The 60,948-nt window shown below is 43.1% G+C and overlaps 5 protein-coding genes across 21 annotated transcripts in view; 2 read left to right on the top strand and 3 right to left on the bottom strand.

Annotated features, from left to right (window-relative positions):
• Window positions 1-1,329: 1,329 nt before the first annotated feature.
• LOC139557710 (chromobox protein homolog 5-like) lies at window positions 1,330-7,386 on the bottom strand. The gene is made up of 5 exons (XM_071372826.1): window positions 7,061-7,386; window positions 6,254-6,455; window positions 4,783-5,023; window positions 4,196-4,296; window positions 1,330-3,907 (listed from the first exon to the last, which is right to left on the bottom strand). The coding sequence occupies exons 2-5, from the start codon at window positions 6,394-6,396 to the stop codon at window positions 3,766-3,768; spliced, it is 627 nt and encodes a 208-aa protein (XP_071228927.1). The 5' UTR covers window positions 6,397-6,455; window positions 7,061-7,386; the 3' UTR covers window positions 1,330-3,765.
• A 129-nt stretch (window positions 7,387-7,515) lies between these two features.
• LOC139557709 (heterogeneous nuclear ribonucleoprotein A1-like) lies at window positions 7,516-11,367 on the top strand. Of its 4 annotated transcripts, none has more exons than XM_071372822.1 (10): window positions 7,516-7,704; window positions 8,248-8,364; window positions 8,522-8,879; window positions 8,968-9,051; window positions 9,155-9,214; window positions 9,337-9,426; window positions 9,718-9,912; window positions 10,292-10,498; window positions 10,721-10,808; window positions 11,068-11,367. In XM_071372822.1, exons 1-9 carry the CDS (start codon window positions 7,693-7,695, stop codon window positions 10,795-10,797), a joined length of 1,200 nt encoding a protein of 399 aa, XP_071228923.1. In that variant the 5' UTR covers window positions 7,516-7,692; the 3' UTR covers window positions 10,798-10,808; window positions 11,068-11,367. The 4 variants fall into 4 exon arrangements, with proteins under 4 accessions (XP_071228923.1, XP_071228926.1, XP_071228925.1 ...); XM_071372825.1 differs by having other exon boundaries at window positions 7,565-7,704; window positions 9,718-9,870; XM_071372824.1 differs by having other exon boundaries at window positions 7,565-7,704; window positions 8,968-9,063; window positions 9,718-9,870.
• Window positions 7,597-20,679, bottom strand: LOC139557706 (transcription factor NF-E2 45 kDa subunit-like). 6 transcript variants are annotated; one of them, XM_071372816.1, is made up of 5 exons: window positions 20,480-20,679; window positions 19,931-19,972; window positions 18,287-18,365; window positions 17,841-17,978; window positions 7,597-15,870 (listed from the first exon to the last, which is right to left on the bottom strand). In XM_071372816.1, exons 3-5 carry the CDS (start codon window positions 18,332-18,334, stop codon window positions 14,566-14,568), a joined length of 1,491 nt encoding a protein of 496 aa, XP_071228917.1. In that variant the 5' UTR covers window positions 18,335-18,365; window positions 19,931-19,972; window positions 20,480-20,679; the 3' UTR covers window positions 7,597-14,565. The 6 variants fall into 6 exon arrangements, with proteins under 6 accessions (XP_071228917.1, XP_071228916.1, XP_071228918.1 ...); XM_071372815.1 differs by lacking the exon at window positions 19,931-19,972; XM_071372817.1 differs by lacking the exons at window positions 19,931-19,972; window positions 20,480-20,679 and adding an exon at window positions 18,510-18,659.
• Window positions 20,680-32,362: 11,683 nt separating this feature from the next.
• Window positions 32,363-36,501, top strand: LOC139557705 (coatomer subunit zeta-1-like). Of its 6 annotated transcripts, none has more exons than XM_071372814.1 (9): window positions 32,363-32,588; window positions 33,003-33,071; window positions 33,294-33,375; window positions 33,602-33,693; window positions 33,819-33,874; window positions 34,060-34,137; window positions 34,340-34,391; window positions 34,495-34,533; window positions 35,932-36,501. In XM_071372814.1, exons 1-9 carry the CDS (start codon window positions 32,580-32,582, stop codon window positions 35,977-35,979), a joined length of 525 nt encoding a protein of 174 aa, XP_071228915.1. In that variant the 5' UTR covers window positions 32,363-32,579; the 3' UTR covers window positions 35,980-36,501. The 6 variants fall into 6 exon arrangements, with proteins under 6 accessions (XP_071228915.1, XP_071228911.1, XP_071228909.1 ...); XM_071372810.1 differs by having other exon boundaries at window positions 35,911-36,501; XM_071372808.1 differs by having other exon boundaries at window positions 32,448-32,597; window positions 35,911-36,501.
• Window positions 36,502-51,056: 14,555 nt separating this feature from the next.
• Window positions 51,057-60,948, bottom strand: part of LOC139557704 (zinc finger protein 148-like) — a 14,529-nt gene continuing 4,637 nt past the window's right edge. For 2 of the 4 annotated variants that reach the window (XM_071372806.1, XM_071372805.1), the window contains one exon: window positions 53,375-53,859. In XM_071372806.1, coding sequence (XP_071228907.1) covers window positions 53,674-53,859 — 186 coding nt within the window. In that variant the 3' untranslated portion in view covers window positions 53,375-53,673. The other 2 variants (XM_071372804.1, XM_071372807.1) reach the window with 2 other exon arrangements.

The raw sequence follows: 60,948 nt of genomic DNA, 5'->3' as shown, positions 1-60,948 counted from the left end.
AAGGCTGCGTTCTGATCATCTACCCTTCTCCAGAAGTGTGCACTTGTTCACTCCAACTCATGCGGTTAATAACATTAGATTGGTGGAAGCATGGCTGTAGGGACTTCAGTCGATTCCTTTTAAAGGAATGAAGGTGGATGGAGTCTTTGGGAGTAGGATAGATAATAGGAACATAGCCTCTCCCAGTTCAGCAGAGCAGACAACACCAGACTCCATAAAATCCCCTGCTGTTCACCCCCTCTGCTGGGCTTAATGGTCCCACAAGCTGGACAATTTACTGGTGACCTTAGCATTCCATTTGTGGAAGAGCAATTTTTTCCCCCTGAAATTCCACTATCCAGATGTAGTTTTGCAGCAGACAGATACTGAGAGTGAAAGGGAGACCTAGGGGCAGAGATCTGATTGTTCCATGATTAGGTTCAGTTTTACTGACCACCATGTAATCGAAGCAGCAATAACTAGTCTAGGCTCTAGCTGTAGCCTTTACTATGCAAGACATCTGGTCTTTCCATGACAGACTGACCAGGTGAAAGCCATGATCCCTTTTGATGTCACTTGTTAAATCCACTTCAAATCGGTGTAGATGAAGAGGAGAAGACAGGTTAAAGGGTTTTTGAGCCTCAAGACATGGATTGTGTGTGCGTTCCATTGAGGGTGAATGGGCAATATTTAAGTGGCTTTCAACAGGGTACAGTAGGTGCCAGACACATCAGTTTGTGTCAAAAACCACAACACTGCTGGGTTTTTCCCATGCTCAACAGTTTCCCATGTGTATCAAGAATGGTCCATCATCCAAAGGATATCCAGCCAACTTGACAACTGTAAGAAGCATTGGAGTCAACATGACCAGCATCCCTGTGGAAAACAGTTTCAATACCTTGTAAAGTACATACCCCAAAGATTTGCAGCTGTTCTGAGGGAAAAAAGGGGGATGCAACTCAATTAGGAAGGTGTTCCTAATGTTAGTACATTGTCTAAAGCTGCCTCATACAGCCCAGGTGGAAGAGAATATTCAATTGAATTAATTAATCAATCGGTCACCCACATGGTACTGTTTAATTCAAATTAGTTTTGAAGAGTCAGACTACACATTCATCAACCACCTATTCACAGCATATCAATTATTGCGTTCTTAAAAATTAAGATCCAGTAAGTGCTCTCTAATGTGAGCTATGAGATTTATTTATGGGCAAAACAGTAATGATTTGGTCCATTTCTGGTTAAACATTTCCTGACATGGCCATAGTAACATGCCAAGTGGCTCCATCTGCTGGTATAATATGATTAGTGCAGTTACTCAGCTAGTAGAAACATCACCAGGCCTTTAAAAATGTTGAAAACAGTTTACTACAATTTAATACAAGACAAAACAAATTTGCAGAGCATTAAAAATTGTAAAATACATCAAATGCTGCACATTTAAAAACACGATAAAAAAATGTTTGACTTCAAATGAAATCTTTGAAAGTAAAGGAGTGGTGTGACAAAATAAAAATGAACAGGTTTTTATTCAGGACACAAAAAAAATCTAATGACATGAAACATGTACAACCCTGTTACACGTGTCCAGAATAGGGATGTTTCTCAACGGAAGGATGTCATTTACAAAAAACGGTTGTTTCTATGACTACAGTGGCTAGACAACTCAGAATTCACTAAAAAAGAAATCACCGCAAGAGGGGGAACAAATCGAGTACGAGTAAATCTAGAGAACAGCCAATGAACAGGACTCTGTCCATCAACTCAACAATTTATAGGCTACACCAAATGAACTGGGATATTTGCCTCTTGTGGGACTACATGACCTTACAGTTTGTCACTACATATGTGGATGTGATATGGGAAACAATGTCTAAGGGGTCAAATCTTTCTACAACTCCTTTAAATCAACTTAATGATAGCAAGTGGAACAAATACACTTAACCATATAATGCAAAGTACTGACATGATCTTAAAATGTTAGATTAAAGCAACAAGCGTCCCATGAAATAACAGTCTGCCTTGTTCCAGTCTCCCACACAGCGCACTGACAAGAGCACTTTGGCTGAGACATTTAGCCACAGGGTGGCGTACCTTGATCGAATCAATGCTGGTTTTGTTTCACATTACTGCAGAGCACGTGGATGTCCAACCTCTCATCATAAGAATGGTTACAGTTCAGCATTACTGTGATAATGGTGTGTATATACTCAACAATCAAGTGGTCATTCACATTTGCAAATAACAATGGCTTGAAACACCGGGCACAACTTTTGAAGTGACCCTTCTGTTCATCTGTAGCCTAAAGTAGCAGGCATAAAGGAATGGCCTGAAACTAGAGCCCCAACATACTGGTCTTGACCAGAGGAAGAAACTGTCAGGGGGAGGTTTTCTGCACTGTTCAACCAATCCAATAAATGTGGAGGTGGAGTTAACATTGAGTGTCACCAGTCAGATCACAGGATATTTCCATGAAAACTGATAAATCCGATTGTTAGGTCACTCCGCAGAGGCTAATTCATCTGTAATATTTTCTTACTTGTGCTTGATGTGAGGACACTGATTAACGGATAATCAAAAAAAATCAAATTCCAAGTTGGCAGCTACTCTAAAATATTAATGATCTTTGCAATGGAATCAGAGCTACATAGTTAGTTGACAGGGTAAAGCTACAGAAAAGAAAACATTCGGACAAAAGAGCTAAAATATTAACATGACGATGATTAAAACAAAACGTACAATCCAGCCACACTACTAGCAAATTTGAAAGAAAAACCATGGAAGGAGTTTTACATAAAGGGGCCATATTTACCTTAGAACATCAAAGTTGAACTAAAACTACTGAAGAAAAAGTGTAGAAGAAACAGATGTTTTTCTACCAAGGTGACCTAGTAGGGGAATCGGATAATAAAAGTCTATTGTTTCTACTGCATAACTAACTAAGGTTTAAGACTTGCAAGGCTGTCGGCTTCCCAGTGACAAACATGTCCGTTGCCCACATTCAACGTTTCCACAGATTGTCTGATCGAGGATCAGTTGCCCTGTTAAATCAATGAATATATGGACCAGATACTGGATCAGCAGTCAAACACTGAATACAGGTCCCTGGACCATGCTTTGATAGACTGCACATTTTAACGTCTCAGTGAAGACGACTACCTTCAAGTCACCTTAATATGGCTGCCTGTACCTAGACAGGGTACCACAGAATCTACGGTCTTCCTGACACAATTATATCCCGGGAAAAAAAATACTGCACAAAACGTACAAAGTGAGAGAATAAAGCATGAAGTAGAAAAAAAAATACAAGCCCTTCCCAGTAGAGAGCGCACCCGTTTCACCACATCCAAAACCCCAGTCTTCCTGCATCCTTCTCAGTGTCTATGTAAAATGGCTAGGTTGAACTGTTTGTTATTCAGGGATATTAGCCTGTACATTGGGGCATGGAGGGAGGTATCATGAGAAAGTGGGCAGTGTTCTCCACTGTTGGTTTGTGTGGTTTTTGTTATGTCATTATCAATGGGGTGAGGGTTGTCAGTCGGTACCAAACCCCTCCCCAACCCTCTATTTTGCCCTAACCCTTCAATGTTTGCAGATCAATATGGTGGAATATTTACCACTACTGATTATACCTATGCAGACTATTCAAACAAGTTAACATCAAAGGGTTAAGGCCAAGGGGGAGGAATAGGGTGTGATTTGGTGCTGGCTATAGGAGTCTCCAGGTTGTCCCTGCAGAGTCGGGGGTAAGAGGTCAATGACCGTTCCCGTGGCAAGACATCCCGCTCACATGCTTACAGCACCCTTCTCTTTCTTGTCCCCATCTTCATGCCAGGTGAGGCGCTCCTCATAGAAGGCTATGACGATCTGCGGGCACTTGTGATTGGCCTCCTTGGCTAGCACCAGATCTGCCTCGTCAGAGTCCTTCCTGTAGAGTAAGGAAATAATAAATAAAACATCCTTATTTACAAACCTGCTGCCATGGTGATTTAAAGCCAAGATTTGGTAGTATACTGCTTAGTCGACAACTCAATTTGTCGCAAAACTCAATCAGGACAACCAGAAAGTTATTAGACCTAAACTATTATCTTCAAGACAGTAGAGCAACCACTACAGTTAAGCAGTTTGTCACCAGTTTGAAAACAAATTCTTATGGTGTTGTAATATAATAACAAAAGATTACAAGGTCAACAATGCTTAAGTACTCAACACTCACCACTTCATGAGGAACATGAGATCTCCACAGGAGTCTGTGGCTCCAATAATCTTCTCCGGTACCAGACCCCTCTCAAAGCCTCTCGCAATCAGGACATCATCCTGGAGAAAAGACGAGTAATACCTTTATGTTGTACATTACAAGTGAAACTTTGGCACGGGGGGGGAAGCACAAACTGGGTGAACAGTTTAATTTCACAAAGTGTTTGTAATTCCAGTGAAAGTTGATCAAGAGGGCGTTGCTTACCATTTCACTTTAAAAATGAGCTCTTCAGTTGGTTAGAAATTTGCAAATGAGAAGTTCCCCAGGAAGATCAAGCTGCTGTTCTAGCCTAAAATACCAACGCTGCAGCACCACTGAAGAAGTTGTTAAGTGTCAGCTCACCTATAAGTAGGCTGCAAATGCTGGAGGTAACAAATTGCAATGAAAGTCACCCCCTTTCAGTAAACGAGGATTGGTTTCGTAGACTTGCACCTGGCAGTCAATTCACCTAGATCTTGTCTAGTGTAAACAACCTAGCCTGGTATATAAACCAATTTTGGGGTAAACGGGTTTATCTACACCAATTAATGAGGTAGATTACGCACCTCTTTTTTCCGCTTGGGCTTGTTGCTGCTCCCCTCCTCATCATCATCATCATCATCAGAGTTCCTCCTCTTGCTGCTGCCTTCCTTGCTACGGCCTGATGATCCCGCACTGGACTTGGATCCTCCACTGCTGGGGGTTGCACCACTACTACTGCTGCTAGGCTTCTTGTAGGTCTTCATGAACCCAGCAATGAGCTCGGGGCAGCCAAGATTCTTCTCTGGCTCCCATGTGTTGTGCTTTCTGCAATGAACCATGCATTGTAAAAGCAAGCTTGACATTTGACAGGATGTATACACACTAATGTCCCAACAGTTTAAAATAATTCAGCGGGAAAAAAACTAAAGCATTGAAAAGAATGGCCCTATTTATTTTTAATACAGATCTGAGAACTAACAATCACCAAAATAAAGACAATCAGGGAAAATCGAAAAAGTATGCATTCAGGAGTATTTTTGTCATGGTATGGGGTCTCTTGATTGTCATATTGGTGTCACTCAGCATAAGCCATGGCAAAATGTGTAGAATTGCAGTAAATTAACTTTTTTTAAACTACATTGTCTCTGCAGCCATAAGGAGGGCCTCAAATGTTCGGTCGGCAGCTGCGCTAATGGACACGAAGCCCACTACCTAAGCCACATTATGGAAGGAAGAGGGGGAAAAAACTGCATTGGTCATTTTACGAGTCTCCAAAGAATATTTACCCTCCATGTGTAGGAGTCAGAGTTGAACATTAGACACAGTAACTGACTAAACTCAACTGTGACGTAAGTGTCTGATTAACTCGACCAACGAGTTAAACAGACGAGGCTTTGAGGATTTTCAGCTCAGAATACCTTGATTTTCCCAAGGTATAAAAAAAAATATATATTATAAAACGTTTATCTTGTACCAATGTTTGTCTTCTGTAGTTGAGTGCCTTTGTTTGCTGAAATCCAAAATGTTTCAATAAACGTTCATCAGATACAACCACTGACAGTTTGCTCATTGCTGTTGCTCTAGGATGGTAACGCTATGAAAATGTTCATGTGCCAATTGAATTTCAACAAGGAAAAGGTCAGTGTTTGTATTTGATTACATATTATTTAAAAAGTATGGATTTCAGCAAACAAAGGCACACAACTACAGAGGACAAACGTAGGTACATGGTAAGCATTTCATAATTAAAAATTGTTGGAAGTATTGACCTTGGGTGAATCGATGTAGTCTGGGCTGAATTCCACAGAGCCTGGTCTCTGCTCAACTCTGTTGGTGGAGTTTATCAGAATTTTCCTTCACCGTGGAGTTTAGTCAGCAAAACACGCAGGTAACATTTTAGATTCGTTTTGAAACATACTGGAAGGCATGACAAATACAACAAAAATATGGATGGCTAAAGGTAGAAATGAGCTAGCTACTGCTACAAGAAGTATATTCAAATTGAAAACATGTCAAAGTAACATTGCATCACAATCACATGAGGAACATACTTACTCTGAATAGCCTTTCCACTTCAGGAAGAATTCAACTCGGCCCTTCACCGTCCTCCTGTCCAGCACCTTCTCCACAATAAATTCTTCCTCTTCTGAAGATGAGCCTGAGGCACCATCATCATTTTCACGAGTCTTCTTTCCCATGGCTAGCTAGGTTACAGTACCTCAGGTGAGTTAAGTGGCACGTCCCAACTTTTGAGAACCTAGCAAACGTCGAAACAAGTTTAGAAATGTGTGCAATAAAGTTAACTTACACATTGGTCTGCGGTCCATAGCTAGCTAACTACGCACACTCTGAAGTCATCAAAATGATAAAGCCGATAAACTAGTTAACTTGTCGAGAGTCATCTAGGTTAAACCCTGGCTTAAATTGATTATTTCTCAACCATGTCCCGACAGCTGATTGTCCGTTTAAAAGGAATCACTTGAATTATAAAGTAGGCTAGGCTAACGTTTACTCAGTCAGCCAACACCGCTAAATTAGCCGGCATGCGTATATTTGACTCATTTGATACAACACAAAGCAATTTCCTCCAAATAGGGGTAAAATAATTAGTTAGTTAGCCAAATGCGGTTTTAATTCATTGCCGTTTGTTAGAAAACGATGCACAGGGGCACTCAAATCTAAATAGTCGTAAGCGTGTAGTTACACAAACGTTAGCTAACATGTTTGTCCCAACCAGCTAGCTAACTGTTCACTACCAACGTAACTAGATAATGTTAGCTAACTAAGCAATTTCGCAAACGTTATCATCAAGACTTTCTGCTTTTTTAACTAGCTAAGATATAGCTTCATGTTTTTACTCACTTTTGTAATTCGGATGAATTTATTGGAAACCCAAATTGCTTTCTTCCACCACACGGTTGGTTAGCTTCAGCAGTTGGCTGGATGCTTTTTCTGGGCTTTTTGTTCCCCCTCCCCACACGACTTGCTTGCGCGCCAAAAGCACAATAGCAGACCGTGCACGCCCACGAAACCGTCGGCGTCAAACCAAATAACTGTGATTTAATAAGTAAATGTTGTGGCTAGAGATGTCCACTAAAGAAATATGCAGACATTTCAGTATCATTTGGCAAGCTTTATCAAATGCTATATTATGTTTATTTATACAGACTTGTCAGAACATAAAATTCAATACAATTGAAGTGACGTAATTTTGACGTACACATTAAAACAATATAAACGTAAACTCACGCCCATCCCCGGCTGGTGTCGTTTTATTATTGGATATTGCTGATAACTGACTGTGAAGTACCCAATCGGAGTAGCAGCGGAAGAGGAAAACTATAATTCAGCGGGAACAGCTAACCAATTGCTGAATCCAAGAGACGTATCCGTCCCTATTTATTATACTATTTTCTGTCCAGGCACGGTCGTCTCTCTGTCGCAGAATTTCTGTCCTCGAATAAGGAACAAGGGATCGGAAACTACCAGCCACAATGTCGAAGGAGGTAAGTTTGTCTAATTAATATCTACCGGCAATTTTGTGATATATACGTTTAGTGTTTAATATAACGTGCACGTTGACCAATCTAGTCAAAATGGCTTTCCCTTCACGAGCGTCTATTGCAGCTATAATTGTGGGGATGCCGCCATCTTAGCTACAGGCCTCATGGCGTTGATTGTTCTTGCGTTTTGTTTAGCCATTTGAAACGGACGTTAAATGTATCCTTTATAGTTTACACTACAGTTTTACTATAATATTAATCGATAGTTTGTTCACATTTCCCGATTTTAAAAATCGCTTTATTTGGTTTACACTTGCCGAATGTACAATATGGAGCCGCAGTCGACCCCCACTATCCGTGGCCAAGGCCTTTATTTTACTACACCGTGCCGACGACATCAAATATGTTATTGTTTGATCTTCTCAACTTGTTTCATGTAACTTCAGGAATATGTCAAAATGGTTGGCATAGTTTGCTACAATGTAGCGCTCGCTCTCATTTGTATCTGCTTCTTTCGTTCTAAATGCGTTCTCCCTTTATGTCCAGGCCCCACGTGAACCCGAGCAGCTCCGCAAGCTGTTCATCGGAGGTCTGAGTTTCGAAACCACGGATGAGAGTTTGCGAGCACACTTCGAACAATGGGGATCTCTTACAGATTGTGTGGTGAGTATTTATGTACACATTTGAAACCTTTATACCTAGTTGGCTGCAGTATTACGGAATGGGTTTCCATTGTCAGTCAGGGTTTGATTAGTTAACTTACTTTGAACGTCGGTGTAGGTTTTTAATATTTTTGCATTACACTCAATATTACCAACAGGTAATGAGAGATCCAGCCAACAAGCGCTCCAGGGGGTTTGGATTTGTCACCTATGCTGGTGTGAATGAGGTTGACGCCGCCATGGAAGCACGTCCCCACAAGGTTGATGGTAGGCTTGTAGAGCCAAAGAGGGCGGTGTCCAGAGAGGACTCCAGCCGACCAGGTGCTCACGTCACAGTGAAAAAAATATTTGTTGGGGGTATCAAGGAAGACACAGAAGACTCCCACCTGCGAGACTACTTTGAGCAGTTTGGCAAGATTGAAGTAATTGACATTATGACTGACCGCAACAGTGGCAAGAAGAGGGGCTTCGCCTTTGTCACGTTTGATGACCATGATGCAGTGGACAGGATTGTTAGTAAGTAGTGGTCTGAATGTCTTTCTTTAGAATTAAAGTCACTGGCGTTTGTGTTCTGCTGTAATTTAAGGCAATTTTCTATCCCCAGTTCAGAAGTACCACACACTGAACGGTCACAATTGCGAAGTGAGGAAAGCGTTGTCCAGACAGGAGATGCAGACTACAGGAATGGGTATGAGGGGTGGTAAGTCCATGACTTCTTCATGGCAAGTGGTTTAATCTTTAATTATTCCTGAGGTTGGTCTGGTACTAATGGCTTATAATGTTCTTCCCAGGCCGTGGTGGTGGTGGTGGCGGCGGCGGTGGCAACTATGGCAGAGGTGGGGGATACGGAGGTAATGACTTTGGCTGTGATGATGGATACTTCAGTGGCCGGGGTATGTGGTGGTCCTGAACCACTCAATCTCTGCTTGAACCTGTGTACTTAACCACTTGTGATTGTTTCAATATACTTTAGGTGATGCTGACTCGTCTGTTTCAGGAGGCAGAGGGGGTGGATATGGAGGTGGAGATGGTGGTTACAACAATGGTTATGGGGGAGGCGATGGTAAGATTTGCCTTCTCTGTTGGACAAATAGCCTGGAGTAATAGTAGTACGTAAACTACACAAGTCTTGACAGCAGGAAGCGCTATAACATGAGACACACAGCAACAGACTGGTCCATCTACATTTTAGTCGTTTAGCAGATACTCTTATCCACAGCGACTTACAGTAAAGTGCATACATTTCTCTTACACCCCCCCCCAGTGAAATCAAACCCACAGGGTTCCATGTATAACTATTGTGTGTTCGCTTGTTGCTGGCAGTGTATTTAGACAGGAACCTTCCTTTCTATAGGTGGCTATGGAGGAGGGCCCGGGGGTTATGGTGGTGGTAACCGTGGCTATGGTGGAGGACAAGGAGGTTATGGCGGAGGACAGGGTGGTGGCTACGGTGGAGGAAATGGTTATAACGACTATAACAATGGCAACGGCGGAAACTTTGGCGGCGGTAAGTCCATGGCTTCACCACAAGAGGCAGCACCAGTTGCTGGTAAGTGGATGGCTTCATAGGCTGTGATCAAATTCTCACACTACATTCTGTTTGGTTAAAGTATTTGACTACCTATACTTCCCTTCTAAATGGCATGTAGTAAGCATAAAATGTTATCATATTAAACCTGGGATTTCACATACAAAACCTTAGAGGCGTAGGCAGGTAGCCTAGCGGTTAAGAGTGTTGGGCCAGAAACCGAAATGGCCTACTAAATAAGAAGTAGTATGAGAACTCGGTCATAGCTGACTTGATTAAAGTGATGCATGAAATACTCTATCCGAGCTGTACACAAATGATTGGGATTATCCTTGAGCCTGTGTAAAATGGCCAGACGAATCTTCATTAAGTAATGTGACTTTTTTTTAAATGTGTGCAGGTAACTTCGGCGGTGGTGGTGGCGGCAATGGTGGCGGAAATGGCTACAATGACTTTGGCAGCTACAACAACCAGGCTTCCAACTACGGCCCGATGAAGGGTAACAACTTTGGTGGTGGCAGCGGCGGGGGTGGCAGCAGCGGCGGCAGCGGCGGGGGTGGCAGCGGCGGGGGTAGTGGCGGTGGCAGGAACAGTGGCCCATATGGTGGTAGGTGGCACACGTCAGGCTATTAACTGCTCAGCCAGTGCTAAGCAACCAGTTAACATGTGTTGGTTTGGCACTTCGTCACAGAATCTAGATTAGTATGTGATTGGAATGTTTAGTTTGTCAAAGCAGTTGACTGTAAATTAACACCGCAATTTGTACTTTTATAAGTTGCCAGAGGCTCTTTCTGAACCTTTGACCTTTCGTATGTTTCTTGCTTTTCAGGTGGTTATGGAGGTAGCTCAGGTGGGGGTGGCGGCGGTGGTGGATATGGCGGGGGCTCCGGTGGACGACGATTCTAAGTGTTCAGAAGGTATGTTTGTAAATGTGACTGTTTGAAACATAACGTGTGTAGATGAGACTTACGCATATTCTAGGATTTGTTAAATATGTAGTGTTCTGAAACTAGGGGATCCATTCTTTTACACTTTGATACATAGAGTCCTTGTAGTTGTGTTTTTAGCTCTTCATCCAAGTGTTAAGAATGCTGGCTCGATCTCATGTAGTAGGTTCTGGTCATTCCAACAGTCAGTGCACAGTTTAACTTAATGTTGTTCCATATTGTTCAACAGGACTCAGTACTTAGGAGAGGAGAGCGAGACAAGTGACAGGGCAGCTGCAGGTTTACAACCTAGATCTGCTCAGCCAAACAGATGTGGCAGGTTACATCTGCTACAAGAAGAGATGTGTACAATAGAGAAATCATGGAGGGGCTTCATTCGTTTTTCTGTGTTGTCAAACAGGATTATTTGATGTTTCTGGAAAGCAAGCATTCCAATGAGGTTTTATGTAGTTTTTCTTTGAGTCGTTTTTATTTTTGTGTAACTGCAACCAATCAAGTTGAAATAAACCACCTTTCAGTTTTTTTTAAACTGTCGTTCAGTCTTGTTAGTGTCTTTTAGGGGATTGAGGGGAAGGGTGTTTTAATGCATTAGAACAAATACACGCCTGATGGATTAGGTCAATGACTTGAAGAAAAGTACCACTTGTCAATGGAGACTTGCCTGGCCCCATGTTTTATTCCTTTCTTGCGTGGGACGTCCTTAGTCTCTTCCAATGCACATACTACAGAATGTAGAAACTAACAAGTATCCAGCACATCAATCAAAGGAAGGTTTGACAAAGTGATACCATAGTTTTGAAGTCATTGCTGAACACGGTCACAATGGATTAAGTTATGGTAGTATAATACTCAGTCAACAGTTCATGATCTCTTTGAGAACTGCACCGGGGATTTGAGTTGGCTGGCTAGATCACTCGCCTGTCATACAGCACACCTGCCAGCAAAGGCTAGCTTACATGATGCAGTCTTGAGGCTAGCCAGCCATGGAAGCCAGCTGAGCTGAGGGCGAGTCATAGTAAACAGCCCATCGCCTGACAGGAGCAGTGTGAAGCAGGGGAGAGTGAGTAGCAAGAAGGCATGAGACTAGCAGGCAGCCGCTACCAAATGGCTTAAATGCTGTCTGTGGGTAAGGAGACTTTTCCAACTACTGTTAGTTTAAATAACATGTTCTGTAGTTAGTACGCGCAAACTCTTGTAGTATATGTAGACATGAATAGTATAGCATTCATGACCATGTACAGTTTATTTGGATGTGCAGAGATGTTTTATTACAAATCACTGCCCCCTGTTCATCTGGTAATACAAGGGGCATTGACCTTTGGCACAAATCGTAAAGATATGCTACATTACTTGTAATGCATGCTTATGTTTGCAGTCAAACTATGAAATGGTAACAGACTAATGCCTTTCAGTGTTACATTGTTTCAGTCTCCTTTTCTTCTGATACTTCCTAGGAAACTGACTGCTTTTGAAGGACTGCTACTGAAAGCATGATGAGTTGAACACAGTAACATTGCACAAGGTAAGAGACAGTGACCGTTGGGAATATTCATATTTTTTTGTCTTGTATTGTGGGAGAATATCTGAAGCCTCGTCTCTAAGGCTGTCGTGATTTTTGTCTTCTGTTTTAGGGTGCCTGGAGAAATGCAATGGTCATTTTTTGTTACTGCTGTGCAGGATTTTACTCGTTTTTTTTACCCGCATCAGTTTTGCCAATAAAATATTTTTACATAAATATCTTCCATTTTGGTCCTTTCATTTGCTAAATACTATGATTAAACAGCCGCATAGATGGTTAACAATTTTCATCCTCTAATAGAATTCATGCAGGGACATAATAGAATTTTCCCAAATGTATGTCTTGATTGAATGAAAACACACTTTCAGGAAGTTTGCACACCGCTTGACTTTATCAACCTTGTGTTACAGCCTGAACTTTCATGGAATAAATTGCAACTTCGTCGCTGTCCTACCAATAGCCCATGTCAGTGGATTTGTTTTTAAAAATGTATACAAATTTAAAGCTGTCGACCACTTATGGGGAGTAACTATTTTGCAGAGTAAATTTGCTTAGGTTGTTGCATGGACTCTGTGCAATAAGTGTTTAATATGATTTTTGAATGGCTACCTCATCTCTGTACCCCACAAACAATTATCTGAGGTTGAGCAGTGCATTTCAAACATCAAGACCAGGGAGTTATTGAATGTCCCTTTGCACATGGTGACGTTATAAATTACACTACAAAGATACAGGTGTCTTTCAAAACGCTGTTGCTGGAGATGGCGGCCAATGGTGACTTTAAAACCGTTTTAATGGCTGATGGGAGAACACTGAGGCTGGATCAACATTGATACTCCACAATGCTAACCTAAATGAGTGAAAAGGAAGCCTGTACAGAACAAATATTCAAACCATACATCCGGTTGGCAAGATATAACCTATGCCCTGAATACAAAGTGTTATGCTTGGGGCAAATTCAACACATCACTAAGTACGGTGGTTGTGGCTGCATCATGTTATGGGTGTTGTCATCCGCAAGGACAATGGAGATTATTTTTTGTTAAATGAAATTGAGTACAGGCAAAAGCCTAAAGGAAATCTGGTTCAGTCTGCTTTCCATCAGACCCTAAGAGGCAAACTCACCTTTCAGCAGGACAATAACCTCAAACCCAGCCAAATATACACGAGTTGCTTACCAAGACTACATTGAATGTGAGTGGCCTAGTTTGGACTTAAATCAGCTTTTGACTCAGGTGTGAATACTTGCGTAAAATTTGAAATCATTTTTCAATAAATAAGGGGTATAAATACTTTCTGAAGGCACTGTAGTCTTACAACATTGAATAAAATGTATCCAGAACAAGCATAGGCATATGACTTCACTTGTAACTATTGACTCGATTGTACATATGAGCACAGTATCTAAAATGACTTGTAGCTGGCATACACTTTCAACATTAAACATGGGACCAACATCTATGTTAATGAGCTGAAATAAAATGCACAAAAATATTATTTCTCATTTTGTGCACATTTGTTTATATCCCTGTTAGTGAGCATTACTCTGCCAAGATAATCCTTCCAACTCAGGTGTTGCATATCAAGAAGCTGATTAAACAGCATGATCATTACACAGGTGCACCTGACGGGGGACAAAAGAAAGCCACTCAAGTGTGCAGTTTTGAAACACAACACAATGCCACAAGTTTTGAAGGAGAGTGCAATTGGCATGCTGAAGGCAGGAATGTCCACCATGCTAATTTCTCTACCATAAACTGCATCCAATGTCGTTTTGGAGAATTTGGAAGTACGCCCAACCTGCCTCAAGACAACGTGTGTGGGCGAGTGGTTTGCTGATGTCAACAGAGTGCACCATAGTGGGGTTATGGGCAGGCATAAGCTAAGGACAATGAACACAATTGCATTTTATAGATGGCGGTTTGAATGCACAGTGATACCGTGGTGAGATACTAAGGCACATTTTTTTTTATTTTTTTAAAGGTATTTGTGACATACAGATGCCTATCTATTCCCAGTCGTGAAATCCATAGATTAGGGCCTAACTGATTTACTTCAATAACTTATATGAACTGTAACTATTTGAAGTTGTTGCGTTTTATATTTTTGTTCATTATACTTAATGGCTCTTACTGTACTGTAGATGTATCAACATTTCATAATGGTATATAAACAGTGAGGCAGTATACAATAGATTTCATCTTTACATTATTCTCCATCCAACACGTCAGTACGTGGCACCAGGTATACGTTCCCATCAGGGGTCTGCTGTAGAGAGTAGTCCTCTATAGAGTAGGGATGTCCATCCTCATCCCGGAGCTGAGAGAACACTTCCGCATACAAGTCTGTGAGGCGGTGTTTAACAATAGCTAGGTTGTGTTGGAACTCCATTCTCTCTCTGGCCAGGTGATCCCTCTGGGCCTGCAGCTGACCCAGCTCTCCCTCCAGGTAAACTATATTCTCCAGCTTCCTCTTCCTGCAGTTCTGAGCCGCCACCTTGTTCTTCCCCCGCCGGCGGATGTCTCTGACGAGGGCGAGCTGGGCGTCCGTGAGCGTGTACTTGGTCAGGAGCTCGTTAAAGTCGTCCACGGGTAGGTTGATGATCTTCTCCAGAGGGAAAGGGATCTTGAGGGCGTGAGCTCTGCGTTCGTCCCGGCTCAGAGGGACAGGAGGAGGGTTGCCTCTGGGTTTTACATAAAACGCTTGAGAAGAGCTCCCTATGCTGACAGAGCTGTTAAGGTGCAAGTCATTCAATGCACTCGGTAAACCCTGTTGATGTTTCATTGACATGGGAGGCAGGAAGTGAGGCTGTGGTTGCATTTGGGATGGTTGTGTTACAGGGAAGTAAGAGGGGTGCGGCCCTGAGTAGGGGTAGGACTGGGTAGGATGCTGCTGATAATCCAAGGAGTAAAGGAGGCTAGCTCTCCTACCTTGCTCACCCATACTCTCCATCCCCCTGTGACTATAGTTCAGACCAACCTCTGTGCTTGAACAAGCAGGTACACCGGTCATGACATCATCCGGTGAGGCCAGCGGTGGGCTAGACCCCAGCGATAGGCCCGAGTCAGACTCCAGATCATCCACAGTGCATGGTTGGTGTTTGCCCTGCCTGTGATCAGTCCCTAGCATGTGTCGACTCGAACCCTGAGAGAGGCCAGCATTGTCTTTTCCAACAGACCCCTCACCACCGACACTCATCAGACTCATATGTTCTAGAAAATTCATCTGCGGTGGTGGCAGAGGGTTCAGAACTCTGGGATTCAGCTGGGCTCCAGAATGAGTTCCAGAATGTCTGTACAGTGCCTCAGTTAATTCACTGGTAGCCTGATGCTGGCAGGCTGGCATTACTTCAGAGTAGGTTCCCTCATATGCAACATCACGGTTTGTCTCGACACAACAGGGGAGAGGCTGTGTATGAGACTGAGCCATGCTATAACCTCCCAGAGATATAGGTGGCTCTGTGGGATGGTACTGAATAGTTTCATATGGGCCATCATGGGGGACCTCAAACTCCTAAAATGAAAAACAAAGTAAGAATCATTAGTTGATGCTTTGTCTTATCATTACAGTTTATCATTACTCTATGTATAAAACAAAACATTTCAACACGTTTATCACTGAGGTTTAAATTGCTATGTGTATTTGTGAACATGCAAAATACCATTTCATAGGAGAATGAATAAATCGTCTATGGGGAATGAGTGTGAGAAATGAAACTCCTAAAGCAGTGTGTGGGGGGGGGGGGGGGGGAGGCTTGAAAAGGAAGTGAGGGGTCAGGCTATCTTACCTATAAGTCACCTGCTGCACATAGCACACAGTTCCCCCCCCACCTTGGTATGCACCCATAGCACACAGTTCACCCCCACCTTGGTATACACCCATAGCACACAGTTCCCCCCCCACCTTGGTATGCACCCATAGCACACAGTTCACCTCCACCTTGGTATGCACCCATAGCACACAGTTCACCCCCACCTTGGTATACACCCATAGCACACAGTTCCCCCCCCACCTTGGTATGCACCCATAGCACACAGTTCACCCCCACCTTGGTATACACCCATAGCACACAGTTTACCCCCACCTTGGTATGCACCCATAGCACACAGTTTACCTCCACCTTGGTATACACCCATAGCACACAGTTCACCCCCACCTTGGTATGCACCCATAGCTCACAGTTCACCTCCACCTTGGTATACACCCATAGCTCACAGTTCACCTCCACCTTGGTATACACCCATAGCACACAGTTCACCTCCACCTTGGTATACACCCATAGCTCACAGTTCACCTCCACCTTGGTATACACCCATAGCACACAGTTTACCTCCACCTTGGTATACACCCATAGCACACAGTTTACCTCCACCTTGGTATACACCCATAGCACACAGTTTACCTCCACCTTGGTATACACCCATAGCACACAGTTCCCCCCCCACCTTGGTATGCACCCATAGCACACAGTTCACCCCCACCTTGGTATACACCCATAGCACACAGTTTACCCCCACCTTGGTATGCACCCATAGCACACAGTTTACCTCCACCTTGGTATACACCCATAGCACACAGTTCACCCCCACCTTGGTATGCACCCATAGCTCACAGTTCACCTCCACCTTGGTATACACCCATAGCTCACAGTTCACCTCCACCTTGGTATACACCCATAGCACACAGTTCACCTCCACCTTGGTATACACCCATAGCTCACAGTTCACCTCCACCTTGGTATACACCCATAGCACACAGTTTACCTCCACCTTGGTATACACCCATAGCACACAGTTTACCTCCACCTTGGTATACACCCATAGCACACAGTTTACCTCCACCTTGGTATACACCCATAGCACACAGTTCACCTCCACCTTGGTATACACCCATAGCACACAGTTTACCTCCACCTTGGTATACACCCATAGCACACAGTTTACCTCCACCTTAGTATACACCCATAGCTCATGCTGCCCATGCAAGTCTCTCTTAGGTGTGTTATCAAGTTTCATGTGGAAACAGGTGGTCATTGTGCTGTGCAAGGGGCTGCTTGCGATGTACAGTGCTGTGCTTGCCCCCACTCCCTGTCTCTTCATCCTGCCATAACTCAATTGGCCCATTGTCGAGTGTGTGTTACTTTTTAAGTGGGAATACACAGCATTTCCTTAGATTAAATGTGTATACATAAACTTGACACTACTGTGGTTGGTTTGCAAGATTGTGTCATTTTCTCTTTTCTGTCTGTTTGTGGTTGCCTAATTCACTGCCATGGGAGTGTTTTGCTAAGAGAGGCCAACAGTATGAAATTGCATCTCACACAGTAAGGATATCATTAAAAACAATAGCTATAGTTTTCCATATCGCTATGGCTACATGACCAGCTGATGTAGGCAGAAGAGAGAGGCTTTCACTCAAACTCAAATCACATTTCAGCTATATGGTTACATAATTATCAGGCTATTGAATACTCATCCTCCTACCTGAAGCTCTGTGATGGCCATCAGTTCCTGCCAGGCTAGGTCCATCTCTGGGTCGTGGGGTGCTCCACGTGACCGGGCTCCAGGGGCATGGGCGGGCATCGACACCCCCCCACACAGCCTGCCCGGATTCGCCAAGCCCTGGAGAATGAATTGGTAAAAGCTGCAAATCTTAGATATCTTTGAGTTATGGCATTTTTATGCTTTATTTTACAACCCTATTTTGACAGTATTTATACTTACAATATGAAAAATGTCATGATAGATACTTTCTGGTACTTGCTTCTTCAAATAGTTGAACACAATTGGTCACAATCATATGTAGGTGTGTGTGTTTTAATGAATAAAACATAACCCTTTTTCACAGGAAAGAAATCGATGCCCAGCAAATACACAACCACCACACAACGTTGTCTCAACGGTCTATTTCATTACATGATGTCACCCACCTCACTTTGTCTCCTCAGTGGGAGTATATAGTTGGCTGCTGCACACATTCAGGACAGGCTGTGGTTGCAGGGAACCCTCCTGGAACAGACAGACAGAAACAACGATTATCAGCTTTTTTCATTTTTATTTAGCCATCAGAATACACTGATTACATGCTGAACTCCTCTCTATTGATTCAATACGTAGATGCTAACACACAAAGGAAAACACTAGAAGTCTCACCTCATCTAAGAAAAACACTACATGTTACAATCCTTGAAGAGAACCTGGTGTATTTATCACCTCTGTAAACTGAACACGCACCTCATTTCATACTGCAGAAAGATGCACATACCATAAAGGTAGACCCACTAGAGATGGCTACATGTACTAGATGAGTGTTGAACTGTTTGGGACATGCGACGACCAGGCACACAGAGTTCCGTTGGGCTGGATCCCTCCTATCAGCTGAGCTGTGGTGCTACTATGTCAGTCACTGATAAGACAATCTGCTGGGAGACAGCACAGTGCTCCCTCTGCAGCAGTAAGCTGGGGCTGGGGCCTATGCAGTCGGGCCTATGCTTCTTAGTGTAAATTGAAAGTCAGGGAGGGCTTGATAACCTTTATAAATGGTTTAATCTTTAAAATGCTTTATAGGACTTAATAACGTATTTTATCCCTCTTTAGATGCTCTGGATCAGTAATGATGATAGTGGACATACATCGGGGACATTCCCATTAATAAGTGCTCATTTGAGAGTAGCAGACAGCACATTGTGCTGGTTTTTATAGTCATTGTACCACACATGAATTTCATATTTCGTTTTATGTATTGTAGTTGGCACTATAGATACTGACTAGGATACTTTGGATGATGAGAGATCATAGTCTAACTTTTGAACAATGGACAGGCAAAAACAAAGTTATGCATCATCCAGCATTTACTGGCATTCCTCACTGGCTTTGTTTGGAACTCAACATCATTCAAGCAACTTATTTATACTCAGGAACAGAGCAGGAATCCTCTGCAACAGCACAATGATGACCATTCCATCTTCCATTACCACAATTGTTTATTTACTTTAGTTTATTTTTTTAAAATTCTCATCTCCCCGGCAACACAAAATATTTTCAAGCAATCTGTATATGCCAAGTTTTCCTGATTTTAAAGATCTTAGTGATAAAGTATATAATTTACAACAGGATACATTGCTGCTTCAGAGGAGAAAACTTGATTCATCACTTTGGCTCACACATTCGCATGTCACTCTCACACAACTAGGAGGTGATGGCTCTCACCTGAACACTATTGCAAAAATGTGACATTATCCCAGTAAATACCCAGTCACCTAATTCATCAAATCACTACATGGTCATCCATCTTTGTATTTGTACTCTGTGATCTGTAGCTACAGGTTCCCATGCATAGCATAAACAACATAGATGGGCTTGTAACTCATATCCTGCCATAACCACTGTTATGTTTGTGGTGAAGGCTGTTTCCTCTAGTACTGAGGGGACAGATAAAGTCGCCTGGCCTGGCTATCAACCAGGTCTTACAGATCTTACATCAGGTGTTGCATTAACGCAAAAAGCAGCTCAGAGTGAGAAGGTGGTGGGCTATACATCACAATCCTACTACTCAGCATACATTTTTTACTCACATTATTAGGCGCAAGGGCAGCAATGCTAACCCAGATAGAGTACTGTGGACAAGAGAAAAGGATGCAATGTGTAGTTCTGAAGAGTAATCTCTTAGAAATGGTCAGTAAGTAACCATGACACTAATTCCTGAAGAGGACAAATAAGGCTTGAATAGTAACAGTGAATAGGTAATTTACTAACTGGAGATAAATTAATGGCTAAAAAAGTTATCTGGCCTAACTACTTTCTACTCAATATATAGGCTACTAAGATGACAGTTTGATTATAAATATATGCTTGTTCTTCATCTTGGGCATTTGCATAATGTTTTTAATATATGCTTGTGACTATTTTTGAATTTAGTGGCAATTGATTGTCAGTTGTATGTTGTCAATGGGATTATGTTTGTTGAATAACCAGCTATCAATTGCTTCTAATATTTTTGAGAACCTGTTTTGCACAGTGACAAGGTAATAATGAATGTATGAAAAAGGAAAAACAGGGTATATTTAAAACATGAAAGAAGTAGCATTATCTGGCAATGAAAAAAAGCTGGAGAAAGAACATACCTGAGCAACATGTCTCTGAGTCTTCAACACGTGTTCGGGAGACAAAACTCTTCAGAATGACACAGTAGAAACATAATAATCCTGGTAGAGAAGATTAAAATGACTTTATATTCACTTTTGTGAGGACGAAGGTGAACGTGTCCACTTTTAACCGACCATTATAGGGAGTGCATGTGCTTTCACTCTTTCTATCTCTCTCTCTCTCTCTCTCTCTCTCTCTCTCTCTCTCTCTCTCTCTCTTTCTGTGTTTCTCTCTGCCAATCTCTAGCTCTCTGCTCTGCTACATAGACAGTCCCCAGCAGAAAAGGGGTGTCTCTGCCTTCGATGTAAGCAACTTTCCTGTAAAGCAACCACACCACAGTTTTTAGCATGCTTCTATCATTAATAAAACACTTGCACTCTGACAACAACAAAAAATCCCTTTTTCCCCACAGGAGAAAACCACAGACAAAGGACACGACATACTCCTAAACAACCCCTTGTTACCTTTTAAAACAAAGGCAAATTAGTCTTAGCTAGGATGAATAGTTGTTTAATCTACATGTTGTCTACATTCTTTGACTAATTAACCATTATTACTCATAGACATGACACAACATGATGCACAAATCCTTATACAAATCTAGCTGATCGCGAGTCAGCAAGTCCGCTTCGTACGAAAGGCCTATAAGAAAGCTTCCCTCAGAAGTCCTCTGAAAGGAGAGGTTTGTGGAGTGTGATCTGGAGCACCTGGAGTTAAACCACCCTGGTATTGATTGCTGTTAGCGAGGGCCCTGTGCAAGTGGGGGACGGGGGTGAGTTGCAGACAGGCTGGATTGAGACTTAGTTTAGTAGGGATGGAATGTACACCTCCACCAGGTAAGAAAGGCTACATTGTTCTTATATCTGGCAGAGCAACCACTGAGGGAGAGAGAGGAGCAGGGGGAGAATGGAGAGGAGCGTGACTTACAAAACTCTCCCCACCACTGCCCCAATCTAACACATTCTGTATGCATAAAGACAAGCCTAACCTGTCTAATGAATAACACTAGCACGGTGGACATTTTACTAGACTTATCTATACATATCCAGGAATTGGTAATTGGCAATAAACCAATTGAACCCTTCTCAATTATTTGATGAGCTTGGTGGAGTAGTTTTACTTCTGTGCAGTAATGTACATATAGCGGTCGTCCAAGTGCTGGTGTGGTATTCTCATGTTCCAAATCTGTATGCATAGTAACGACATGCAACATGAATGTTTATCCAAAAAACAACATGAAAGGGGAATTCTACAAAATCGATTTATAAAGGTGGGGTTCATATTTCCTAAACGTTGATTAAAGAAACAAGAAACCAGTCATATTTGTAAATCACAAGGAACATACACTGAGTGTACAAAATATTAGGAACACCTGCTCTTTCCATGACATAGACTGCAGGTGAATCCAGGTAAAAGCTATGATTCCTTATTGATGTCACTTCTTAAATCGACTTCAATTAGTGTGTAGATTAAGGGGAGGAGACAAGTTAAAGAAGGATGTTTAATAAGGCTTGAGACAATTGAGACATGGATTGTGTATGTGTGCCATTCAGAGGGTGAATGGGCAAGACAGAAGATTGAAGTGCCTTTGAACGAGGGTGTAGTAGTAGGTGCCAGGCGCACCGGTTTGAATATGTTAAGAACTGCAACCCTGCTGGGTTTTTCACACTCAACAGTTTTCCATGTGTATCAAGAATGGTCCACCACCCAAAGGACATCCAGCAACATTGACACAACTGTGGGAAGCATTGGAGTCAACATGGGCCTTGTGGAATGCTTTCGACGCCTTGTAGAGTCCATGCCCCAACGAAGTGAGGCTGTTCTGAGGGCAACTCAAAATTATGAAGGTGTTCCTAATGTTTTATACACTCAGTGTACTTCTAATAGTACACATAAAAGAACATGGCAGAAGTTTTAAAAAGTCATATTATAAAGTCAGATCCTAGCTCCAAGCCACAGATTATGATGATGTTTTTGTGTCAAAATGTAACAAGTAGGTGGCTGACAGAGTCAAGAGAGGTGGGTGTCTACCAGGAATCAGACAGAGAAGGGACTTCCCAACTTCTCAGCTTCCTAGCACACAGCCCCCTACTCACCCACCTCCTAAGGATGCCAAAGACTAGGCTGTTATTACCCAGACCACAATGGTTTTCACCCTAATTGCAGTTCCTAGCTCAACGCCCTCTCTTTGTGGTGGTGTTTGTTTGCAGCAATTGGTCTTTGACATCTTGGGTAAGTACTTTTCAATTTGTTCTGCTTTAAAGTGTCTCTTGATTTTGATAAGATTTCTTGTCCATTCCCATGATTTGTATAACATCTCTGAGTATAATCCCCCAAACTCACTATTTATTTATTCCTTTGTCCCTGTCCCCTTGTCCCCCCGAGACACGGCCTGTTCACCCCGCTATCATCCAGAAGTCGAGGTCAGTACAGGTGCATCAAAGCTGAGACAGAGACTGAAAAACAGATTATATCTCAAGGCCATCAGACTGTTAAATAGTCACCACTAGACAGCTTCCACCCAGTAGCCTGCTCTGAACTTAGCCACTGTCACTAGTCGGCTACCGCCCGGTTACACGACCATGCACCTTAGAGGCTGCTGCCATATGTACATAGTCATAGAACACTGGTCACTTTAATAGTGTTTACATACTGTTTAACTGACTTCATATTTATATTCTGTATTCTAGTCAAGGCCAACCTATTCAACTATTGCTGTACATATACTATTATTCAGATATACTACATATTCTATCCATATACTGTCCATAATGTCTATACATCCCATCACATACATATATACTGTACATATTTACACTACCGTTCAAAAGTTTGTGGTCACTTAGAAATGTCCGTGTTTTTGAAAGAAAAGCACATTTTTGTCCATTGTTAATGTTGTAAATGACTATTGTAGCTGGAAATGGCAGATTTTTTATGGAATATCTACATAGGCGTACAGAGGCCCATTATCAGAAACTATCACACCTGTGTTCCAATGGCATGTTGTGGTAGCTAATCCAAGTTTATAATTTAAAAGGCTAATTGATCATTAGAAAACCATTTTGCAATTATGTTAGTACAGCTGAAAACTGTCGTGCTGATTAAGGAAGCAATAAAACTTGCCTTCTTTAGACGAGTTGAGTATCTGGAGCATCAGCATTTGTGGGTTCGATTACAGGCTCAAAATGGTCAGAAACAAAGACCTTTCTTCTGAAACTTGTCAGTCTATTTTTGTTCTGAGAAATGAAGGCTATTCCATGAAATTGCCAAGAAACTGAAGATCTCGTACAACGCTGTGTACTAATCCCTTCACAGAACAGTGCAAACTGTCTCTAACCCGATTAGAAAGAGAAGTGGGAGGCCCCGGTGCACAACTGAGCAAGAGTACAAGTACATTAAAGTGTCTAGTTTGAGAAACAGACGCCAAAGTCCTCAACTGGCAGCTTCATTAAATAGTACCCTTCTCATTCAAGGTTTTTCTTTATTTTGACTATTTTCTACATTGTAGAATAATAGTGAAGACATCAAAACCATGAAATAACACATATGGAATCATAACCAAAAAAGTGTTAAATAAATCAAAATATATGTTATATTTGAGATTCTTCAAAGGTGCCACCCTTTGCCTTGATGACAGCTTTGCACACTCTTCTCATTCTCTCAACCAGCTTTATGAGGTAGTCACCTGGAATGTATTTCAATTAACACGTGTGCCTTTTTAAAAGTTAATTTGTGGAATTTCTTTCCTTCTTAAAGCGTTTGAGCCAATCAGTTGTGTTGTGACAAGGTAGGGGTGGTATACAGAAGATAGCCCTATTTGGTAAAAGACCAAAGTCCATATCATGGCAAGAACAGCTCAAATAAGCAAAGAGAAACAACAGTCCATCATTACTTCAAGACATGAATTTCAGTCAATGTGGAAAATTTCAAGAACTTTGAAAGTTTCTTCAAGTGCAGTCGCAAAAACCATCAAGAGCTATGATGAAACTGTCTCTCATGAGGACCGCCACGTGAAAGGAAGACCCAGAGTTACCTCTGCTGCAGAGGATAAGTTCATTAGAGTTAACTGCACCTCAGATTGCAGCCCAAATAAATGCTTCACAGAGTTCAAGTAACAGACACATCTCAACATCATCTGTTCAGAGGAGACTGTGTGAATCAGGCCTACATGGTCAAATTGCTGCAAAGAAACCCCTACTGAAGGACACCAATAATAATAAGAGGTGCATGTTCCACTCATTCTACTCCATGATTAATAATGTGTTTTTCCCTTCTTCCTCTAAATAGGTATTTTTTAAATTATTGTCACCATTGTGTCATTAGAGAGGAAGAGGTGCGGTATTGGAGGTCATGCTTTAACAATCTAAAAATATGCTGTATATGATTCGAGCGGAAAAAATACCTCAGCACTGAACAACATGAGAATGTTTGTTTCTCCTGGTTGTGGTCTGAAGAAGGGAAAAATGAGCCAGTAGCTGCTTGGAAGAGAGAGGAAAAGAGAGATGACATGGAAAGTAGAAATAGTAGTAGTAGTAGTACTTTATTGATACCATGGAGGGGAATGTCATGCATCACCACAAGTATATCAGCAATACATCATGTTCAGAGACAGGACATGGGCCAATAGCAATGATGATACTATTCAACATAAATTCCAGCCCAATTCCGAAGTAAATATCAATGTGTGTTCACATTGCATGGCAAATGCAAGTTAGTGGACAGTAGACATCGCCCAGCATTGTGCAACGGACGGTGCAAGGCAGGGAGGTTGGAGGGACAATGCGATAGCATGGGCTGCTCCCCTCTCCCCATCTCATGCTTAAAACCACAGGAGTTAGCAGCTCCCTTCATAAGCACCCAACGCTGCTTTTATCAGCACCGAGCAGAGCTTCCGCCACCCAGCATCCTCCCTTCCCTCCTCTCGCTCACTGTGTTTCTGCATCCATGAATGGATGCAGACACACACGCATGCACACACAAACACACACACACACACAAACACAAACACAAACACACACACACACACAAACACTTCCAATTACTTCGCACCCCACTATGACCATACACATTCCTGTTGTACTTCCTGCTGATTAATAATGTAATCTCATTATTGTTTGAAGTACAAAGTCATAAAATAATAGCTTTTCAAAATGTGAGGTTTGAAAAGGTGACGCTGTATTGTGAAATATCACAAGTAGCCTAATCTGTACATCTTATCATTGGTCATATTGAGACATTACCAATGAATGCAATGATACTGCAGGTTAATGTTCCTCATTTGTTGTTTGTCAGGTGTAATGATTGGTCAATGGCAAACATTTTACTCAACCGCAACAGACGGCCATCAGGTTTACTGTAATGATGACTGTGATAGAACTACCAGAGAAAGTGGATATTTGTTATACCGGTACATGCTTTTTGGAGATCCTGTTGTTTAATTTCATCATCATATTGATTAAGGTGTTCATTTGAAGTGGCTTGAGTACTTTAGAAGGAGGCATAATGCAAAAGTGTTGCCTTTAGACTTTACACTGTCAACGGCTTACGATTTTCCATCAGTTACATGAAAACATGTTCTCCTCTAGCTCTCACTACAACAGTGTTTTATTTGAAAAGCTAGGAGCTATGGTTATGGAGGCCCTCTCCCCGACCTGTGACCTGTCTTTCAGATTCAATACTATTGAATTGAAAGGAAAACCCATTTGCCCATCTTGTATAGAGATAAATCCCAGATAGAACAACGAGACAGATATTTCACTGGATGTTTAAATGTGAAGCATCCACTTGGCGTTTCCACTCACTACAAAATATGGTAGTGAGGGGAAGCCCACTGGTGGGTAGTGGGAGAAGATGGAACTTTGAATTTGTTATGAACAGAGTTGACTAAGGTTTGTAGACTTTACCCTTTGCAAAAGTTTTTTTTTAATTGCGTTGTTTAGAAGGAGTGCAAAGGCAATCCTTCTAAAGGCACTCCTTGAGTTATTGAACACGTGCACTTCACATAGTAGGCGTTCCCTAACGGAAATATGCAGGTCATGCTAAAATGCGCCAATAGGATCTTGCTAGCTGGTGCTTGGCTCTGCCCCCTTCCTTGCTTGTTCTACACACTATGACTAATTTGTTCCCATTGGAAATGACAGGCTGTGGTCTATCTTGGTTTAGTTATACAGATCTTTGGGTAAATTATTAATACATTTTTGGATTAGGCATGTAAAGTAGCAACAGTCACTGTTGTCATGGTTATATCGAGAATAGTCTATACAGTAAAAACACAGGCAATTTAAGTACAAGATCAGAGGATTCGGTTAAAACCAAAATGTTCTTATACTTCTAAACTACAAACAATATGGCATGCCAACATTCCTCTGAGAAGCATCAACCTTTTAACTGAACAGTTCAAGGCTGCATATTGTTTCCTCTCAGACATCAAGGGTCATTTCGAAATCTTTAGTGGTACAATTGTGAAAAACCATTGCAACATTGTAAAATGTGTCGGTTAACCACAGGACTGTTGCAAGTGTATTTTTTTGTAATCATATGTTATCATTAAATGCAGGCTATATAATCTATAATATGAATTTACATTTAAGTTTGGAAGCATACATTCTAGGACCTAAATAATAACTTTAATGGCAATGTGCCTTTCCCCTGAAAACAATATTACAATCACAATACTGCCTGCAATAACAGACATAATTGATGTGTTAACCAAAATAGAGGTTGACACGTAAACACTGATGTCATGCTGAATGGATTGGGAATAAAAAAGGGAAAATCCCATCAGCATCAACATCCATGGGTTTCCAGATTGATACTTCCCAGAAGAAACAACCAGGATAATTAGGTTGGTTTAATGTGGGAGGATCTTTAAAAAAACGCTTCATACGACATGTCCGAATATACTCAGACAGACATTGGAATCAAAGGGGAAATCAGAGGATCTACGGCCAGAGAGGAACAAAGTTGGCCTACCTCCATTACCGTAGGCCTTTATATAATGGTTATATAAAAGTTACATAATGCTGCAATGCAAAATCTAATGTTTGCAGTGGTGTAGTTGAAGAACATGCCCTCAAAGAGCATGTCCTTTGGTCAAAGAAATCTGACTTGAGACGTTTATAATACCTCTATTGTGGCTATGTGGTATACCACCACCACTCTGCTTGCTGGAAATGTTACTACCTAACTGCACAGTCCCTCCCTGACTATGTCTTCATTTGGTACAGTCAGCTCCTCCAACCACAAACGTTGGCCCCTGAACCTGATACCTAAACACAATTAAAGCCTGCATAATTAATTATATGAGCAGGTAACCCAATTGTTTAATTTACAGTAACAGAAACATTACATTCAAAGTATATTCTCTCATGTATTGCACCTAATTAGAATGACCTGGACCAGTGATTGACTTGATTGAAATAGGTGCCTGTACTCATTTTGGGTGCCGGTACTGTTTATATTTAGGTGCAGGAGCTTCACAATGCTTTTTAGCTAATATTCTATAAGAGGTTACAGGAGCTCTAGCAGTAGCAAATTTGAGGTGCTGGTACTCAGCTCCGGTGAGCTCCTGCCCAAGTCAAGCAATAGTCTGGATCAATTATGTACAGTGCATTCGGAAAGTATTCAGACCCCTTGACTTTTTCCACATTTTGTTACGTTACAGCTTTATTCTAAAATGTATTTAAAAAAAAGTTTTCATTAATCTACACATAATACCCCATAATGATGAAACAAAAACAGGTTTTTATCATTTTTTGCAAATGTATTAAAAGTAAAGTCGCTCTGGATAAGAGCGTCTGCTAAATGACTTAAATGTAAATGTAAAACACTGAGATACTTTATTTACATAAGTATTCAAACCCTTTGATATGAGCCTCGAAATTGAGCTCAGTTGCATCCTGTTTTCAATGATCATCCTTGAGATGTTTCTACAACTTGATTGGAGTCCACCTGTGGTAAAATCAATTGATTGCACATGATTTGGAAAGGAACACATCTTTTTATATAAGGTCCCACAGTTCAAATCAAATCAAATCTGTCACATGCGCCGAATACAACAGGTGTAGACCTTACATGGAAATGCTTACTTTACAAGCCCTTAACCAACAATGATTTAAGAATTTAAGAAAAAAATAGAAAATAGAAAATAAAAGTAACAAATAATTAAACAGCAGCAGTAAAATAACAAGCGAGGCTATATACAGCAGGTACCGGTAGAGAGTCAATGTGCGGGGGCACCGGTTAGTTGAGATAATATGTACATGTGGTTAGTGTTAGAGTGACTATACATAGATTATAAACAGAGAGTAGCAGCAGCGTAAAAGAGGATGCCTGGGTAGCCCTTTGATTAACTGTTCAGGAGTCTTATGGCTTGGGGGTAGAAGCTGTTAATAAGAAGCCTTTTGGACCTCGACTTGGCGCTCTGGTACCGCTTGCCGTGTGGTAGCAGAGAGAACAGTCTATGACTAGGGTGGCTGGAGTCTTTGACAATTTTTAGGGCCTTCCTCTGACACCGCCTGATATAGAGGTTCTGGATGGCAGGAAGCTTGGCCCCAGTGATGTACTGGGCCGTACGCACTACCCTCTATAGTGTCTTGCTGTCGGAGGCCGAGCTGTTGCCATACCAGGCAGTGATGCAACCAGTCAGGATGCTCTCGATGGTGCAGATGTAGAACCTTTTGAGGATCCGAGGACCCATGCCAAATCTTTTCAGTCTCCTGAGGGTGAATAGGCTTTGTCGTACCCTCTTCACCACTGTCTTAGTGTGTTTGGACCATGATAGTTTGTTGGTGATGTGGACACCAAGGAACTTGAAGCTCTCAACCTGTTCCACGACAGCCCCGTCGATGAAAATGGGGACGTGCTCGGTCCTCCTTTTCCCGTGGTCCACAATCATCTCCTTTGTCTTGATCATGTTGAGGGAGAGGTTGTTGTCCTGGCACCACACTACCGGGTCTCTGACCTTCTCCCTATAGGCTGTCTCATCGTTGTCGGTGATCAGGCCTACCACTGCAGTTTCATCTGCAAACTTAATGATGGTGTTGGAGTCGTGCCTGGCTGTGCAGTCATGAGTGAACAGGGAGTACAGGAGGGGACTGAGTACGCACCCCTGAGGGGCCCCCGTGTTGAGGATCATCGTGGCGGATGTGTTGTTCCCTACCCTTACCACCTGGGCGCGGCCTGTCAGGAAGTCCAGGTTCCAGTTGCAGAGGGAGGTGTTTAGTCCCAGGGTCCTTAGCTTAGTGATGAGCTTTGAGGGCACTATGGTGTTGAACGCTGAGCTGTAGTCAATGAACAGCATTCTCACATAGGTGTTCCTTTTGTCCAGGTGGGAAAGGGCAGAGTTGAGTGCAATAGAGATTGCATCATCTGTGGATCTGTTGGGTCGGTATGCAAATTGGAGTGGGTCTAGGTTTTCTGGGATTACGTTGTTGATGTGACCCATAACAAGCCTTTCAATGCACTTCATGGCTATAGGCGTGAGTGCTACGGGTCGGTAGTCATTTGGGCAGGTTACCTTAGTGTTCTTGGGCACAGGGACTATGGTGGTCTGCTTGAAAAATGTTGGTATTACAGACTCAGTCAGGGACAGGTTGAAAATGTCAGTGAAGACACTTGCCAGTTGGTCAACGCATGCTTGAAGTATACGTCCGGGTAATCCGTCTGGCCCTGCGTCCTTGTGAATGTTGACCTGTTTAAAGGTCTTACTCACATCGGCTACGGGGAGTGTGATCATGCAGTCATCTGGAACAGCTGGTGCTATCATGCATGTTTCAGTGTTATTTGCCTCGAATCGAGCATAGAGGTAATTTAGCTTGTCTGGTAGGTTCGTGTCACTGGGCAGCTCGTGGCTTTGCTTCCCTTTGTTGACAGTGCATGTCATAGTAAAAACCGAGCCATGAGGTCGAAGGAATTGTTCGTAGAGCCCCAAGACAGGATTGTGTCGAGGCACAGATCTGGGGAAGGGTAAAAAAAAATCTGCAGCATTGAAGGTCCACAAGAACACAGTGGCCTCCATCATTCTTAAATGGAAGAAGTTTGGAACCACCAAGACTCTTCCTAGAGCATGCCGCCCGGCCAAACTGAGCAATCGGGGAGAAGGGCCTTGGTCAGGGAGGTGACCAAGAACCCGATGGTCACTCTGACAGAGCTCCAGAGTTCCTCTGTGGAGATGGGAGAACCTTCCAGAGAGACAACCATCTCTGCAGCACTCCACCAATCAGGCCTCTATGGTAGAGTGGCCAGACGGAAGCCATTCCTCAATAAAAGGCACATGACAGCCTGCTTGGAGTGTGCCAAAAGGCACCCAAAGGACTGTCAGACCATGAGAAACAATATTCTCTGGTCTGATGGAACATAGATTCAACTATTTGGCCTGAATGCCAAACGTCACGTCTGGAGGAAACCTGGCACCATCCCTATGGAGCATGTTGGTGGCAGGATCATGCTGTGGTGATGTTTTTCAGTGGCAGGGAATGGGAGACTAGTCCGGATCGAGGGAAAGATGAATGAAGCAAAAAACAGAGAGATCCTTGATGAAAATCTCCTTCAGAGTGCTCAGGACCTCAGACTGGGGTGAAGGTTCACCTTCCAACAGGACAACAACCCTAAGCACTGAGCCAAGACAACGCAGGATTGGCTTCGGGACAAGTCTCTGAATGTCCTTGAGAGGCCCAGCCAGAGCCCAAACATCTCTGGAGAGACCTGAAAATAGCTGTGCAGCAACGCTCCCCATACAACCTGACAGAGCTTGAGAGGATCTGCAGAGAAGAATGGGAGAAACTCCCCAAATACAGGTGTGCCAAGCTTGTAGCGTCATACCCAAGAAGACTCGAGGCTGTAATCACTGCCAAAGGTGCTTCAACAAAGTAAAGGGTCTGAATACTTATGTAAATGTGATATTTCCGTTTTTAATTTTTAATACATTTGCAACAATTTCTAAAGACCTGTTTTTACTTTGTCATTATGGGGTATTGTGTGTAGATTGATGAGGGAAAAAACAATGTAATCAATTTTAGAATAAGGCTGTAATGTAACAAAATGTGAAAAAAGTCAAGGGGTCTGAATACTTTCAGAATGCACTGTATATAAACCCTTGATTGCTGATGCTATGTATTGGCCATTGAGAGGCTTTTTAAGCCACCGGTCGGCCATATTGCCACTCCCCAGTAGGCGCAGTCTTCCATAGGAATGAATGGAGATCTACAGATTTCAATTAAACGTTTCAAGGACAGAATTACATGTGTTTAAAGCTGCAATATCTAACATTGTGGGCTACCCAACCAAATTCACATAGAAATGTGAGTTGTAGGTCTGTCATTCTCATTGAAAGCAAGTCTAAAGGTTGGTTTACAGTCCATCTATTGACATGTCTGTAGTCAATTCTTGTAGCGACATCATGAACATTCTATTGCCATCCGACATCAAAGCAAGTATAAACTGGCCTTAAGAAGCAGTAGATTTGTTCTGTGTGGGCTATTTCTATGCTTCCCCTTCAGTTTAGTTTTTGCATCTTTTATTTTCGGTTTTATACACGAGCTTCAAATAGCTGAAAATACTATATTTTTGTTTATGGAAAAATACATTTCACAGCAGGTTAGATGGTAAAATCATTCTCTACACCATACTTGCTTGTTTTATCACATAAACTGAAATTCGGAAAACTATTAAAAATGTTGCAACCAGGAAATGGCGGAGCGATTTCTGCATAGTGCACTTTTAAGTATTTTTGTTGTTGTAGTGGGGACAGTAACATTAGTAATCTCAAAAATGCTTCCAAAATACTTTTTACGCAACTGTGGGGGAGTGCCAAGATGGAGGCACTGTGGCTTCAACACAACACCCCTAATATGTCATCTAGTGTGTATATAAATTGTTGGTATGGGCTTGTTGACTTTTACCAACGATTTTTATAACTAAACTATTGTTCTGTCTGTGCTTGAACTCTGTCCTCGGAATGATATGGGCGGTGTCATAGCGGGGCGTTTTGATTGATGCGGTTTATCATCCAATGGAAGACGACATAAACCTTTAGGCAGCTAACTAGGAAGTTTGCTAGCTAGCAACTTAGCAAATAAGATGGATACGGTAATGCTGGTAACGTTTATTTAAAAAAAAAAATCATTCTTTATGTTAAATTTCCTGATTCGATTTTTGTTGGGAGACTAGCAACCTTTGCAAAAGAGAGATTAGTGTGTCTGCTGCCTGCTGAGAATTGGGAAGGAGCTGTTAGTCAGTTAGCTATAGACGGTAACGTTACCTGGCGAACTCACCGTCCGCTGTTTTAGAAAATTAACTTGCTAACTAGTTACAGCAGCAAATCTCTGGTTACAATGCGTAGTTACTAGGAATGGCTATCAGCGTAGTAATGACACATGTTTCCGCTAGTAAGTGTACTTTCCTTTAGTTAGGTAGTTTGCTAACGTTAGCTAGCTAGCTACTGTGTATTGATGATGTGTAACTTATCTGCTAGGCAGTCATGTCTGTGTATTTTCACAACAGGAACCGTCATTATACACCGTGAAGGCAGTACTCATTCTGGATAATGATGGAGAACGACTCTATGCTAAAGTAAGACATTGATAAGTGTATTACGTAAAGGTGTGTTAGTACTTGGCTGGAACAAAAGCCTGCATACACTCAGTAGCTCAGGGCCAAAGTTGGTGATCCCTGCTATGTAACTCATTCTGTCATTATGTAATACACAGCTGCATTATTAGCATACCATATGAAATGTACAAACAACAATTAGTTGTGGTTTCACACCTCTTTTTATTAATGCTTTATTTACAGTATTATGATGACACCTACCCTTCAGTAAAGGAACAGAAAGCTTTTGAGAAGAACATCTTCAGCAAGACACACCGGACTGACAGTATGAAATGCATTTTAATACACACATGTACATATACATTCTCAGGTCAGTGAATAGTGTTCTGGTCTTTTGTCCACTAATTGGTCTTTTGAGCAATCAGATCTTTTCACATCAGATCATTTTCAGAGCTGATCTAATTGGTCAGAAGACCAATTTGTGAAAAAAATAATCAGAATTGGCCTCCATGTATAAACGCAGCCATTGTCATGTTTCTGTGCATACTCAGGTGAGATCGCGTTGCTAGAGGGCCTCACAGTTGTCTACAAGAGCAACATTGATCTCTTCTTCTATGTCGTTGGAAGCTCACATGAAAATGAGGTAAACATATTGGAAGGCCGTGATTGGAAACATATAATGAATAAATTGTATGATTCAGTGCAGTGCACTCTGCCATACTCTAAATGACCTTTTTGTTGTTTCTGTGTTTTGTTCCCCTCCAACAGTTGATGCTAATGGCTGTTCTAAACTGTCTGTTTGACTCACTGAGCCAAATGTTGAGGTGAGATCTATGGCTGTTCTAAACTGTCTGTTTGACTCACTGAGCCAAATGTTGAGGTGAGATCTATGGCTGTTCTAAACTGTCTGTTTGACTCACTGAGACGAATGTTAAGGTGAGAGCTAAATGTTACATCACATCTTTCATCAAAAGGCAAACCTTGAATAATTATCTGTCTTTCTCTGTAGAAAGAATGTTGAGAGGAGAGCTCTACTTGAGAATATGGAAGGTCTCTTTCTCGCTGTGGATGAAATTGTGGATGGGGGGTGAGTTCCATGTCTTATAATTTTTGGATATTGACTCTAAATGAATTACCGCTGCTTATTTTCAACCATCCAAACCAATAAGCATGGTTGTATGATCTTGGTGAACCACAGTCATAAGACAGCTGTGGTCTGGTCCAGTGTGGCCGTCTCTTTGCACAGTGTGAGAGTGATAACAAGCTTCTCTCTCTGCTGTCTCCTAAAGAGTGATTCTGGAAAGTGATCCTCAGCAAGTGGTCCACCGCGTGGCACTAAGGGTAAGGGTCCCCTTCCTCTTCAGAAAACACTCTTCACTCAAACCTGTGGACTCTAATGTTCTGAGTGTGGTTACCTAACCCCACTATGTAATCTCTCCTACAGGGGGAAGATGTGCCCTACTCAGAGCAGACTGTCACCCAGGTGAGTACAACAGCCCTAGTTACCTCATTCATCTCAGCATACTACATTGTTCAGTGTGGATCATGCGCCATTACAGTATTCACTCTCTACTCTCCTGAGACTTAGGATGTGTCCAAATAGCACCCTAGTCCCTATGTAGTGCACTACTTTTGACCAGGACCCAGCCTTAAAAGCTTAAGAGCTGGGCCCAATGTCCTAGCCTGGGAATCCAGACTGAATCAAACTATATTTTACCTCACTTGTTACACTTAACTAATTTAGTGAAAACTAAAATGAAATGGAGCTGAATTAAGTCTGGGTTTCCAGGCTACCGACGTCCCTCTCTCATATACTTCAACATCACTCTCTCCAATCCTACTGCTTCCACTCTTCCTTATGCATGGAAAGCCCACGATTGCTAATTATCGGCAGGTGGTGCGGTGGTTCCTGTGTGTGTGTGTGGCCTATGAGCTGAGGTCCTCTCCAGTCTTGATTATGTTCTCATTTAAGAGGCTGCTGTCCTCCCATCCCCTCTCTTTCTCTCACTCCTCTTCCTCTCTCCCTCCCTGTCTAATGATTAATGGCTGGCTGTCTTCCTTATGGTTCTTTTCCTTCAACAAATTAATCATGAATTCATTCCTGCATATTTTGCTTTACATGCATTACTCATCTTTTTCTATCTAGTCTTTGTCAAAGTTTGAGGTAAATGTGTAAATCATATGGTCTCCCTTCATTTACTTAAAGACTCAGTGCAGTCAAAATTAGGGTTTCCTGTGTTTTGTCATATTTGTAGAACAGCTAATGAAACTAACACTGTAAAAGTGTAAAAAAATGTTTAGCAGTTTTATTTCCTGAGTTTTTACAACCAGCAACTATCTACACTGGACCTTCTCATCAATGGGTTTTGCATGGGTGGAATTATGGCCTGCCTGGTGACATCACCAGGCGGTATAAATTAATAGACCAATAACAGACTCTCAAACATCTTACAATAACACCTATAGTTTTCTGCTTACATATCCCTCCCATTAGGCCACTCCAATTAGGTCCCTCACTCAGACCACTCCAAGACAGTCCTATCAAAATTCTTGCTTGAATTTAAAAAAATATATTTTTGCTAAAAAGCTATTTGTTTCCTTTTGACCATTTTAATCAAAAACTATTAGAGTAAGGTGCTTAATTGTTACCCATAAATGATTTGTTATTGAGATAAAATCGTCTGCTTTGGGCAGGTCTCCGTCCATCCATCAAGGTGGTATTAATTTACATTCTTTGTTTCGAAAGGGAAAGTCTCATTTTTGAAATGCAAAAAAAGTTCAAATGGATGTCATAAACACAGACTGGAGGCTCATTATACAAACGTGTGTGTTTGTATGTTATTTGTATGATCTATTTTAGAAGGCCAGTTTTCTTCTACAGGTGCTACAGTCTGCCAAGGAACAGATCAAATGGTCTCTGCTACGATAGGACCTGTCAACTCCCCTCATCTAATACTGTACCACCATTACACATGCCTCCTCTCTGTGATGTCATCTCTTCCCCTCAACTCACTCCATACCGTGTCTCCAATCAGGACTGAGGAGAGGCTGATCACTCATCCAATCAGACACTCCCAGGGCCAGGGATATCTGAGTATTGTCTGTCTGAATTGATAATTTCGATCATGTGTCGTTAGTGTAAAAGGGTATTCTTGTATCTGGCTATGAAGCTAGCTGTAAGAGGGATATTGGATGGTAGTGTGTCAATACATTCCTGCTGCCTGGTTTGCATTTTCTTAACGTTTAAGTTGACAGCTTTATGTCCCTCATCTCTGATAACATTCCATGTGTTAACTATAGTACAGACCATAGAAATACTTCCTTCCTATTTCTATGGTACAGACATATGGTCAGATCACGCAACCTTGTTGTTAGTCACTTTGTTCCTTCAGAATACTGGATAAATTCAAGCATTTAAATCTTTTGAATAAAAACATTTATAGATACTGAAGCTATGATATTTTGTGGTTGTTTGCCCTTTTTGTTCTTGTCACACTTTGACATATGTTAATGTCAGGGTTTATTGAATGGAAGCTCAGGTAGCCACTATAAAATATAAATATGCTCTTTTACACTGTAGATTATGTAGAATTTCAGTCCACTTGAACCATGTACTGTTTCCTCAGTTGCAGAGTTCCCATGTCACACCATGGTACTTAGAGTACTCTGCTAGCCAGACAGGGAGCAACTCACAGCTAAAGCGAGTGCTCCATCTTCTGGTCAATGTACCAAAACACATTCGAGGTAAACACTTTACATGTAAGTGTCTTTATTGAGACATTTTCAGTTATGTGTTGTGTTTAGATGCTGTAAAATTGTGAAGGTGTTTACAAATAGGTCACATCTAATTAGTCAAGTTTTTCCCCTTGATAATCATCCTGCACTTGTGATCCATTTCAAACTGAGCAATAGAGAGATGAATTGTGTGCTTCAGCTAACCTTCTTTCTTCTTGATCGTTCCCCCCCTGCCTCACAAAAACACACACAAGCTCATCTTAATGCAAATTAAAGATGCCCTCCAGAGAAGTGGATGTGAGATCAGACTATCATGTAGATACTGAACCTGGCAGTGATGTCTATTAAAAAAATATTCTCATTCCTGTTAATGTCTGCATTTCACTACTAATGGGTCATGTTCATTAGGGCACGCAACTGAAAACTTCTCAATGAGAGAGAGAATGTTAGTCCCTCCCTGTTCAGGTCTGTTTTTTTATTTATTTGGTGCATGATAAATTTGTCCCTGGTGTAGCTACACACCATGTCAAGCTGATGTCTTTAAGGTGTCTGATACAAACTGAAATGCGCATCATATTGTGTAACTGGTCTACCATCCATGACCATGCCTAATGTGGACCGTTTTGGAGTGAGCGGTCCTCCTTGTCCAGACCTTGGCTCTATTTTCAGCATTACTCATGTTTTCCTGAGGCAACACAAACAGATGGCGGTACATGTCTGTTCAGACGTCTGGTTTGTATGAAACATCAGTATATCATTCAGTGTCCATGATATAACCACGTCAGTGGAGGCTGGTGGGAGGAGCTACAGGAGGACGGACTCATTGTATTGGCTGCAATGAAATTGATGGAACGTAGTCAGCTGTGGTTAACGTGTGGTTGATACTGTTCCATTCCAGCCATTACAATGAGCCTGTCTTCCTATAGCTCCTCTCACCAGCCTCCTCAGAATCCAATAAAAGTCATAACTCCTTCATAGATTTTCCTTTGGTGTCTTGGCTGTAGTCACTCACAAAGCTAGTTGTAAGTTGACAACCCCAGCTTGTCTCTAGGACCATGCAGTACTACTGCTACTATCAAACACAGTGAGTAAATGGGGTTCCTCAAGCCCCCCTTCCTTTGGGCCTCTTCTCTGATCCCTCTATCCTTCCTCTAATCTCTTTAATGATGATTTGGCAGAGGGATGAAGGGAAGACAAGTTAAAAGAGAAAGGGGGTGTTCAGTTATCGAGCTGCTTCTGTCTTGGAGCCTGATCACACACATTCGTGATGATAGTCAAAGGAAAGGGAGCTAGACTCTAATCCCCTTCTCTTTGCATGGAATAATTGTGTCATTCTCCCTTGAGCCCCCAAATGTTAATTTGACCAATCGAGAAATGCACTCATGTCTGACAGGTGTGATTGCTTGAGAATAGCTGTATGTCCTGCAGCCTGTCTATAAGATGCAGTAACAGCAGAGTGGATGCTTGTATTGGTGTCTGCCAGGGACACAGAGCGAGAGGAAGAAGTTAAGTGAAGTTAATGAAACATTACTCATCTGGCAGATCCATTGTCTTGGCTGGCCTCCAGTCAGGTCCACTGTAAACGCCTACAATTTGTGTTGCTAGGTGAACAAGTCAACCGCTCTTTACTCTCTTAAATGGATGTAGAGATGCCACTGAATTGTATTAGTGCGTTATTATGTTTTAAGCATTTTGAAATTATTAGGATTTGGTGTTGGATCTATTCATTCCATTATCAAACCAGTCAGCAGTTTTAAAAATTCTGCCTATTCCCTATTCTATATGTCCTGACCCAAACACGTGTGTGATTTCGGGGGAGGGGAGATGTGAAAGGCTCCATTGTTTCAATAGCGTTCAGTCTGGTTTACCCAGGCTAGAATGTGAAGGTTAAAGAGGACAAGGTTAGACAGCACAGCAGATCTAGACAACAGCAATGCAGTAAGTGATTAGATTAGATCCACCTCACTGTATCCTCACCCAGCAGGGCAGGGAGGGACTGGAGAGGGTTCAAATGGATCACACACGTTGGTGCCTCCTGGGTCATCCCATCACTTAGTTTTCATCTAGATATTCAATATGTTTCAGTCATATTTTGTGTGTGTGTGTTTGTGCATGTACTTGTGAGAGTGTGTCCTGCCGTCCCCTCACTCATTTTCCATCTAGCTATTCCTTCGGCAGGGCAGGCGGTACCTTGGGGCAGTCAACGATCCCCTTTCATCTGCTAATTACAGTTACACCGTCGTAAAAAGACAGAGAGGTAATTTATATTAATTATACAGGAATGAGTATGATAGTCTGTAATGCCATGGCTTGACACGCTGTACATAACATGCTGTAAAACTGTCAGGAGCATGTAATGGGCTAGAGCCTTGTAATTGATCAATGCTGTGTACGATAAAAGAGAGTGTGTGAGTGTGTGTGTGTGAGTCAGTAAATGATCATTATTTACATGGTGTGTGGCTGGTGACTGAGCTATATACTTCTCAATGGCCTGCCCTAGTCAAAGACACAAGGCTGGGGAAAATAGCAATGGTCCAATACACTATTCAGGGGTGTCAAACATACGCGGGTGATTTGAGTTTAAAAAAAAATGTTTTGACGGCAAGGAAATACAATCAATTTCCAATGTGGCGCTCCGGACCTCATTGAAAACTGAATGCGGCCCCCGGCGTAATATGAGTTTGACACCCCTGCTCTACCCTATCAAACATTTAAAAAAAATAGGACATTAATTATGCCTGTGTTGAAGTCTTAGACTATAATGTGTAAGACCCATATACATTACATACACCAGACCATAGTACTATACACCAATGTATCTGTATTGCACCAGGAAAACATTTTCTATTCTATGTATTCCCATCGAATAGAAGATCTGCTCTGCTCCGTAGAGAAGCCAGCCAAAAACAACAGCAGTGCCAGAGAACACACCACATTCTCTCTGTCCCGGTCTCCTCAGCCAGAACTCAACATACAATCTATGTTTTTGCAACAACAACAAAAAAGATTGTGCTCCTATCAATTACATAAGATGATGTGAATGTTTAATTCTGTGTTGATGTATGTCACCAGGACCCTAGCTGGTCTGTTAGCTACTGTTCATCATTCCAGTGGGAAAGTTACATGTTTGTTAGGATACCACTATCATTGTTAGGATACCACATCATTGAATAACAGTGCTTTTGCATGAACATATTTATCCATCTATCACATTTCATTTGCTTCTCAAACTATGTCAAATACATTTCCCAACACGTTTAAAGGTTAATGACATGCGTTATCAAGGGTGTAGTAAATTGACAAAATACTCCACCTCTTTGCACTACTATTCCCCTATGCCTTTTGCAGTAGTTCATATGGTCGTTTTTCCCATTCTCTCTCTCTCTCTCTCTCTCTCTCTCTCTCTCTCTCTCTCTCTCTCTCTCTCTCTCTCTCCCCTCTCTCTGCCTCTCTCTCTCTCTCTCTCCCCTCTCTCTGCCTCTCTCTGCCTCTCTCTCTCTCTCTCTCTCTCTCTCTCTCTCTCTCTCTCTCTCTCTCTCTCTCTCTCTCCTTACCTCTCAATTCAAAGGGGTTATCTTGGCATGGGAAACATACAGTATGTTTACATTGCCAAAGGAAGTGAATTAAACAAAGGTGATAAGAAACATATTTAACAATATTAGCAACAAAAAACTATTAGAAATTAATAGTAAACATTGCTCTAAAAAAGATAAAGACATTTCAAGTGTTATTTTATCAGCTATGGACGGTGTTTTAGTTATTGTAGTATGAATAATGGGGGAAGACAAATAAACATTATTGGTGGTATTTACAATGTTGTTTGTGCTCCACTGTTGCCCCCTTTGTCATGGCAACAGGCCACAAACCTTGCTGCTCTGATTGCACACTATTTGCACACAAACTATTTCACAGTTTGTAGAACAGAAATATGGTAGTTGGATTTGTTTTCCAAAAATAGTTTTGGTTGATTCTTTCCAGTGTGTCAAATAGTTATATTTTTACTTTCTCATACTTAGATTGGGTCTCTGTTTCTGGCCTGGGTCTCTTTGGGCAACCTGGTCTCAGAGCATATGTTAACATTGCCAAAGCAAGTGAACTAGACAATAAACAAAAGTGAAATAAGCAATAAAAAAGGACAGTAAACATTACACTCACAATAGTTCCAAAAGAATAAAGACATTACAAATGTCATAGTATGTCTATAAACAGTGTTGTAACAATGTGCAAATAGTTAAAGTACAAAAGAGAAAATAAATAAAACAGAAATATGGGTTGTATTTACAATGGTGTTTGTTCTTCACTGGTTGACCTTTTCTTGTAGCAACAGGTCACAAATCTTGCTGCTGTGATGGCACACTGTGGTATTTCACCCAATAGACATGGGAGTTTATCAAAATTGGATTTGTTTTCAAATTCTTTGTGGGTCTGTGTAATTTGAGGGAATTATCTGTCTTTAGTATGGTCATACATTTGGCAGGAGGTTAAGAAGTGCAGCTCAGTTTCCACCTCATTTTGTGGGCAGTGTGCACATAGCCTGTCTTCTCTTGAGAGCCAGGTCTCTCTCTCTCTCTCTCCTCTCTTCTCTCTCCTCTCTCTCTCTCCTCTCTCCTCTCATCTCTCCTCTCTCTCTCTGTTTGTGTGATTTAGAAGCAGAATGAAATCCCTTCACATCCAGGTCTCTGCCCTGCTGTGCTGTAGTACCCAGACAACAACTGCTCTTCATTTGGACCGGCTGTCTGCAGAGACCTGTAGGAGGGATCACATCTGGTCAGCCAGCTCACTCTCGGCACGCAGACACATACCCTGAGCCTCAGACCCGGGGAAGTGTCCGCCTCAGCCCAGCCTTCCTTCAGCCAGTTAGTCCCTTTGTCTGCCCCAATGTCTCCAGCTAGTCCCACTGTCAGCCAACTGGTATCAACACAGAGTTTGCCTGGAGTAGGCTAGTGATGCGGGAGTAGAATACAGATGCAGTGAAACTGATTTTCAATGTAGGCATCAGGCTTTATGGATGTTTATCCTGGTTTATCCAAGTCCAGTACCATCCCTCAGAGGGACGTGTTTCTCCTCTTTTGGGGCTGTGTTTAGTCTTGTTTTACTCACTAATTCCTCACCCTGCCCTCTTTAAGCTCCTAGTTTTTACCGTGGTATATTATGGATGTGGCTTGGAACATGGCGTGGCCTAAGAATTAGAGAGGGAGAAAACAAGCGTTTTATTCTGTGGCATACCTCTGTAGCCTTCAGTTCACTCCCTTTCTCCCTCCCCTCCTCCCTCTGTCATCTATTCTTTCTTTCTCTCTCACTTTCTCCCCTCCCTCCTTCCCCACGGATTGCCCAACCACACCACAACACTGTTAACAGACATACCCCTGACAGATTTACCGCCACTGTCTTTCCATTGGCCGCCAGAGTGACAGGTGTGATTTAGTGCCGCATCCTGATTGGCCCAGGCGTGACAGGGGAATTTATGACTGTGCTGTGATTCGATGCCAGCTGCCTTTGAAGTGAGTTACAGCTCTGTCGCTTATAGGACACAGAAGCGGTGTCAGGTTTCAGTCATAAAATCTTATCCCTGAAGGGAGGTGGTGCTGCCTGCTGGATAACACTGCTGGGCTGACTGATGTCATTAGAGGAGAGGAGGAGAGACCCACTACTAGAGAGTGACACAGAGAGAGGAGAGACCCACTACCAATAGAGAGTCACACAGAGAAAGAGAGGAGGAGAGACCCACTACTACTAGAGTCACAAAGAGAGAGGAGGAGAGACCCACTACTACTAGAGTCACAAAGAGAGAGGAGGAGAGACCCACTACTAGAGGGTCACACAGAGAAAGAGAGGAGAGACCTACTACTACTACTAGAGAGTCACACAGAGAAAGAGAGGAGGAGAGACCCACTACTAGAGAGTCACACAGAGAACGAGATGAGAGACCCACTACTACTAGAGAGTCACACAGAGAAGGAGAGGAAGAGAGACCCACTACTACTAGTCACACAGAGAAAGAGAGGAGGAGAGACCCACTTCTAGAGAGGCACACAGAGAAAGAGAGGAGAGACCCACTACTACTAGAGAGTCACACAGAGAAAGAGAGGAGGAGAGACCCACTACTAGAGTCACACAGAGAAAGGGAGGAGAGACCTACTACTAGAGAGTCACACAGAGAAAGAGAGGAGGAGAGACCCACTTCTAGAGAGGCACACAGAGAAAGAGAGGAGAGACCCACTACTAGTCACACAGAGAAAGAGAGGAAGAGAGACCCACTACTAGAGAGTCACACAGAGAAAGAGAGGAGGAGAGACCCACTACTACTAGTCACACAGAGAAAGAGAGGAAGAGAGACCCACTACTACTAGTCACACAGAGAAAGAGAGGAGGAGAGACCCACTACCACTAGAGAGTCACACAGAGAAAGAGAGGAAGAGAGACCCACTACTACTAGTCACACAGAGAAAGAGAGGAGGAGAGACCCACTACTAGTCACACAGAGAAAGAGAGGAGAGACCCACTACTACTAGAGTCACACAGAGAACGAGAGGAGAGACCCACTACTACTAGAGTCACACAGAGAATGAGAGGAAGAGAGACCCACTACTACTAGTCACACAGAGAAAGAGAGGAGGAGAGACCCACTACTAGAGTCACACAGAGAAAGAGAGGAGAGACCCGCTACTAGAGAGTCACACAGAGAACGAGAGGAGAGACCCACTACTACTAGAGTCACACAGAGAATGAGAGGAAGAGAGACCCACTACTACTAGTCACACAGAGAAAGAGAGGAAGAGAGACCCACTACTACTAGTCACACAGAGAAAGAGAGGAGGAGAGACCCACTACTAGAGTCACACAGAGAAAGAGAGGAGAGACCCACTACTACTAGAGTCACACAGAGAACGAGAGGAGAGACCCACTACTACTAGAGTCACACAGAGAAAGAGAGGAAGAGAGACCCACTACTACTAGTCACACAGAGAAAGAGAGGAAGAGAGACCCACTACTACTAGTCACACAGAGAAAGAGAGGAGGAGAGACCCACTACTAGAGTCACACAGAGAAAGGGAGGAGAGACCTACTACTAGAGAGTCACACAGAGAAAGAGAGGAAGAGAGACCCACTACTACTAGTCACACAGAGAAAGAGAGGGGGAGAGACCCACTACTAGAGTCACACAGAGAAAGAGAGGAGAGACCCGCTACTAGAGAGTCACACAGAGAAAGAGAGGAGAGACCCACTAGTAGAGAGTCACACAGAGAAAGAGAGGAGAGACCCAATACTAGAGAGTCACACAGAGAAAGAGAGGAGAGACCCACTACTCGAGTCACATAGAGAAAGAGAGGAGAGACCCACTACTCGAGTCACATAGAGGAGTAGAGACACTACTACTAGAGAGAGTCAGATAAAAGGAGAAGTACAGGTCGCCCCAGTCACACACAACTACTCCATTATCGTCGTTGAATTGGGAGTGTGTGTGTGTCTGTCTTTCTGTCCTTCCTCAGATCTCTATTTTCCCGCAGTAAAGATAAGTATCATAAGGATAAGTGGACACAAGATCCACCTATCTTACCCCGTCCATCCCCAGCCCATACATCCTGTAATCAACGAGGCAGAATTATATTACTGATAACATATCAAAATCTATAAGACTAAAATGGCAGACAAAATCACTGTATCTATCGCATAGCTGATCAACAGAGGCAAACCGCCAAAGTCACTTTGAATCCTTGTCTATCTACCCACAGGTACAATATCTCCTATGAGCCATAAATGCAGTTAGTAATCTATCTATTGCCTATCTATGTCTCCATCAGCCAGGCAGACAGTCTATCCCCTGCAGATCAAAAAGAGCCCATGGCCTGTATTCATAAAGCATCTGAGAGTAGGAGTGGTGGTCTAAGATCAGGTCCCACCCTGATCTTATTCATTATGATACAAAAGGCTAAACTGATCCTGGATCAGCACTTACTACTCTGAGACGCTTTATGAATATGACCCCAGAGTGCACTTATGTACCACTGGTGACCCGTGAATATCTTTAAGGGTAAATAGCGAGGCCGGCCCTGTCTATCAAACACCAAGGATTCACACTGATATCAGAACCCTCCTCACTCCTTCACCTGACACTTGAGGGAGGGAGGGAGGGAGAGAGGGAGGGAGAAACACACCACCATGTACTACCCTAATGAAAATGCATAATTCCTTGATAGATCGAAGAGCGAGACGGGCATATGAACTTGCTTAGATCGAGGTTACATGGTAGACGCAGACTCACTGTCGTGCTGCGTTAGAGAGAAGACAGGTTCTGCATCTAAACACCATGGCTGCTCACTTCTGTGAACTCATGACTGACATTGTGACAAGAGATTAGCCTAATCATATTAATAGCGTCTAATATTTATCAAGTGAGCATTAAAAATATTTGCTATTGTCGCTATGTGTAAGTTAAAGCGCTGGTTTTAACATGCCATACTTGTATCATATGACCATGCATATCACATGACCATGCATATCACATGACCATGCATATCCATTTCAGAAATGACTCTATCTAAGTATGTCATAGAGGTTGACTACAAACAGGGCTGAAATAGTGCTTTAATAAATCATCCACAAGACTTCAGCATGTCAGAGCAGACAGTCTCTCATACCAGGTCTGCATCCCAAATGGCACCCTATTCCCTATAAAGTGCAATACTTTTGACCAGGTCTGCATCCCAAATGGCACCCTATTCCCTATAAAGTGCAATACTTTTGACCAAAGCCCATTCCCTATAAAGTGCACTACTTTTGACCAGATGGGCTCTGGTCCAAAGTAGTGCACTTTATAAGGAATAGGGTGTAATTTGGGATAAACTCCCAGAAGTCACGCTCCTACAGCTGAGCCTGGAAGTTGAGCCTAGAAGAAACCTTGCTACAATTCTTCTTTATTGATATGTGTGGTCAGAACACATTAAGGAGAATCATATTTCATATGTAGCAGATCTATTACCTCTACTACACTGCTCAAAAAAATAAAGGGAACACTTAAACAACACAATGTAACTCCAAGTCAATCACACTTCTGTGAAATCAAACTGTCCACTTAGGAAGCAACACTGATTGACAATAAATTTCACATGCTGTTGTGCAAATGGAATAGACAAAAGGTGGAAATTATAGGCAATTAGCAAGACACCCCCAAAAAAGGAGTGATTCTGCAGGTGGTGACCACAGACCACTTCTCAGTTCCTATGCTTCCTGGCTGATGTTTTGGTCACTTTTGAATGCTGGCGGTGCTCTCACTCTAGTGGTAGCATGAGACGGAGTCTACAACCCACACAAGTGGCTCAGGTAGTGCAGTTCATCCAGGATGGCACATCAATGCGAGCTGTGGCAAAAAGGTTTGCTGTGTCTGTCAGTGTAGTGTCCAGAGCATGGAGGCGCTACCAGGAGACAGGCCAGTACATCAGGAGACGTGGAGGAGGCCGTAGGAGGGCAACAACCCAGCAGCAGGACCGCTACCTCCGCCTTTGTGCAAGGAGGTGCACTGCCAGAGCCCTGCAAAATGACCTCCAGCAGGCCACAAATGTGCATGTGTCTGCTCAAACGGTCAGAAACAGACTCCATGAGGGTGGTATGAGGGCCCGACGTCCACAGGTGGGGGTTGTGCTTACAGCCCAGCACCGTGCAGGACGTTTGGCATTTGCCAGAGAACACCAAGATTGGCAAATTTGCCACTGGCGCCCTGTGCTCTTCACAGATGAAAGCAGGTTCACACTGAGCACATGAGCACGTGACAGATGTGACAGAGTCTGGAGACGCCGTGGAGAACGTTCTGCTGCCTGCAACATCCTCCAGCATGACCGGTTTGGCGATGGGTCAGTCATGGTGTGGGGTGGCATTTCTTTGTGGGGCCGCACAGCCCTCCATGTGCTCGCCAGAGGTAGCCTGACTGCCATTAGGTACCGAGATGAGATCCTCAGACCCCTTGTGAGACCATATGCTGACACATGCACATTTGTGGCCTGCTGGAGGTCATTTTGCAGGGCTCTGGCAGTGCACCTCCTTGCACAAAGGCGGAGGTAGCGGTCCTGCTGCTGGGTTGTTGCCCTCCTACGGCCTCCTCCACGTCTCCTGATGTACTGGCCTGTCTCCTGGTAGCGCCTCCATGCTCTGGACACTACGCTGACAGACACAGCAAACCTTTTTGCCACAGCTCGCATTGATGTGCCATCCTGGATGAACTGCACTACCTGAGCCACTTGTGTGGGTTGTAGACTCCGTCTCATGCTACCACTAGAGTGAGAGCACCGCCAGCATTCAAAAGTGACCAAAACATCAGCCAGGAAGCATAGGAACTGAGAAGTGGTCTGTGGTCACCACCTGCAGAATCACTCCTTTTTTGGGGGTGTCTTGCTAATTGCCTATAATTTCCACCTTTTGTCTATTCCATTTGCACAACAGCATGTGAAATTTATTGTCAATCAGTGTTGCTTCCTAAGTGGACAGTTTGATTTCATAGAAGTGTGATTGACTTGGAGTTACATTGTGTTGTTTAAGTGTTCCCTTTATTTTTTTGAGCAGTGTATATCTTTCTTAAACTTTTTCTTACCTACTTCTTGGTCCTGAATCCTACGGGTTCATGCCTTTATGGCGTGTTGCTGTAACAGCTTTAGAGAGGCCCTTGGAGATTTCAGAGTGACTTAAGGCCTTTTTAGTCCAGGAGAATATGTGAAGGGCCTTTTTAGACCAGCAAAATAATGTGTTGTCATAACTGCCTTTCTTCAACATCAGATCTGCAACGTTTCAGGGGCCTCAATAGGCCTCTAGGTATACAGGTTTGTTTGCTGACTTCAGAGTGCTGGGGTGGCACCATGGCAGTGGCACGCTACTCACTGAGGGACCCACCCATTGTGCCTTGGCTCAACATTCCTTGGAGAAGCACCAGCACTGCCTTGCCGGCCCCGACAGGCCCCAACGAGCTGCAGATTAATGGTGGCGTTGGGCCACGGTGTGTTAACGTATCTGTCTGTCTCGGCTAAATGCCTGTGACTCCCTCCGCCTCCTTCTGTTTGCAGAGAGAAGTGGTGGGAAGCCACCTGTGGTGCCTTGGCTTGGATTGAAAGGTGGTCTGGGAAGGGCTGGGCTCCGGCCGTGTTGTCCATCTTATCCAGGGGAATGTGAATGACTATCGAGCCAAAACACCAACAGACCTCCCCTCTCTCAGCATGAGGTGGAAAGGGGACAACATGAACATTTTCTTCTAGTATGTGTCTTATGGGTTAATGCATGAATATGCAGGATTTGGTAATTAGGCCATTCGTGTGACTGTTTCTCGTTCAGATTCTTTGTCACCTATCATATGCTCTGTGACAACTTCTCTTCCCGACTTGATCAGATGGGAAAGAAGTCTTGAGGAACGGGAATAATATGCTTCAGCAAATTAATCTTGAGTGTTAATTGAGAGGGAAAAGTGTGTCAAAAGCAGCTGAATGCGTAGTAAACTAACAGTGTAAACTTGACGTGTCACACAGCTTTAGGGTCATTCCCACCCATTCGGTACCTTTTGAGAAGTGTAACTTTGTCAATATTTTTAATTTTTAATTTCACCTAATTGTAACTTTCTGTCATAACGGGCACATGTTCAACTTAATAGAAAACAAGATTTCCTATCTCTAGAGGTAAACAATTTAATAGTTAAAATAATAAAATAAAAATAATAATTAAATGCCAAATAAAGTAACAGGGTTGATGATTTCATCTTAATTCATCCATAAATCCCCTTGTGACAGGGGGAATGGAAGCTTGTTGTGTGCAACAGGAAGTGGCAATTGAATGCAACCTTCATTTTTAAATGTATTATTCTTAAAACATTTCTAGCCTGTCTATCTATGGGTAATAAGGTTGAAGTGCCAATCAACATTGTGTGAAAATAACTACCACAGGAGGCTGCTGAGGGGAGGACATCGCATAATAATGTCTGGAATGGAGTGAATTAAAGGGTATCAAACACATGGAAACCGTGTGTTTGTTGTGTTCGATACCATTCCATTGATTCCGTTCCAGCCATTACTATGAGCCCGTCCTGGTTAACATCTTCCTAGAAGTCAAACAGGGTGCACAGAGAGACTTCAGCAAGTCCATTCATATTTAAAAAATCTGATTTATTGTTTTATCAATGTGGTCTATATTATAGGGCACTTACTTTAACAGGATTTAAAAAAATCTATATTGTTGCACAATTTCTACTTAAAAGGCAGTCTTTTCGTGGATTGACCATTTCTTATCGGCCACATATAGAAATCTTTTAGTATGCTTTTTTATCAAGTGATTGCCTGTGCATCATAGAGTTGATTTGCTATCTATTTTTAGTCATGCATTTACCAATGAATCCAACTATTTGGAGGCCATTTTGTTTGTCACCCTCAAGCAGCAGAAAATGCAGTCAGTCATGTAAGATGGCTGCCATTTAAGAAGGGTCCATTCTTGCTTTCCTGTCCCAAGAGAGCACTTCATGCTCACTGACGTCTCAGGTCCTCTGAACAGTTCTTATATGGGTTTATTATGCTTCTGCGTTATACTCCGTATTAGGATTCAGACCCTCATATATAATTCATTTCAGAATAATTGCATAGAGTTTTTGAGAATATTATGTTATTTTGGTCTTCATGATTTCTCTGTGCAGAGTTGATGGGATTTCATAATGTATAGAAAAGCCTACTTGTAATGGAAAAGTATTTGGTATCTGTTTACTAATGGTTAGGGTTTACCTTAGAAGCACAACTAGATACTCATGTATAAAACAACTGTTCTATCACACTTTTAATTGCTTAAAGCTGAAATCTAGGATTCAAGTGACAAGACAATTTCTGTATTAATATTTCACAATTTTCATTACTGGGTGGCCACACTGCTGGTAGCTAGAAATACCAGTGTGGCCACCACCGGTAGTTAGTAATACCAATGTGGCCACCACCGGTAGTTAGTAATACCAATGTGGCCACCACCGGTAGTTAGTAATACCAGTGTGGCCACCACCGGTAGTTAGTAATACCAGTGTGGCCACCACCGGTAGTTAGTAATATCAGTGTGGCCACCACCGGTAGTTAGTAATACCAGTGTGGCCACCACCGGTAGTTAGTAATACCAGTGTGGCCACCACCGGTAGTTAGTAATACCAGTGTGGCCACCACCGGTAGTTAGTAATACCAGTGTGGCCACCACCGGTAGTTAGTAATACCACCGTGGCCACATCTCCCATTCTACACCCGTGTAGAGGTCGTGTTGAATGGGAGATGGGGTGAGGAGGAACGAGGAAGTGAATCTTTAATGAGCAGTGTGCAATAAAGATTCACTTTATAGACCCTCTGGTCAAAAGTAGTGCACTATGTAGGGAAAAGGTTGTCATTTGGGACGCAATGCCAGTGTTGAAGAGACACCACATACAGTCTGTCTGCAGAATGATTTCAAACCTGGATGATTACAACACTCTCTGCAATGATGGAGTGGTATCACCCTCTCTCCTCTCCTCTTCCCTCACTTAAGGCAGCCCAGTGTAGTACTCCAGCCTGTGGGTGCTGTAAATCAGAGGTGGAGAGGGAGTGTCAGAGCACACACTACCTGGTCTGCAACCTCCAGTTCAGGCTGATCTCATCCAGCTAATCGTTCCTGGAGGTTTAATTACAAAGCCTGGTCAATAAGGGGGGGGGGGGGCAGGTATAGCCCCAATACAGGGGGAAGAGAGGGGTTTGGACAGAATACCCCCAAAAAGTGGTATGGGGGATGGATAGGTGCAAAATATGAAGTGGAGAGGAATGGAAAGGAAGTGATGGCCCCAAAAAGAGAGGGGGAGAGGTAAAGAAGGGAAAGCCCCCAATACAAGAGAGGGATGGCCCCAGCTCAGGATTTGTTCAGACAGTTGGTAGGCTACTCCTACCTATTGTCTCAACACCACCCTCCCATAATGTACAATGTTATTCTCACTCAACCAGCTAGGCCATCTAAGGTCGCTTCACTCTCTTTCTTCCCAAACCATCTCTGAACAAATGTACTGCTCTAATGCTCTCGGTACTAGATAATATTGAGAATAGTATCAACGCCTGCCTGCTGCTGTTGGGTCACGATCATAGACGTAATGGCCAGGGATAGAGGCTCCTCTAGTGGTGTATAGCAGGTCTTGCAGCTATGCAATATAGTTGGCTTCCAATTCAGTTGAACCTGTGTGCCATCTCCTGGCAAGATGGGTGAAACTACATCTCCCTTCGTCATTTTAGAAAGCCAGAACAGTACCACATGTTTAAAAACTTTAAAAAGAGAAACACCTTTATTTAAGCTTGATGCCCTAGTTTTCCATTCACTACAATATGTCTTACCGGGTCAAAAATGGACTTCCATTTGCCTGTGATGAGGACTAGAATCATGACAATAACAAAGTTATTATTTTAAAAACAAAACCCAATTTTACCAAAAAAACATTTTTACTGTCTTTACCAAAAACAAGATCACTTAACTTATCACTTAACTTAGGGGATCACCAAATGCATGCAAAACTACCAGTAATAAAAAGTTAATGAACTAATCATAACTGCTACACTAGACAGGCACTAATGGCAGCTCTGCCTCTACCCCTAATTTAAATGACAATTTAAAATATATATTAAAATAAATTTAGCAGTAGAAAACGGACTGCCATAAAACTCCTTTGACACAACTAACAGTCTGACAGTGATGCAATAGTAACTACTGGTCCTCTATAAAACCCTTACGTCTATACAGATAACTGTTGTTTCTCCTATATTTCAGGCTTCCTCACTCCAGTGTTTATAGATACAGAATGTCATCATGATAGCCTTGTCCCAGATCTGCTGGTGCTGTATATCCCAGTCCCATGACAACGACCGACTCAGTGGCGTTGTGATTAGAGTGTCCGCCCTGAGATTAGAAGGTCGATCCTCAGCCGAGTCATACCAAAGACTGTAAAAATGGGACCTGATGCATCTCCGCTTGGCACTCAGCATTAAGGAGATAGATTAGGGGTAAGGGCCAGCGATAGACTAGCATCCTGTCCAGGAGGTGTACTTGTATATCAAGCTGCCTCACGCTACAGATGAGTAATGTACCCAGATGAGCTGTTCCAGCTTGCAGAAGTCAACGCTTGTGCAAGTCTACTTACTTACAGGAGTTGGCAAACCAGTACAAACTGATCTGGGACCAGGCTACCACAATGGAGCTTGAGACACTCCAATAAAAATGCGAACGAAAAGTACCCCACGGAGTAGAGATATACTGAATTCCAAACCTACTGCCTAGCCATGCCTGTAGATCTGAACACATTAGACAGATGGAAGCAATAGCTATTACCATACTGGTTATATTTATCTAATGCTCGCAGGAGTGCCTAGGCTGTAGGGGTCCTTTTGGATCAGAAATGGTCATCTTCACTGAAGATGCCAGAGGTGAATAGATGATATTATAGAGGAAGTATTCATTCACAAACATGGGTCCCTTCTGGATCAGAGAAGGTCAATGTTGAGAGGTCAACCATCCTGCTTCATCTGCTGCTTATGATGACCCCTTCTTTAAAAAAAAACACCAGACATATGAAATATGACACGCTGGATCAACGTACTCAGGACTTTGATAACAAGGAATTAAAATAACACAAGAGTTAGGAAAGACAGACTCTTCAGAGTGAATGAATATAGAATAGGCCTACATACACAGTCCTGAACATTCACTGAAAAGACTATAGGTCACTAACATAGAAATAGAATACTAGAATGGACATTAGTAATTATATTTCTATGGTCACTATGCCCAAAACGGTAGCTATGAGAGGTTCTAGAGTTAAACAACATATGGACAGTGTATCAAATGACAAAGTGACATATATTTAGACAGCATTGAATCAAACCCATAACAAGGACTGGATGGATGTGTGGGGGACACAACAGAGAACAAGAAACGTGCCATGAACTCCCTAATGGTCTCTACATTAAGGTTGGATCAGCTAGTTATACTGGTCTATTAGTTGAGGACCATTCCCTAACAAGGTAGTCCAGGAGCTAGCGAGCTACAAGCAGTAGCAACAGAACCAACTTTGAATGAATCTGAGTGGTTCAAGGCCACAAGGATGTGTGTTCACCGTTGTTCTTAAAATAACTTAATGTCCATAGTATGACCTGGTTGGCCAATGAACACTGAGGCTGCTTGTGGAACAAGAAGAGTGTCCTAGGTTACTGATCAGTATTCTGCCCTACCAAGCAAAAACGCAGTAACTGCTCATTTGGTCAAAAATTAGTTAATGTCATTTTTTGCTACATTAAATACATGCTTAATCATGTGGACAAGTATCCTGCCTCTATTGTATTGTGTTTTGGATAAAATGGGGGTCATGTTAGCAGTAACTGCATAAAGTTACTGTGAAACAAAGGTATGAGCAGTTACTGCCTTTTTGCTTGGTAGGGCAGAATTGCCTAATGGTGAGCTTCCACAAACACTCAATAGTAAAAAAATCAAAGCCAGGGGAGCATATTGGTTTGACCAGGCCGACCTTACATTGAGTGTCCATGGATCATTCACAGTCAAAAAAATACTAGTCCAATTGAGGCTACAACATATCAGTTTGTGAATTCATTATTGCCATAGTAATATGACAGCTTGCCCAAACCCCTCCCACCCTAGGTCTTGTACCATGTACGTAACGATACAAAAATTAGAATAAAACGAGTAGAAAATGATTCACTATCCCATCAACAGGATATGAGCTCAGTGTTGAGAACAGCATAAGGTTTGTTGTCTTTGTCTTGTGTCTTAGCCAGGTTTATCTGGGCTGAGGGACAACGCAGTACTGGTCTGCTCCATCATGATTTGAGGACTGCTGACTGTGTTAGGTGGGGTTTCTCCAAGGGGTCAGAGGTTAGACAGCCAGACGGCTGTTCTGCTGCTGTAGGGGGCTCCAGGTGGCCGTGTGCCCAGGTGCATCCTGGGAGTAGGCTCCTCCTCTGCTCTCGCAGGAGAATGACTGGTTCTCCTCCTTGGGAAGGCTGGTCCTCGCTCCACACAGACGCCGGTGACGTAGCAGACGGTCCGTCCGTGAGAAGTTCTGAAACGAGGGTAGAGGGAGAGCAAACTCATAACCACAAATGACGGGAGTCTGTAATGTACCTACCTATTGACTCCAAACCCTGGATCACGTTCAACAGGAAAACACTGTGGAGTGCTGCAGATAGAAATGTGAGAGAGCCGACATGATTCCTTATTCTACAAATCAAAACTCTTTTTATTTGTCAAGTGCCGAATACAAGGGTGTAAACTTAACTGTAAAATGCTTGCTTACGAGCCCTTCCCAACAATGGAGAGTTAAAAATGTTTAATAAAAAGAAAAATAGTAACAAGAGGAATGAAATACACAAGAACGGAGCTATTTACAGGGAGTACCAGATCAATGTGCAGGTGTACACGGTATCTGAGATACAGTAGATACAGTGCATTCGGAAATTATTTAGACCCCTTGACCGTTTCTACATTTTGTTACGTTACAGACGTATTGTAAAAATAGGTTAAATACATTTTTTCCTCATTAATCTACACACAATACCCCATAATAACAAAGCAGAAAAAGGTTTTTGCAAATTTATAACATTTTAAAAACAGGAATACCTTATTTACATAAGTATTCAGACCCTTTGCTATGAGACTCGAAATTGAGCTCAGGTGCATCCCGTTTCCATTAATCATCCTTCAGATGTTTCTACAAATTGATTGGAGTCCACCTGTGGAGTTCAATTTATTGGACATGATTTGGAAAGGCACACACCTGTCTATATAAGGTCCCACAGTTGACAGTGCATGACAGAGCAAAAACAGAGCAAAAACATAGCCATAAGGTCAAAGAAATTGCCCGTAGAGCTCGAAACAGGACTGTGTCGAGGCACAGATCTGGGGAAGGGTACAAAAACATTTCTGCAGCATTGAAGGTCCCCAAGAACACAGTAGCCTCCATCATTCTTAAATGGAAGAAGTTTGAAACCACCAAGACTCTTCTTAGAGCTGGTCGCCCGGCCAAACTGCTCAGGGAGGTGACCAAGAACCCGATGGTCACTGACAGAGCTCCAGAGTTCCTCTTTGAAGATGGGAGAACCTTCCAGAAGGACAACCATCTCTGCAGCACTTCACCAATCAGGCCTTTATGGTAGTGGCCAGACGGAAGCCACTCCTCAGTGAAAAGGGACATGACAGCCCGCTTGATGTTTGCCAAAAGGCACCTAAAGGACTCTCAGACCATGAGAAACAAGATTCTCTGGTCTGGTGAAACCAAGATTGAACTCTTTGGCCTGAAAGCCAAGCATTACGTCTGGAGGAAACCTAGCACCAATCTTACGTTGAAGCATGGTGGTGGCAGCATCATGCATTGGGGATGTTTTTCAGCGGCAGGGACTGGGAGACTATTCAGGATCAAGGCAAAGATGAACAGAGGAAAGTACAGAGAGATCCTTGATGAAAACCTGCTCCAGGGTGCTCAGATCCTCACCGGGGCAAAGCTTCACCTTCCAACAGGACAACGACCCTAAGCACACAGCCAAGACAATGCAGGAGTGGCTTTGGGACAAGTCTCTGAATGTCCTTGATTGGCTCAGCCAGAGCCCGGACTTGAACATCTCTGGAGAGACCTAAAAATAGCTATGCAGCGATACTCCCCATCCAACCTGACAGAGCTTGAGAGAATCTGTAGAGAAGAATGGAGAAATCCCCCAAATACAGGTGTGCCAAGCTTGTAGCATCATACCCAAGACGACTTGACGCTGTAATCACTGCCAAAGGTGCTTTACTGAGTAAAAGGTCTGAATACTTAAGTAAATGCAATATTTACGTTTTTTTTTAAATTTTGAATAAATTAGCAACAATTTCTAAATACCTGTTTTTGCTTTGTCATTATGGGGTATTGTGTGTAGATTGAGGGGAAAAAACAAATGAATCCATTTTAGAATAAGGCTGTAATGTTACAAAATGTGGAAAAGTCAAGGGGTCTGAATACTTTCAGGAATGCACTGTATGTACATGAAGGCAGGTAGCCTAGTGGCTAGAGCGTTGGACTAGTAACCGAAAGGTTGCAAAATCGAATCCCTGAGCTGACAAGGTAAAAATCTGTTGTTCTGCCCCTGAACAAGGCAGTTAACCCACTGTTCCTAGGCTGTCATTGAAAATAAGAATTTGTTCTTAATTTCTTTGGGATAGGGGGCAGTATTTTCACGTCCGGATGAAAAGCGTGTCCAAAGTAAACTGCCTGCTACTCAGGCCCAGAAGCTAAGATATGCATATTATTAGTAGATTTGGATAGAAAACACTCTGAAGTTTCTAAAACTGTTTGAATCATGTCTGTGAGTATAACAGAACTTATTTGGCAGGCGAAACCCCGAGGACAAACCATTCAGATTTCTTTTTTTGGAGGTCACTCTCTTTTCAATTGGTTTTCATTGGGAATCCAGATTTCTAAGGGACCTTCTTGCAGTTCCTATTGCTTCCACTGGATGTCAACAGTCTTTAGAAATTGGTTGAGGTTTTTCCTTTGAGGCATGAAGAAGTAGCACTGTTCAGAACGAGGGTAAAGGGAAGTGTACTTTTTGATAGAGGCGCGTGACCTGAAAAGCACGCTACACTTTTTTTCCCTCCAGTATTGAACACAGTATATCCCGTCTTAAATTGTATCGATTATTTACGTAAAAAAACACCTAAAGTTGTATTAGGAAAGTACTTTGAAATGTTTGGACAAAGCTTTCAGGTAACTTATGAGACATTTTGTAGTCATGTTGCGCGAGTTGGAACCGGTGTTTTTCTGGATCAAACGCGCCAAATAAATTGACATTTTGGATATATATCAACGGAATGAATCGAACAAAAGGAACATTTGTGGTGTTTGTGGGACATATTGGAGTGCCAACAGAAGAAGCTCGTCAAAGGTAAGGCATGAATTATATCTTTATTTCTGCATTTTGTGTTGCGGTTGAAGGGTTGAAATATGATTGTCTGTGTTTGTTTGCTGGGGTGCTACCCTCAGATAATAGCATCGTTTGCTTTCGCCGTAAAGCCTTTTTGAAATCTGACACGTTGGCTGGATTCATAACAAGTGTAGCTTTAATTTGGTGTATTGCATGTGTGATTTCATGAAAGTTAAAATTTTATAGTAATTTATTTGAATTTGGCGCTCTGCATTTTCACTGGATTTTGGCCAGGTGGGACGCTAATGTCCCACCTATCCCAAAGAGGTTTTAACTGACTTGCCTAGTTAAATAAAGGTAAAATTAAAACATTAAAAATTTTTTTACACGAAGGCAGGGTAAGTGACTAGGCACCAGGATAGATAATATTAAGAGTAAAATAAAGAACAGAGTAGTAGCAGCATATGATGAGTGTAAAAGTGTGTGTGTGTGTGTGTGTGTATGTAGTGAATGTGTGTGGGTATAGTATTGTGAGTGTGTGTAGAGCACACAGAACAGGGCTCCGGGCAGCCGAGCGGAAATGGAGGAAAACTCGCCTCCCTGCGGACCTGGCATCCTTTCACTCCCTCCTCTCTACATTCTCCTCTTCTGTCTCTGCTGCTAAAGCCAATTTCTACCACTCTAAATTCCAAGCATCTGCCTCTAACCCTAGGAAGCTCTTTGCCACCTTCTCCTCCCTCCTGAATCCTCCTCCCCCCTCCTCCCTCTCTGCTGATGACTTCGTCAACCATTTTGAAAAGAAGGTCGACGACATCCGATCCTCGTTTGCTAAGTCAAACGACACCGCTGGTTCTGCTCACACTGCCCTACCCTGTGCTTTGACCTCTTTCTCCCCTCTCTCTCCAGATGAAATCTCGCGTCTTGTGACGGCCGGCCGCCCAACAACCTGCCCGCTTGACCCTATCCCCTCCTCTCTTCTCCAGACCATTTCCGGAGACCTTCTCCCTTACCTCACCTCGCTCATCAACTCATCCTTGACCGCTGGCTACGTCCCTTCCGTCTTCAAGAGAGCGAGAGTTGCACCCCTTCTGAAAAAACCTACACTCGATCCCTCCGATGTCAACAACTACAGACCAGTATCCCTTCTTTCTTTTCTCTCCAAAACTCTTGAACGTGCCGTCCTTGGCCAGCTCTCCTGCTATCTCTCTCAGAATGACCTTCTTGATCCAAATCAGTCAGGTTTCAAGACTAGTCATTCAACTGAGACTGCTCTTCTCTGTGTCACGGAGGCGCTCCGCACTGCTAAAGCTAACTCTCTCTCCTCTGCTCTCATCCTTCTAGACCTATCGGCTGCCTTTGATACTGTGAACCATCAGATCCTCCTCTCCACCCTCTCCGAGCTGGGCATCTCCGGCGCGGCCCACGCTTGGATTGCGTCCTACCTGACAGGTCGCTCCTACCAGGTGGCGTGGCGAGAATCTGTCTCCGCACCACGTGCTCTCACCACTGGTGTCCCCCAGGGCTCTGTTCTAGGCCCTCTCCTATTCTCGCTATACACCAAGTCACTTGGCTCTGTCATATCCTCACATGGTCTCTCCTATCATTGCTATGCAGACGACACACAATTAATCTTCTCCTTTCCCCCCTTTGATAACCAGGTGGTGAATCGCATCTCTGCATGTCTGGCAGACATATCAGTGTGGATGACGGATCACCATCTCAAGCTGAACCTCGGCAAGACGGAGCTGCTCTTCCTCCCGGGGAAGGACTGCCCGTTCCATGATCTCGCCATCACGGTTGACAACTCCATTGTGTCCTCCTCCCAGAGTGCTAAGAACCTTGGCGTGATCCTGGACAACACCCTGTCGTTCTCAACTAACATCAAGGCGGTGACCCGTTCCTGTAGGTTCATGCTCTACAACATTCGCAGAGTACGACCCTGCCTCACGCAGGAAGCGGCGCAGGTCCTAATCCAGGCACTTGTCATCTCCCGTCTGGATTACTGCAACTCGCTGTTGGCTGGGCTCCCTGCCTGTGCCATTAAACCCCTACAACTCATCCAGAACGCCGCAGCCCGTCTGGTGTTCAACTTTCCCAAGTTCTCTCACGTCACCCCGCTCCTCCGCTCTCTCCACTGGCTTCCAGTTGAAGCTCGCATCCGCTACAAGACCATGGTGCTTGCCTACGGAGCTGTGAGGGGAACGGCACCTCCGTACCTTCAGGCTCTGATCAGGCCCTACACCCAAACAAGGGCACTGCGTTCATCCACCTCTGGCCTGCTCGCCTCCCTACCTCTGAGGAAGTACAGTTCCCGCTCAGCCCAGTCAAAACTGTTCGCTGCTCTGGCACCCCAATGGTGGAACAAACTCCCTCACGACGCCAGGTCAGCGGAGTCAATCACCACCTTCCGGAGACACCTGAAACCCCACCTCTTTAAGGAATACCTAGGATAGGATAAAGTAATCCTTCTAACCCCCCCCCCCCTTAAAAGAGTTAGATGCACTATTGTAAAGTGGTTGTTCCACTGGATATCATAAGGTGAATGCACCAATTTGTAAGTCGCTCTGGATAAGAGCGTCTGCTAAATGACTTAAATGTAAATGTAAATGTAGAGTCAGTGCAATATAGTCCGGGTAAATATTAATAAACTATTTAGCAGTCTTATGGCTTGAGGGTAGAAGTTGTCTCGGAGCCTGTTGGTCCGAGAGCCGATGCTCCGGTAGGGAGCTAGGCCCCACCTTCTGTAGCGCTTTGCGGTCGAGAGTGGTGCATTTGCCATACCAAGCGGTGATGCAGCGATTCAAGATGCTCTTGATGGTGCAGCTGTAAAACTTTGAGGATCCGAGGGCCCATGCCAAATCTTTTCAGCCTCCTGAGGGGCAAGAGGCGCTGTCGTGTCCTCTTCACGATGATGCGGGTGTGTGTGGACCATGTTAAGTCCTTAGTGATGTGGACACCAAGGGAAATAAAGTTCTTGACCCGCCCCACTAGAGCCCTGTCAATGTGGATGGAGGCGTGCTCTCCCCTCTTTAGTCCACGATCAGCTCGTTGGCCTTACTGACGTTGAGGTAAGAGGTTGTTGTCATGGTGCCACACTGCCAACTCTCTGACCTCCCCCCTCTGTGATCAGGCCTACCACCGTCAGCAAACTTGATGATGGTGTTGGAGTCGTGAGCGGCCACGCAATCGTGGATGAACAAGGAGTACAGAAGGGGACTAAGCACACACCCTAGAGGGGCCCCTATGTTGAGGGTCAGCGTGGCAGATGTGTTGTTGTCTACCCTCACCACCTGGAGGCAGCCCGTCAGGAAGTCTAAGACCCAGTTACAGAGGGAGATGTTCAATCCCAGCTGGGAGAGGGCAGTGTGAAGTGCAATTGAGATTGCTTCATCAGTGGATCTGTTTTGCGTTATCTGTGTTTCTATTGGGGAGGTATGCAAATTGGAGTGGCTTCAGGGTGTCTGGAATGATGGTGCTGATGTGTCATGACCAGCCTTTCAAAGCACTTCATATTTACAGATGTGAGTGCTACGGGAGGTAGTCATTTAGACAGGTTACCTTGGAGTTTTTGTGAACAAGGTCAATGGTGGTCAGCTTAAAACATGTTGGGATTACACTACAGAAAGGTATGTTGGTTCTACATAACATATTTCTACTTGAACGTTCCAAAACATTCTATCCTGTCCTGCTGATACCAGGTGTGTGTGTGTGTTAGGAATGGGGTAGTGTGTGTACCAGGTGTGTGTTAGGAATGGGGTAGTGTATGTACAAGGTGTGTGTGTGTTAGGAATGGGGTAGTGTGTGTACCAGGTGTGTGTTAGGAATGGGGTAGTGTGTGTACCAGGTGTGTGCTCGGAATGGGGTAGTGTGTGTACCAGGTATGTGTGTTAGGAATGGGGTAGTGTGTGCCCCAGGTGTGTGTGTGTTAGGAACGGGGTAGTGTGTGCCCCAGGTGTGTGTGTGTGTTAGGAATGGGGTAGTGTGTGCCCCAGGTGTGTGTGTGCTAGGAATGGGGTAGTGTGTGCCCCAGGTGTGTGTGTGTTAGGAATGGGGTAGTGTATGCCCCAGGTGTGTGTGTGCTAGGAATGGGGTAGTGTGTGCCCCAGGTGTGTGTGCATGTGTATTAGGAATGGGGTAGTGTGTGTACCAGGTGTGTGTGTTAGGAATGGGGTAGTGTGTGCCCCAGGTGTGTGTGTGTTAGGAATGGGGTAGTGTGTGTACCAGGTGTGTGTGTCAGAAATGGGGTAGTGTGTGTG

Source organism: Salvelinus alpinus, chromosome 28 (assembly GCF_045679555.1).
Source record: "Salvelinus alpinus chromosome 28, SLU_Salpinus.1, whole genome shotgun sequence".
Taxonomy (NCBI): domain Eukaryota; kingdom Metazoa; phylum Chordata; class Actinopteri; order Salmoniformes; family Salmonidae; genus Salvelinus; species Salvelinus alpinus.
Note: the sequence above shows the minus strand (reverse complement) of the source record. Positions and strands in the feature narration are given on the sequence as shown.

Bases quoted from the DNA above. Each gene is read 5' to 3' on its own strand.
- LOC139557705 (XM_071372808.1), top strand. The intron at 33,694-33,818 runs GTAAACATATTG...CCCCTCCAACAG, and splicing joins GAAGCTCACATGAAAATGAG to TTGATGCTAATGGCTGTTCT. The intron at 34,392-34,494 runs GTAAGGGTCCCC...TCTCTCCTACAG, and splicing joins TCCACCGCGTGGCACTAAGG to GGGGAAGATGTGCCCTACTC.
- LOC139557710 (XM_071372826.1), bottom strand. From the start codon at position 6,396: ATGGGAAAGAAGACTCGTGAAAATGATGATGGTGCCTCAGGCTCATCT. The intron at 5,024-6,253 runs GTAAGTATGTTC...GGTTCATTGCAG, and splicing joins AAGTGGAAAGGCTATTCAGA to AAAGCACAACACATGGGAGC. The intron at 4,297-4,782 runs GTGCGTAATCTA...TCTTTTCTCCAG, and splicing joins AGCCCAAGCGGAAAAAAGAG to GATGATGTCCTGATTGCGAG.
- LOC139557709 (XM_071372821.1), top strand. The intron at 8,880-8,967 runs GTAAGTAGTGGT...TTCTATCCCCAG, and splicing joins TGCAGTGGACAGGATTGTTA to TTCAGAAGTACCACACACTG. The intron at 9,215-9,336 runs GTAATGACTTTG...AATATACTTTAG, and splicing joins CAGAGGTGGGGGATACGGAG to GTGATGCTGACTCGTCTGTT.
- LOC139557706 (XM_071372816.1), bottom strand. From the start codon at position 18,334: ATGTGTGCAGCAGCCAACTATATACTCCCACTGAGGAGACAAAGTGAG. The intron at 17,979-18,286 runs GTGGGTGACATC...TTCATTCTCCAG, and splicing joins CACTGAGGAGACAAAGTGAG to GGCTTGGCGAATCCGGGCAG. The intron at 15,871-17,840 runs GTAGGAGGATGA...TTTTCATTTTAG, and splicing joins TGGCCATCACAGAGCTTCAG to GAGTTTGAGGTCCCCCATGA.